Source organism: Arachis hypogaea, chromosome 9 (genome assembly GCF_003086295.3).
Source record: "Arachis hypogaea cultivar Tifrunner chromosome 9, arahy.Tifrunner.gnm2.J5K5, whole genome shotgun sequence".
Classification (NCBI taxonomy): domain Eukaryota; kingdom Viridiplantae; phylum Streptophyta; class Magnoliopsida; order Fabales; family Fabaceae; genus Arachis; species Arachis hypogaea.
In genome coordinates this window covers 115211922-115284010 of record NC_092044.1, presented here as the reverse complement: position 1 = coordinate 115284010, position 72089 = coordinate 115211922, and the positions used below count along the sequence as shown (strand labels likewise).

At 31.7% G+C, this 72089-nt stretch overlaps 2 protein-coding genes and 2 long non-coding RNA genes across 10 annotated transcripts; all 4 read left to right on the top strand.

The window, feature by feature from the left end:
* Positions 1–20469: 20469 nt before the first annotated feature.
* Positions 20470–28709, top strand: LOC112712275 (helicase-like transcription factor CHR28). 7 transcript variants are annotated; one of them, XM_072203591.1, is made up of 13 exons: positions 20470–20653; positions 21864–22009; positions 22134–22273; positions 22370–22971; positions 23376–23447; positions 23516–23593; positions 23704–24610; positions 24808–24938; positions 25751–25972; positions 26732–26963; positions 27105–27325; positions 27586–27795; positions 28285–28709. In XM_072203591.1, the coding sequence occupies exons 3-13, from the start codon at positions 22171–22173 to the stop codon at positions 28387–28389; spliced, it is 2883 nt and encodes a 960-aa protein (XP_072059692.1). In that variant the 5' UTR covers positions 20470–20653; positions 21864–22009; positions 22134–22170; the 3' UTR covers positions 28390–28709. The 7 variants fall into 7 exon arrangements, with proteins under 7 accessions (XP_072059692.1, XP_025620899.1, XP_025620895.1 ...); XM_025765112.3 differs by having other exon boundaries at positions 20502–20653; positions 22102–22273; XM_072203590.1 differs by having other exon boundaries at positions 20506–20653; positions 21871–22009; positions 22102–22273.
* A 6139-nt stretch (positions 28710–34848) lies between these two features.
* LOC112712274 (uncharacterized) lies at positions 34849–44137 on the top strand. Its single transcript, XR_003157741.2, has 4 exons — positions 34849–35173; positions 37580–37790; positions 38086–38136; positions 43886–44137. It is a non-coding gene; the product is annotated as an uncharacterized lncRNA (long non-coding RNA).
* Positions 44138–61914: 17777 nt separating this feature from the next.
* LOC112713103 (uncharacterized) lies at positions 61915–63533 on the top strand. Its single transcript, XR_003158091.3, has 3 exons — positions 61915–62270; positions 62446–62522; positions 63264–63533. It is a non-coding gene; the product is annotated as an uncharacterized lncRNA (long non-coding RNA).
* Positions 63534–65364: 1831 nt separating this feature from the next.
* Positions 65365–66531, top strand: LOC112709570 (F-box/kelch-repeat protein At3g23880-like). The gene has a single exon (XM_025761456.2). It carries the CDS (start codon positions 65365–65367, stop codon positions 66529–66531), a length of 1167 nt encoding a protein of 388 aa, XP_025617241.2.
* The last annotated feature ends 5558 nt before the right edge of the window (positions 66532–72089 follow it).

The window sequence follows — 72089 nt, the reverse complement described above, 5'->3', positions numbered from 1 at the left end:
TAACCACTTCATGAAGCCATATCTTAACCTCCCCAAGATAATGGGGGCGGTTAACACCCTAAAGATACGGCACTACTCCAACGGTGGTTATTGACTCACCACTATAAATACACTGACACCCCTCAGGTATCTCTAAGTCCAATACTCTCTAGACCTGCTTACACTCTTGCTAACTTAGGCATCGGAGTGTCTTTGCAGGTACCACCCCCTTTTCCTCATACGAGCAAGGCGGACGGAGGCCCCCGAGGTGCAGACCCACTCGAAAGCTTCCTCTTTCAAGCGATTGGGCCAATCAACACCATCCAATCTATTAATCTCCGGTTACCCACCGTAACAGTGTCCAAATATTTTTGCCATTTTATTTCAGATACACAGAATACCAAATTAGATGACTTTAAAAATATTAAATATTTAATTCCTATAAAAATATATTTCTTTGTATTTTTACATCGAGATATTTTAATAATTTTAGTAACTTTATCTTTCTAAATATAAAGGTTTATAATATATAATAAATTTTATAAGTATACTTAAATATCTTAAATTCATAAATAATAACAAATTAATAATTTTAATCATGATAATTTTTTTATCTTATAATTTTTTTTTTCAAAGTATTGATCATCCTTTTTATAAGTACACCTAAATATATTTAGAGTATTATGTGTATTGTTTTTATGACTAGTAAAAATATTATTTTTACCATAGAAAAACGTTAAATTGATTACAATTGATGGAGATTCCTCCATCAATGAATAATATATAAATTCCTGTCAGCAAATCCAAATATTGTTGTGTAACAACCAAAATTTTACATGATAAGTGAGGAAACATCACCTTTAACATGATAGAAGACACAAATACAATACATAGGAGCACCAACCAACAATTCCACGCACAAAAATTACAGCAAACAAAATAATGACGACATAACTAGAACTAATTCACAATGGAGATGAACACAAACCAACCAACAATAAAAAATAGCAGCAAATGACATAAATAAAAAGGAGGGGGTTGCTCCTCCAGAGCATGGGATTCACTAACCATGAAAGAAAAGAGATATCCACAAATCGTCAGAGAAGAGATTGGTGAACATGATCCGAAAGAAGAAACGAACAAATTTGCTACTGCTTTTCATAAATTTTTTTTGGGTTTTAGGAGGCTTATCATTTGGGGAATAAAGTCATCTGTTTCCCTTATTAAAGCCATACACTTGTTTTTATTTAGAGTAAATACTAAATTGTACTTAAGAAGTTCATAACTAAAAGAAAAATGAGAATGCACATGAATCAAAGCGTAAATGCTAAATCCACCCAAAGTCATAAAGTTCTACCACCAAATGAAACAATTACAAACAACTTTTTAATTTAAAAGAAAGACATCAGTTATCACAAAAAACTTGTGAATATTAATTGTTGATCACTATTAACAACTTTGATACTTTAACAATTTAACAAGAATACATTATAGGATCATTCGAAATACTTCGACATCAAGTAGAATACCAAATACTTCGACACGAAGATGATCGCAGCAATAGAAAAGAAGGAAAAAAGAGAAACTTTGAGACACAGACTAATTTAGTAACAACTAACAAAGAACAACAATCAAGAATCAACAATGAACAAAATCATATTACTAATTTTATTATTAATTTTATTTTAGATATTTGTCCATGAATAATATTTATTGGAAAAGTATACAGAACCAAGTATAACCATTTAAGAATTGAACAACTCATATTGATAATAACATATATTGGTAATAACATATATAAAATCGGGCCTAATAAAAAATTCCTTAACTTCGGGCCTAACTCATATTGGCAATAACATATGTAAAACTTGGCCCAAAAAAAAACCTCAACCACTAATTCCAAACATATTATATTAACATAATAATTATAATTTAATTATTTTTACTTATACAGAATAATGACCCTATTAATTACCACTACTTACATGTTCCACTCCTGCAACAAACACAGAGTTTGTTCCCTTTCAATGAAATCACACATCACATTATGCAACTCATAATTAGAAAATTATGCCACCATAACAGTATCATCAGTATCATCTCCTTATACGTGTGTCTTCTACATGTATAGAAAGAATCTTCCTTCTACACTCTAGAATGGCAGAAAATCAAATAGTGTTCAAAATAAAGTCAATTAATCCTGTGCTTGGTGTCCAAGTGTTTTGGCCATCTTATTTCAGAGATACACGTAAAGATAAAGTCAATTAATCCTGTGCATAGTGTCCAAGTGTTTTGACCACCTTATTTCAGAGATACAATAAGTTATCAAATTAGATGGTTTCAAGAATTTAATTTGATATCAACATATTACAGAATATGTTGTGTTCATGTATGTTACACAACATTATTGTTCTTCATATTCTAAGTACTAACGAGATAAGATATCAAATTAGATGGTTTCAAGAATTTTATTATTATTCTAAGGAGAAACAAGATATAAAATATCATCTAGATAAAAGAAATTTACATACTTTTTATACTAAGTATTTAAACTCCTAAAAAATTCATTTCTTCGTATTTTTACGTTGAGATATTTTAATAAAATTTGAGTAACTTTATCCCTCTAAATATAAAAGTTTACAATATATGATAAATTTTATGAATACACCTAAATATCTTAAATTCATAAATAATAACAAATTAATAATTTTAATCATAGTAGTTTTTTCATCTTATAATTTTTTTTAAAGTATTGATCATCTTTTTTTTATAAGTACACCTACGTATTTTAGAATATTATGTGTATCGTTTTTATGACTAGTAAAATTATTATTTTATACAAAAATTAAAATTAATATAAGAAATAATAAATTTTTACAAAATTTTTTTATAATTGTAATTATAATCTTATGTCTTTTATGACATTCCTATTTTTTAATTTTAATATAAAATTATCAGATCACTATTATTTTAAATGATAATTTATAAAATAAAAATAAGTTATTATTTTATTTATATTAAATTTATTTTAAATTTAAAAAACACGTGTACAACTTGTTAGAGTATTAGTTAAGTTAGTGAATTAATCCATCGGCCAATTAAATCGGTGTATGGTGTCTAAGTATTTTGATCACTGTATTTGTGTAAAATCGTAAAAAATGTGTTTATCAAGAATTTAATTTATATACATTCCAAAAGTCAAAAAGTACTTAAGGTAAAGTCCATTAAACTTGTGTATGATATTTAAGTGTTTTGGCCCTCTTATTTCAAATACACGGAATATCAAGTTATATAGTTTCAAGAATTTTATTATTATTGTAAAGAAAAAGAAGCTATAAAATATTATTTAAAGAAAAAAAAATTTGTATAATTTTTATACTAAGTATTTAAAATTCCAAAAAATCTATTTCTTTATATTTTTACATTGAGATATTTTAATAAAATTTTAGTAACTTTATCTCTCTAAATATAAAGGTTTATAATATATAATAAATTTTATGAGTACATTAAAATATCTTAAACTCATAAATAATAACAAATTAATAATCTTAAACATGATAATTTTTTCATCTTATATTTTTTTTAATTATTGATCATCTTTCTTTATAAGTACACCTAAATATAGTTAGAATATTATGTGTATTATTTTTATAATTAGTAAAAATATTATTTTATACATGAATTAAAATTAATATAACAAATAATATTTTTTACAAAAATTTTTATAATTGTAATTATAATTCTACTATCCTTTATGACATTCGTATTTTTTAAGTTTAATATAAAATCATCAAATCACTATTGTTTTAAATGATAATTTATAAAATAAAAATAAATTATTATTTTGTTTATATTAAAATTATTTTAAATTTTAAAAACACGTGTACAACTTATTAGAATATTAGTTGAGTTAGTAAATTAATTTTCTATTCTAATATGATTATTTAGAAGGTAAAGTAGTCTTTTTTAATATAATTAATATTGACTTTTGTATATATTATATATACTACAACTTTACTTTTTAAAAAACAGAATTTAATATTATTATTATATTGATTATTTAAAAAAATAACTAAATAATAATATAATAATAAATAAAAATAATAATAAAATAAATCAATAATTTAAATCTAAAAATGGAAAGCATATCTCAATTTTAAGGTTCAGATAAAAAGGATTCAACAATAGATGTTCAACCATATATTCTTATATGTCTATCCCATGATCCAAATTTTTAATCTCTTCCACTTCGAGCCTAACTCATATTGGTCATAACATATATAAAACTTTGAATATCAGAAAACAAAAACCTCAACCACTCATTACAGGCACATTATATTAACATAATAATCATAATTTAATTATTTTTATTTACATAGAATAATAATCCTATTAATTACCACTACTCATCTGTTCTACTCTTGCATCAAACACAAAATTTGTTCTTTTTCAATAAAGTAACACATCATTTTTCGTAACTTATAATTAGAGGACTGTGTCATTGTAACAGTCTCATCTCGTTATACGTGTCATCTATATATATATAGAAGAAATCCTCTTTTTATATCATAAAATTGCAAAAAGTTAAAAAAGTGCTCAACTTGAAGTCAATTAATCCTGTGCATGATATCCAAGTGTTATTGCCCCCTTATTTCTGATACACGGAGTACTAGGTTAGATAGCTTCAAGAATTTTATTATTATTCTAAAAAGTAAGAAGCTATAAAATATTATCCAGAAAAAAAATTTACTTATTTTTTATACTAAGTATTTAAACTTCTAAAAATCCATTTCCTTGTATTTTTACATTGAGATATTTTAGTAAAATGCTAGTAACTTTATATCTCTAAATATAAAAGTTTGTAATATATGATAAATTTTATGAATATAGCTAAATATCTTAAATTCATAAATAATAATAAATTAATAATCTTAACCATAGTAGTTTTTTTCATCTTATAATTTCTTTTAAAGTATTGATTATTTTTTTATAAGTACACCTAAATATATTTAGAATATCATGTGTATTTTTTTTATGACCAGTAAACAAAAATTAAAATTAATATAACAAATAATATTTTTTACAAAAATGTTTATAGTTGTAATTATAATCTTATCGTCTTTTATTACATTTGTATTTTTTAATTTTAATATAAAATTATCAAATCACTATTATTTTAAATAATTATTTATAAAATAAAAATAAATTATTGTTTTATTTATATTAAAATTATTTTAAATTTTAAAAACACGTGTACAAACTTGTTAGAGTATTAATTAAGTTAGTGAATTAATCTATCGGTCAATTAAATCGGTGTATGGTGTCTAAGTGTTTTGATCATCGTATTCATATAAAATTGTTGAAGATGTGTTTATCAAGAATTTAATTTATATACATATCAAAAGTCAAAAAGTGCTAAGGTAAAGCCTATTAAACTTGTGCATAGTGTTCAAGTATTTTGACAACTTTATTTCAGATACACGAAATACCAAGTAAGATGACTTCAAAAATTTTATTATAATTCTAAAAAGAAAGAAGCTATTAAATATTATTTAAAAAAATTGCATATTTTTTATACTAAGTATTTAAAGTTCTAAAAAATCTATTTCTTTATATTTTTACATTGAGATATTTTTATAAAATTTTAGTAACTTTATCTCTCTAAATATAAATATTTATAATATATAATAAATTTTATGAATACATCTAAATATCTTAAAGTCATAAATAATAACAAATCAATAATCTTAATAATAATCTTAATAATGATAGTTTTTTCATTATATATTTTTTTTAACCATCGATCATCCTACTTTATAAGTACACTTAAATATATTTAGATATAATGTGTATTATTTTTATAATTAGTAAAAAATATTATTTTATACAAAAATTAAAATTAATATAACAAATAATATTTTTTACAACAAATTTTATAATTGTAATTATAATTGCACCCTCCGTTGACATTTGTATTTTTTAAGTTTAAATAAAATCGATGTCAATCCTAAGGTTTAGATAAGAAGAATCAAATAACAGCAAATATATGTTAATCTTATATTCTCATAGGTATATTACATGACCCAAATTTTTAACCTCCTCCACTTCGAGCCTAACTCATATTGGTAATAATATTTATAAAACTTGAATACTAGAAAAAAAAAACCTCAACCACTAATTACAGTCATATTATGTTAACATAATAATTATAATATAATTATTTGTATTTACACATAATAATAACCCTATTAATTATTATTATTCATCTGTCCCACTCTTTAACAAACACAGAATTTGTTCTCTTCAATGAAGTCACACGTTACATTATGCAACTTATAATTAAAGAATTGTGTCATCATAATAGTCTCATCTTCTTGCACGTGTCTTCTACATGTATAGAAGAGTGCTCATCGTAAAGTCAATAAATCATGTACATGGTATCCAAGTGTTTTAGCCACCTTATTACTAACACACAAAATACTAGATTAAATAGCTTAAAAAATTTTATTATTATTTTAGAAAGAAATAAGCTATAAAATAATATTTAAAGAAAATAAATTTACATATTTTTTATACTAAATATTTAAACTCCTAAAAATTCATTTCATTGTATTTTTATGTTGAGATATTTTAATAAAATTTTTGTAACTTTATCTCTCTAAATATAAAGATTTATATTATATGATAAATTTTATGAATACACCTAAATATATTAAATTCACAAATAATAACAAATTAATAATTTTAACGACAGTAGTTTCTTCATTTTATAGTTTTTTTATAAGCACACCTAAATATATTTGAATATTATGTGTATTATTTTTATGACCAGTTAAATTATTGTTTTATACAAAAATTAAAATTAATATAACAAATAATATTTTTTACAAAAAAATTATAATTGTAATTATAATCTTATCATCTTTTATGACATTCCTATTTTTTAATTTTAATATAAAATTATCAAATCACTAGTATTTTAAATGATAATTTATAAAATAAAAATAAATTATAATTTTATTTATATTAAAATTATTTTAAATTTTAAAAATATGTGTATAACTTGTTAGAGTATTAGTTGAGTTAGTGAACTAATCCATCAGTCAATTAAATCGGTGTATGGTGTCTAAATGTTTTGATCACCATATTCGTATAAAATCTCGTTGAAGATGTGTTTATTAAAACTTTGATTTATATACATATCAAAAGTCAAAGAATACTCAAGGTAAAGCCCATTAAACCTATGTATGGTATTCAAATATTTTGACTATTTTATTTCTGATACACGAAATACCAAGTTAGATAGCTTCGAGAATTTTATTATTATTGCAAAGTAAAAGAAGCTATAAAATATTATTTAAAGAAAAAAAGATTTGTATATTTTTTATACTAAGTATTTAAAATTCTAAAAAATCTATTTTTTTATTTTTTTACATTGAGATATTTTAATAAAATTTTAGTAACTTTATCTCTCTAAATATAAAGGTTTATAATATATAATAAATTTTATAAGTACATCAAAATATCTTAAATTCATAAATAATAACAAATTAATAATCTTAATTATGATAGTTTTTTCATCTTATAATTTTTTTTAATTATCGATCATCTTTTTTTATAAGTACACCTAAATATATTTATAATATTATGTGTATTATTTTTATAATTAGTAAAAATATTATTTTATACATGAATTAAAACTAATATAACAAATAATATTTTTTTACAAAAATTGCTATAATTATAATTATAATTCTACCATCCTTTATGACATTCGTATTTTTTAAGTTTAATATAAAATCATCAAATCACTATTATTTTAAATGATAATTTATAAAATAAAAATAAATTATTATTTTATTTATATTAAAATTATTTTAAATTTTTAAAATACATGTACAACTTATTAGAGTATTTGTTGAGTTAGTAAATTAATTTTCTATTCTAATATGATTATTTAGAAGGTAAAGTAATTTTTTAATATAATTAATATTGACTTTTGTATATACTATATATACTGCAACTTTACTCTTTAAAAAATAGAATTTAATATTATTGTCATATTAATTATTTAAAAAAATAACTAAATAATAATATAATAATGATAAATAATAATAATAATAAAATGAATCAATAATTTAAATCTAAAAATTAAAAATATATCTCAATACTAAGATTCAAATAAGAAGGATTCAACAATAAATGTTTAATCGTATATGTTTGTCTCATGATCCAAATTTTTAATGTACTCCACTTCGAGCTTAACTCATATTGGTAATAACATATATAAAATTTTGAATATCAGAAAACAAAAACCTCAACCACTCATTACAGGCACATTATATTAACATAATAATCATAATTTAATTATTTTTACTTACATAAAATAATAACTCTATTAATTATCACTACTCATCTGTTTCACTTTTTCATCAAACACAAAATTTGTCCCTTTTCAATGAAGTTACACATCACTTTATGCAACTCATAATTAGAGAATTGTATCACCGTAACAGTCTCATTTCGTTATACGTGTCATCTATCATCTATATGTATAGAAGGAATCTTACTTCTATATCATAAAATTGTAAAAAGTCAAAGAGTGCTCAACGTGAAGCCAATTAATCCTGTGCATGATATCCAAGTGTTTTTGTCACCTTATTTCTGATACACGAAGTACTAGGTTAGATAGTTTCAAGAATTTTATCATTATTCTAAAAAGAAATAATCTATAAGATATTATCTAGAAAGAAAAAATTTACTTATTTTTTATACTAAGTATTTAAACTCCTAAAAATCTATTTTGTTATATTTTTACATTTCGTTGTATTTTTACATTGAGATATTTTAATAAAATATTAGTAATTTTATTTTTCTAAATATAAAAGTTTATAATATATGATAAATTTTATGAATATAGCTAAATATCTTAAATTCATAAATAATAACAAATTAATAATCTTAACTATAGTAGTTTTTTTTATCTTCTAATTTCTTTTAAAGTATTGATATTTTTTTATAAGTACACCTAAATATATTTAGAATATCATGTGTATTCTTTTTACGACCAGTAAAATTATTGTTTTATACAAAAATTAAATTAATATAACAAATAATATTTTTTACAAAAATGTTTATAGTTGTAATTATAATCTTATCGTCTTTTATTACCTTTGTAATTTTTAATTTTAATATAAAATTATCAAATCACTATTATTTTAAACAATTATTTATAAAATAAAAATAAATTATTATTTTAATTATATTAAAATTATTTTAAATTTTAAAAACACGTGTACAACTTGTTAGAGTATTAATTAAGTTAATGAATTAATCTATTGGCTAATTAAATCGGTCCATAATATTTAAGTATTTTGATAACCGTATTCGTATAAAATCGTTAAAGATGTGTTTATCAAGAATTTGATTTATATACATACTAAACGTTAAAAAGTGTTCAAAGTAAAGTCTATTAAACTTGTGTATAGTGTTCAAGTATTTTGACCACTTTATTTCAGATACACAGAATACCAAGATAGATGGCTTCAAGAATTTTATTATAATTCTAAAAAGAAAGAAGTTATAAAATATTATTTAAAAAAATTTGCATATTTTTTATACTAAGTATTTAAAGTTCTAAAAATATATATTTTTTATATTTTTATATTGAGATATTTTAATAAAATTTTAGTAACTTTATCTCTCTAAATATAAATATTTATAATATATAATAAATTTTATGAGTACATCTAAATATCTTAAATTCATAAATAATAACAAATTAATAATCTTAATAATGATAGTTTTTCATCATATAATTTTTTTAACTATCGATCATCCTGCTTTATAAATACACCTAAATACATTTAGATATTATGTGTATTATTTTTATAATTAGTAAAAAATATTATTTTATACAAAAATTAAAATTAATATAACAAATAATATTTTTATACAAATTTTTATAATTGTAATTATAATTGTACTCTCCTTTGACATTCGTATTTTTTAAGTTTAATATAAAATCTATGTCAATCCTAAGGTTTAGATAAAAAGGATCCAACAACAGCAAATGTATGTCAATTCTATATTCTTATTTGTATGTTTCATGACCCAAATTTTTAACCTCCTCCACTTCGAGCCTAACTCATATTGGTAATAATATTTATAAAACTTGAATACTAGAAAACAAAAACCTCAACCACTAATTACAGCCATATTATATTAACATAATAATTATAATATAATTATTTTTATTTATACAGAATAATAACCCTATTAATTACCACTACTCATCTGTTTCACTCCTGTAACAAACACAGAATTTGTTATCTTCAATAAAGTCACACATCACATTATACAACTCATAATTAGAGATCCGTGTCATTATAACAGTCTCATCTTCTTGTACGTGTCTTCTAATGTAAAGAAAAGTGCGCAACGTAAAGCCAATTAATCATGTGCATAGTATCAAGTGTTTTGGCCACCTTATTACTAATACACAGAATATTAGGTTAAATAGTTTCAAAAATTTTATTATTATTCTATAAAATATTATCTAAAGAAAAGAATTTTACATATTTTTTATTCTAAATATTTAAACTCCCAAAAATTTATTTCGTTATTTTTTTACGTTGAGATATTTTAATAAATTTTTTGTAACTTTATCTCTCTAAATATAAAAGTTTATATTATATGATAAATTTTATGAATACACCTAAATATATTAAATTCATAAATAATAACAAATTAATAATCTCAACGACAGTAGCTTCTTTATCTTATCATTTTTTTAAGTATTAATCATTTTTCTATAAGCACACCTAAATATATTTGAATATTATATGTATTATTTGTATGACCAGTTAAATTATTGTTTTATACTAAAATTAAAATTAATATAACAAATAATATTTTTTCAAAAGATTTTATAATTGTAATTATAATCTTATCATCTTTTATGATATTCATATTTTTTAATTTTAATATAAAATTATCAAATCACTAATATTTTAAATGATAATTTATAAAATAAAAATTTATTATTTTATTTATATTAAAATTATTTTAAATTTTAAAAACATGTGTACAACTTATTAAAATATTAGTTGAGTTAGTAAATTAATCTATCGGTCAATTAAATCGGGGTATACTGTCTAAGTGTTTTGATCACCGTATTAGTATAAAATCGTTGAAGATGTTTTATCAAGAATTTGATTTATATACATACGAAAAGTCAAATAGTGCTCAAAGTAAAGTCTATTAAACCTGTGTATGGTGTTCAAGTATTTTGACTACTTGAAATACCAAGTTAGATCTTCAAGAAATTTATTATTATTGTAAAGTAAAAGAAGCTATAAAATATTATTTAAAAAAAAGATTTGGATATTTTTTATATTAAATATTTAAAATTCTAAAAAAAATCTATTTCTTTATTTTTTTTAGATTGAGATATTTTAATAAAATTTCACTTTATCTCTCTAAATATAAAGATTTATAATATATAATAAATTTTATGAGTACATCGAAATATCTTAAATTCATAAATAATAACAAATTAATAATCTTAATTATGATAAGTTTTTCATCTTATAATTTTTTTTAATTATTGATCATCTTTATTTATAAGTACACCTAAATATATTTATAATATTACGTGTATTATTTTTATAATTAGTAAAGTTATTATTTTATACATGAATTAAAACTAATATAACATAATATTTTTTACAAAAATTTTTATAATTGTAATTATAATTCTACCATCCTTTATGACATTCATATTTTTTAAGTTTAATATAAAATCATCAAATCACTATTATTTTAAATGATAATTTATAAAATAAAAATAAATTATTATTTTAATTATATTAAAATTATTTTAAATTTAAAAAACATGTGTACAACTTATCAGAGTATTAGTTGAGTTAGTGAATTAATTTTCTATTCTAGTATGATTATTTAAAAGGTAAAGTTGTCTTTTTAACATAATTAATATTGACTTTTGTATATACTATATATACTACAACTTTACTCTTTAAAAAACAGAATTTGATATTATTTTTATATTAATTATTTAAAAAATTAACTAAATAATAATAATAATAATAATAATAATAATAATTCAAATCTAAAAATAAAAAACATATCTCAATCCTAAGGTTTAAATAAGAAGGATTCAACAACAGCAAACATATGTCAATCCTATATTCTTCTATGTTCGTCCCATGACCCAAATTTTTAATATTGGTAATAACATATATAAAACTTGAATATTATAAAATAAAAATCTCAACCACTCATTACAGGCACATTATATTAACATAATAATCATAATTTAATTATTTTTACTTATATAGAATAATAACCCTATTAATTACCACTAATCATCTGTCCCACTCTTGCATTAAACACAGAATTTATTCTTTTTTCAATGAAGTCACACATCACTTTATACAATTCATAATCAGAGGACCGTGTCACCGTAACAGTCTCATCTCATTATACGTGTCATCTATATGTATAGAAGGAATCTTTCTTCTACATCATAAAATTGCAAAAAGTCAAAGAGTACTCAAGAGTACTAAGTTAGATAGCTTCAAAAATTTTATTATTATTCTAAAAAGAAAGAAGCTATAAAATATTATCTAAAAAAAAATTTACTTGTTTTTATACTAAGTATTGAAACTTCTAAAAATTCATTTCATTGAATTTTTACGTTGAGATATTTTAATAAAATGTTTATAACTTTATCTCTCAAAATATAAAAGTTTATAATATATGATAAATTTTATGAATACAGCTAAATAATTTAAATTTATAAATAATAACAAATTAATAATCTTAATCATAGTAGTTTCTTCATCTTGTAATTTTTTTTAAAGTATTGATCATTTTTTTTACAGGTACACCTAAATATATTTAAATTAAAATATTATGTGTATTGTTTTTATGATCAATAAAATTATTGTTTTATACAAAAATTAAAATTAATATAACAAATAATATTTTTTACAAAAAATTTTATAGTTGTAATTATAATCTTATCGTCTTTTATGAGATTTATATTTTTTAATTTTAATATAAAATTATCAAATCACTATTATTTTAAATGATTATTTATAAAATAAAAATAAATTATTATTTTATTTATATTAAAATTATTTTAAATTTTAAAAATACATGTACAACTTGTTAGAGTATTAGTTGAGTTAGTGAATTAATCTATCGGCCAATTAAATCGGTGCATTGTGTTTAAGTGTTTTGATCATCGTATTCGTATAAAATTATTGAAGATGTGTTTATAAAAAATTTGATTTATATACATACCAAAAGTTAAAGAGTGCTCAAGGTAAAGCCTATTAAACATGTATATGGTGTTTAAGTATTTTGACCACTTTATTTTAAATACATACACAAAATACCAAGTTAGATGGCTTCAAGAATTTTATTATAATTCTAAAAAGAAAGAAGCTATAAAATATTATTTAAAAAAAAATTGCATATTTTTTATGCTAAATATTTAAAGTTCTAAAAAATCTATTTCTTTATATTTTTACATTGAAATATTTTAATAAAATTTTAGTAATTTTATCTCTCTAAATATAAATATTTATAATATATAATAAATTTTATGAGTACATCTAAATATCTTAAAATTCATAAATAGTAACAAATTAATAATCTTAATAATGATAATTTTTTCATCATATAATTTTTTTTAAGTATTGATCATCCTGATTTATAAGCACACCTAAATATATTTTAGATATTATGTGTATTATTTTTATAATTAGTAAAAAATATTATTTTATTCATATTAAAATTATTTTAAATTTTAAAAACACGTGTACAATGGGTGGGTTATGTTGATTTTGCGGTTTAGCCAGATCGAACTCTTGACATTTCGAATGTAAAACTCTAATATCATATTATGATACCACTCATCCCAAAAGGTTCAACTGATGAGAAAAGATAACATTATTATATTTCTAATACTTCCTAAACTTTCATAATTTTTATAATAAAATTATTATATGTATATAAAAATCAGCTATTAAATTATCTATTAACTATTATGTATATGTGTACATACACGTATTTTTTAATTTATTTTCAATATATATTTTATATTTCAATATATATTCTATATAGATAGTTTTTTTTTACGAACATATAGCATGATTATTATAATTATATTTTGTTATTGTAAAATATGGTTAATCTTTAAAATATCTAATTTATAAATTAAAATACTCAAATAGTAACTTAAACGGTAACATAATTTAAAATTATATTTTTTAGATTTTTTTTTAAAAAAAAACGAGTAATCTTTTTCTTAACAGTACAATCGAAACATTTTTTTTTATATATATCACTAAACAATTATTTAAAATTTATTTTTCATATAATTAGAAATAAACTCTTACTGATATTCATAGTAGAGAAAGTTCTTTCAATTAATGTAGTTGCTACAGAAAAAAATGTAGCTAATTTTAAATAATACTCTTTTGAGTTGATTTCTAAAAAAGAACACTAATCTCATTTAAATTGATAATTGATTATTCCAATAGACATCCAATATAAAATTTTTAAATTAATTATTATGTACCAAAAGTTGAATAAAAAATTATTGTGGAGTCAAATTTAATAATTTAATAAGAATAAATAAATATTATTATCATATACTGCTTAAAAAATTTTCAAATTGTAGTGGGACACTTGTCCCCGCACCCAAATAACATAAATCCATCCATATGTACAAATATTCCAATAATTTCTCATACTTTCCCATATACTATATATACTGCAACATTACTCTTTACAAAACATATGTTAATATTATTTTTATATTGATTATTTAAAATAATAACAATAATAATAATAATAATAAATAATAATAAAAAAATAAATCAATTATTTAAATCTAAAAATAAAAAACATATGTCAATCCTAAAGTTCAGATGAAAAGAATTCAACAACGACAAACATATATCAATCCTATATTTTTGTATGTCTGTCCCATGACCCAAAATTTTAACGTCCTTCATTTCGAATCTAACTCATATTAGTAATAATATGCATAAAACTTGAATACTAGAAACAAAAACCTCCACCACTAATTACAGTCACATTATATTAACATAATAATTATAATTTAATTATTTTTACTTACATAGAATAATAATTCTATTAATTATCACTACTCATCTGTCCCACTCCTACAACAAATACATAGTTTGTCCTCTTCAATGAAATTACACATCACATTATGCAATTCATAATTAGAGAATCGTATTATCATAACAGTCTCATCTTCTTGTACGTGTCTTCTACATGTATAGAAAAGTGCTCAACGTAAAGTCAATTAATCCTGTACATGGTATTCGAGTGTTTTGGCCACCTTATTACACGGAATACTAGGTTAAATGGCTTCAAAAATTTTATTATTATTCTAAAAAAAATTATAAAATATTATCTAGAGAAAAAAAATTTACATATTTTTTATACTAAGTATTTAAATTCCTAAAAATCTATTTCGCTGTATTTTTAAGTTGAGATATTTTAATAAAATTTTTGTAATTTTATTTCTGTAAATATAAAAGTTTATAGTATATGATAAATTTTATGAATACACTTAAATATATTAAATTCATAAATAATAACAGATTAATAATCTTATCATTTTTTAAAGTATTGATCATTTTTTTTACAAGCAAACCTAAATATATTTAGAATATTATGTGTATTATTTTTATGACCAGTAAAATTATTGTTTTATACAAAAATTAAAATTAATATAACAAATAATATTTTTACAAAATTTTTATAATTGTAATTATAATCTTATCATTTTTTATGACATTTATTATTTTTACTTTTAATACAAATTATCAAATCACTATTATTTTAAATGATAATTTATAAAATAAAAATAAATTATTATTTTGTTTATATTAAAATTATTTTAAATTTAAAAAACACGCGTACAACTTATTAGAGTATTAATTGAGTTAGTGAATTAATTTTCTATTCTAATATGATTATTTATAAGATAAAGTAGTATTTTTAACATAATTAATATTGACTTTTGTATATACTATATATACTACAACTTTACTCTTTAAAAAATAGAATTTTATATTATTTTTATATTGATTATTTAAAAAATAACTAAATAATAATAACAATAGTACTAAATAATAATAAAAAAATAAATCAACAATTTAAATCTAAAAATAAAAAACATATCTCAATTCTAAGATTCAAATAAGAAGGATTCAACAAAAGCTAACATATGTTAATTTTATATTCTTGTATGTCTGTCTCATGACCCAAATTTTTAATCTCTTCCACTTCGAGCCTAACTCATATTAGTAATAATATATATAAAACTTGAATATTAGAAAACAAAAACCTCAACTACTCATTACAGGCACATTATATTAACATAATAATCATAATTTAATTATTTTTACTTACATAGAATAATAACCCTATTAATGACCACTACTTATCTGTTCCATTTTTGCATCAAACATAGAATTTATCTTTTTTCTCACACATCACTTTATGCAACTCATAATTAGAGGACCATGTCACCGTAATAGTCTCATCTCGTTACACTTGTCACCTCTCAATGAAGTCACACATCATACTATGCAACTCATAATTAGATGAGCGTGTCACCGTAACAGTCTCATCTCGTTATACGTGTCATCTATATGTATAAAAAGATCTTTCTTCTACATCATAAAATTACAGAAACTCAAAGAATGCTCAACGTAAAGCCAATTAATCCGGGCATGGTACCCATGTATTTTGACCACCTTATTTATGATACACGGAATACTAGGTTAAATGACTTTAAAAATTTTATTATTATTCTAAAGAAAAAGAAGCTATAAAATATTATCTAGAGAAAAGAAATTTACATATTTTTTATATAAGTATTTAAACTCCTAAAAATCTATTTTGTTGTATTTTTACTGTGTTGAGATATTTTAATAAAATTTTAGTAACTTTATCTGTCTAAATATAAAGGTTTATAAAATATTACAAATTTTTATAGTATTCATAACATTTTTTAAGTCATTTTTTAAATTTTTTTGTATTAGAATAAAATATATTTTTTAATTATTTTGTATGGAATAAAATATTTTTTTTTCATTTTTAAATTATTATTGACTATGTAGAGTATTTTATTTAAAATTTGAGTACATGGATGTATTTACCTAAGTTATTAGAACATTACAAATTTTTATAGTACTCCTAATATTTTTTAAGCCATTTTTAAAAATTATTTTGCATAGGATAAAATATTTTTTGTAGTATAATTTAAATAAATTTATTAAAAATGGACAAAAGAGTATTGTATGAAATTTGAATTGATAGATCACAAATATTTTAAAAAAGTCTCGTAATTAAATATTTTGTTAGCTTTTTTTAATGTATGAAATAAAATATATATTTTTTAATTTTTAAATTATTAATTTTTTTAATAAATTATTAATTTTTTTTAACAGCATAGAAATTACTGTGTGTAATTCGAACCAAGCTGGTTCGAATTAGTGTGTGCGTGTGTGTTGTGTATAATTCGAACCTACTAGTTTTGAATTAGTGTATACGTGTGTTGTGTATAATTCGAACCTACTTGGTTCGAATTAGTGTGTGCGTTTGCGTATAATTCGAACCTACTTGGTTCGAATTATGTAGAAATGGAGTTCGAATTGCGTATAACTTCATATAAGCGTGCATTGGTGGATTCGCAGTTTTCGTTTTGGCTGATTCATGTAAAATTTTGCTCCCCTTGGTTTATTATTGTGATTTACCCTGAATATAATCCAAACAACTCAATTTTTATCTTTATACTCTTGTAAGTTTTTTTTGGACGGGATACTCTTGTAAGTTAGGTTGGAGGAAGTTAGGTTTTGGCAAAAAATTGTAAAAATACCCCCTCACTAAAAGAATACTAAACCTGGTGGGGAAGTCTGCCCCGATCAGCCAAAATCCACAATTTAAACAGTATAGATTAGACGAACTTTTATTATTTGACAGTCCTAATTTTTTAGCCCAACCAACTATTTTGACGGTTATACGAACCGCCCAAACGAATTTAAGCCCATTTAATAATGCGTCAATGGTTAACTTGCTAGCATTTTTTATGAATGTTCATTAATTTAGAGTTGGAATCAAATTGGCAATGTCAAGGGCATTAATTTATAGGCACGTGCATATACCTGAATAATCTCCTCATTTGCATCTGCTAATAGCACTCTAAATTTTTTGTGGATCCATGTAAAATGGATTGCATTTGTTTGACTTTATTTGATTGTGGCACTATAAAATTTTCAAAATCAGTCACATACCTACTAACGATTTTTTATCGACGAATAATTTCAATTGATATATCACATTTTGTAACACGATAGATTAACGATACATTCTTCGAACAGTAAGTAAAAAGTGTGTCTCAAATGCCACTTCTCAATGAATACGTTACCTATAGGCTCATTTAATTAATTAAAATCAACGATTGTTCAGTTTGATCAAGTAGTACAAAATAATGGAAATAGATTTTTTTTTATTTTTTTTAACACTTGAAAAAAATAAAGTGTGATCTTTTATCTTTAATTTTATAAGTAGGACCAAAATTAAATAAAAAAGAAAGCACAATAAAAAATAAGATTAAACACTGAACACCATTTAATTTTTTTTCCAGTAAAAAAGATTTACTCTCCAAAACAACCCTTTTCAAATAAGATATAATCCTTTCATGTATAAGTATTAAAAATAACCACATCGTAATTAAATTCTACATGGTACAAGTCTAAAATTTAAATAATTACTACAGATATCCTAATACGGTTCTATATATATATATATAATTTTAAACGTGGTACCAATCTTTTAGACTATATCTCCAAATTTGATATAATAAATTGAACTCAAAATGAGATAAATTAATTTCATTATATTTTTCACTTCAAAAATTTTTCTTACATATATAGAAAGTATAGATGGATGAAATTTAAATTTGACCAGTAAAACTCTTTTGAAATAAATGTTCAATACAAAATGGAGATTCTCTTAAAAAAACTAACTTTACATATATTTTATTAGATTGGTCATAATACATGAGTATATCTAATTATTCTTCAATAAAATAAAGGTCATTGTCTTTTCGTTAAATTTTCAGATCTATGTAATTAAGACTCAGATTAATGAGTAAAACTCAAGATAATAGATATGATCCAGTGTCAACGATTACGACAAAAGACAATTTTTTTTGGTAACTTTACGACAAAAGACAATTGTACTACAATATTGGATGAAAAAATAATTTTAAGTAAAAATAATTATCAAATAATAAAAATATAAGAATATGACTACATCAATAAAAGATTAAAAAAATTATAATTTATACTTTAAAAGAATTAATTTCAATAAAAAATAAGAATACATTTTTATTTTATAAAAAATAACAAAGAGAAAAAACAAATAAAAAAATCAAATAAAATATTTTGACTCTAAAATTTACAGTTATAAACAATAAAAAAATTATATATAACATTCGACCATACGAAAATTAATAATATAAATTATACAGAATATTGGGCACATAATATTTTCCTAAAATATTATTCACATAAATTTTATTAATTATGTAGGTATGTCTATTAACATTAAATTGACAAATTCTGGTTCATACAAAAATTTATTGTCTATTTTCACTAAAGTTGACTCAAGAAAATGTAAGCAAATAAGCAATGTTTATGATTTTTATTTCTTATTAAATATATAAAATATAATTCATTCTATAATTAAACGATTATTATTTTACACAGTATAAGCCAATTATAATTTACATTTATTAAAATAATTAAAAAATAGTAAAATTTTAGTTATTAAATACTAATTTCTTTATAAATTAAAAAAAATATTTTTAATTAAAATATTTTAAAAGAATATGCATACTAACATAGAATACATTACGTCAATTTTGTTAGCGTCATAATATTACATGTTTTAAGATAATATATAATAATGATAATGATAATAATTTAATCAGCTAATCCAGCTATTATCTAATTATATATCAATATAATTGGATTTATCACCATCATCGATTTAGAATTACATGATAATTACTCCTTATATTTCAAATTAAGTGTTATATGTACAGGCGATAATAATGATATATAACCTTAAAAAGGAAAGTAAATGTAATATTAATTATTTTAATAAGCACAATTTTGTCTACTTACATAATCTTTTATCACTATGAAAAAAGTTTTTCATTATTATTATCAAATGGAATATGAATTTAAAAAATAAGATAGTAATTTTTTTCTAGAACAATTAAAATAATTTAATAGGCAGCATTATATATTCCGTAACCATTTCTCTGACCGCATTTATGATCAAAATCTCAAAATCAAATTACATTATCCTAATTTTAATAAGTATATGAAATAAAAAAATAAAAATAAATGAAATAAATATATGACGAAGTGAAAGAAAAGCAAAACAAAGATGAACAGAGTGGAATGAAGACTGAAGAGAAAGAGTGAAGTCGTGAATCCTCGTTTCCCCCGAAGTTTCAGGCTTTAACCCCTTTCGTCACTCTTAATCGGAATCTTTTCGCTCATTCCATTCCCTAACCAGATTTTGGGTAAGTAGAATCCACTTAACTCCATTAACCCCTCGTCGTTTTTACCTTCTTTTACTCTCTTTTTACTGCGTTTTGCTGTAAACAAGAACCCTAGTCTCGCTTCCTGCATCCGCCTAATTCCTCACCGAAGATCGAATCTTTTCCCCACTCTTAAGGCAATCTTCAACCATTCACTGTGAATTCCTCTCTTTTACCGTGTTCTGTGTTGATTGCTTGTTTTTTTTTTTTTTTTAAATTTTGGTTCTCTCCCCCCTTTTACTTTTCTATCGAATGTGTTTGTTCTTTCTATCTAGTTCCAATTGCATTCTGATTTAGTTGGTTGGTTATGTTCGTTTATTTTATTATTTATTTTGCCCCTAATACCGTTGCCATTCTCATTTGGGGTATGAATTTTCTTCAATGGTCGAAGGTATGCGTATCTATATAAATGATTATGCCTATATTATAACTCTTGTTGCAGTTGTAGCTTGCTGGTTGGTGCACCATTCTTTGAATTGATTGATGATGGGGTTAGCAGATTGGTAGCTTATTGGGGGGATATTATTGATGAGTTTGGAGTGGCTGTTTTAGGCATTGTTAGGAACTGATTCTAATTTATTGCATTTCAATTGGGGAAAGGTTTCTTGAGGTCACTGAATGTTTGAAATTAAGCTCTAGTTCTGTACTCTAAACCTAGTTAGGTTGGAAAGACTCTTTTGAGGAGTGCTGCTGTTGTGGTTGTGGATAATATTTAAGTACCATATCTTGCTAATTGTATTGCAGTATGTGTTCTCTTTTAGACATGGTTTATGATAGCACACTATAGTAATCATGTTTTATGAATTATAATCGATGCTGCCAACCCCACCAGCCAGTGAAGGCACAGCAGTTGTTATTCGTCACACTGGGCATGTTCCCCCCACCCCCAAAACAAAAAAACAACATAACACACACATAAAAGGACTGGTTTGCTTTCTATGTAAAGGGAATAATGAATTCAAATTATTCAAAAATTTAGTAGGGGATATCCTATTCATTGTAAATTATTGGGAATTCTGACTTCTTTACTAGATAATTGCTTTTTTCTTTTCCTTTACTATGCTGATACCAGATTTCAGAAACTTGTTATCTTGTGTGATGTAAATTTCAGCTTTTATCAGAAAGAAAAACTTTTCATCAATCTGTTTCTCTTATGCTTATTTATTTTTTATTTTCCTCCCTGATGAATAAGCTGTTAGTAAGGAAGCTGGAAAGTGGTTGAAGTAGATGCCCGACAATGGAGACCATATCCATGATTTTGTCAACTCAACTTGGAGATTTTGTTCTTCTTTAGGTGGTTGGATTTCGGGTTTAATATTGAAACCTTGCAAAAAAGTGGTGAGACAAGACATTTTATTTGGAGAAGTTTTTTGTTTTTTCTTATTTGCTGTCATTTTAAATTACAATTTCATGATGCTTTTTGAATTCAGGTTGGCATAGTATTTACGAGTTCTCTTTCTAGGTTGGCTGACGGAAAGGACAATTGTTATCCTGAGTTCATGGATGAATGTATATATATTAGCTCATCAGATGATGACCTTGAGGAGATAGAAGATCCAAAAAGGAATCTCCCTCAATGGGCTGCTGCTGAAAGGAATTCAGGTGGTTGATCTGTTCTAGATGCTCCCCTTCAATGGAGTTTCTTTATAAATTAGTAAGCACTTTCATGATATAAGTAATAAGTAATGTTGTGTGCAGATTATGGTGGACGGCCAAGGCACGATAGTTTTTCAAGAGGCACAAGTACTTCAGGTGCTAGCTCGTCCAATGTTAATAATACTCATTCCCAAATCAAGCTTCATGCTCAACCTGTATCTAGCAAAAATGGACTGAATCAGAGAGTTGCACGTCGAGAAGAACCTTCATATCATGCACAGAATGGAAACACAAGTCAGTCAACTCAACAGGCTTTCAAGCGGGCTCTTCCTCAAACTGTTCATCCATATACATCAAGGGTTCCACCATCTTCGTCGTTTGCACCTGATAGCAGATTAAGTAACATAAAGGATAACATGAACAATAGTCAGTTTTTCGATACATATAGGAATCGTCCCCATGGAGTAGGACCTAGCACGATGAGCGACAAGGCCTACAACCGTGGCCCATTTATGAGGGGAAGTGATGAAGATCGCTTCATGAATCAAAATGGTGTGATTAGGGTTCTTCCTCCATCTTTGATGCATGGTAAGTCTGTACCTCCACAGTATGCTAGTTCCAGTGAACCTGCATTCCGCTCTGGTGCAGGTGATGAACGGGCTCCTGGAAGTGATGAGAGACTAATTTATGAGGCCATTGTGGAGGTATACACCCTATTTTTTATTGTATGGTTAATTCCGTTGATGTTCTAAGTTGTACGAGCCTCATGTTAAATTCCCTCATATATGATATGTTGCCAAAGTTGACTTCCTAGGAAATTTGTTATAGCCATTCAGACAATGAACTTAAGATTCAGTGTAAGGGGTTGAGGCTTGCTCTTCTTTATTTCTTTGTGGTTTTTGGTGGTAAGAATAAATTTTCTTAAAAGTTTTCTGGATGGAAAATTCAAAATTAAATAAAGTAACATCCTATCATAATATGGATCCCCAAGTCTATAGACAATATGCAAAAAGCACAACTAGCATATATTGGTGTACTTGTAATCATGTCCTAAATCAACATACTTTTTGTGGAAGATCTTTCAAAGAATGTATTTTGTTTCTTGCAGGATCTCAGTCAAAATAGAATAGAAGTTGATGTACCTGAGGGTCACATGTGTGTCTCTCTTCTTAGACATCAGGTATTGTGGCTTGTCTATTTGTAATAAACTTTCAGGGAGCCATTCATTGATATAACTCTACATTGCAGAAAATTGCATTGGCTTGGATGCTTCAGAAGGAAACCAGAAGTTTGCATTGCCTTGGGGGGATTTTGGCTGATGATCAGGTCATCTTTTACGTATTTAATTGATGTTTTTTTTTTCTTTTTTTAATCAATGGCACTGATGATTTTCATCTTATTGCTTTTAACTGAACATCAAACCCTTGTTCTAACAGGGCCTTGGCAAGACAGTTTCAATGATTGCCCTCATCCTAATGCAGAGGTCACTGCAATCAAAATCTAAAACAGACGATGCATGCAATCATAAAACTGAAGCTTTGAATTTGGACGATGAGGATGATCGTGCTACTGTTGATTTGGAAAAGCTTGAAAATAAAGAAGAATCTGATGATGTAAAACCTAGTACAGAACCTAGTAGTTCAACACGAGCACCAAGTAGGAAAAGGCCGGCTGCTGGCACACTTGTTGTTTGCCCTGCAAGTGTTCTTCGACAATGGGCCAGAGAGCTTAAAGAAAAAGTTGTTGAAGAGCAGAGACTTGCTGTTTTGGTTTATCACGGGGGCAGTAGGACAAAGGATCCTACTGAACTTGCAAGATATGATGTGGTCCTCACAACATATGCTATTGTGACTAATGAAGTTCCAAAGCAGCCGTTGGTTGAGGAGGATGATATTGATGAAAAAATGGGGGAAAGATTTGGGATATCCTCTGAATTTTCTGCCAGTAAAAAGAGGAAGCAGTTATTTAATGGAAGTAAGAAAAGTAAAAAGGGTAGAAAGGGATTAGACGAATCTTCAATTGAATCTGCTTCTGGTCCTCTTGCAAAAGTAGGTTGGTTTAGGGTTATTCTAGATGAAGCTCAAACAATAAAGAACCATAGAACTCAGGTAGCTAGAGCTTGCTGCAGTCTTAGGGCCAAAAGGAGGTGGTGCTTATCTGGAACACCTATTCAAAATACAATTGATGATTTGTATAGCTACTTTAGGTTCCTGAAGTATGATCCTTATGCTGTGTATAAATCGTTCTACAATACAATAAAAGTTCCGATATCCAGAAATTCTATCCAAGGGTACAAGAAGCTTCAGGCAGTTCTGAGGGCCATTATGCTTCGCCGTACAAAAGGTACTTTTCCTTTGGTGCATAGATCGTTTGCATGTACTTTTTCCTGGCTATAAGAGTGTCCTATCACTCCTGCTGTTCTTTTAATTAAAATTTGTCAATTAGATATTCTTTCTTAAATTATTTTTATATTTCATGGTTAAGTTTGCCCTTTGGTACTATGACTTCAATTATAATATCAAATTCTTGCATTTGTTAAGGAACTTTGATCGATGGGAAGCCAATAATCAATTTACCTCCTAAAACAATTGAGCTGACTAAGGTGGATTTCTCCACTGAGGAGCGGGCCTTCTATATGCAGTTGGAAGCAGATTCACGTTCCCAATTTAAGGTTTATTTGCTTTATTTGTTTATATCATCGTGGAAAATTTGTAGTGATATGTTTTATAATTATAGGATTCGGTAAGTGTGCTTTTGCTATTGAGATTTTAAATAATGTGCATTGGAGTTTTGCCTTCTTGCAGGTAGAAATTAGATTTAATATAAATTGTAATCTTGGCAGCTTACAGAATAAATTCAACCTTGCGGCCTCTATAACTGAATTTCAATTCTATATTCTTAGTTTTGATATTCAGTTTAGTTGATATTTGATGTTTTGTAGGGAATGATCAATAAAAGAGACTGTAGTCCCCCTAAAGTATTACATATATTGATATGGTCTATTTAGGATATGAAGCAGTAATGACAGTTTGTGATATGAATTTGGTCAAGTACCGAGTACAAAATCCTCTGGTAATTTTATTTATTTAGTTTGATAAAAACAGCCCTTTAGTGCACTAATGCCACTAAACAAAGATAACAATTAGGAAATTGAAACATTATTAATTTAAGCAACAAATTTTAAGATTGTTCACTAATTAACAACTAGATGCCTGATTGAGTCTAAAATATTTTCTTAAGATCTACTAAGATATGTTTCAAATATTCTAAGACATATTGAGCATATTCGCAGATATTTTCTAGACATTGCAACAGATTCGTTAGTGTGTGGTGCTATTTGGACCTATCTACTTGGCTTCTTTGAATCAGGGAAATAATTTGTAGGATTGGCTAGAGTGTGATTTAGCTTTTATTTAGTTAGATTTCATTGCTGTTACGGCTAAGTACTGCATCAGTTTTAAATCAATGACATATACCTTGCAGGCCTATGCTGCTGCTGGCACGGTGAATCAAAACTATGCAAATATTCTTTTAATGCTTTTGCGTCTTCGTCAAGCTTGTGATCACCCACGTCTTGTTAAAGATTATTATTCTGATCCTCTTGGGAAATCCTCTGTGGAAATGGCAAACTCACTTCCAAAGGAGATGTTGATTAATCTGTTTAATAGTTTGGAAACGACCTTTGCTATATGCTGTACTTGTGAGGTCAGTTAATTTCTAACGTGATGTATTCAGACATTTGTTTTCTTTGTTGTTAATATGAGCTCTAAAAACTTGATGGAATAAATCCTTTTATTATAACATGGAAGTTTAATTCTATGTATGGTATCTTTAATGTATTTTGGTGAAAAATTATAGTATCTAATAGGTAAACTTACAATGTTAAGTTAAACTGCTGCTGAGAAAATACACAAGTATGTGCCTACGCTTGACAGTGGTCAAAACTTGGATTGTCACATATTGTCAATGTTGTTATAGAATTGCATGGTTAGCACACTCCCAAGCACGTTGCAGGAGTGGATAAATGGAAGAAAATGAGTGACTAGATGGAGATAGATCGCATACCACGGGGGAATGTAGTTGACTAGTTGTGAGCTTTCACTTAAAACACAAATGTTTCCCATCTCAGTTTTAATAATAAAAAAGAGAATATGGGGGGATGCTGTACGGTATAATGTCCAAACCCATCACTTTCAAGTGAGTGTGTTGCTGATCTAACCAATTTTTTCTTCTTTAATCTCCTGAAGCTTACAGTTCTAACCATGCTTATGGATATTTGTTTTTTAGGAAAATTTCTATTCTGATGCTATGATCTATTGGTTAATTAATTTGTTCACTAATCACTGGTTGATATTTTAGATTTTGATTTCTCAGTTTATCCGTCTAGGCATATAGCTGTATAGTAAACCAATAGCAATACGTTGTTGGTATGGGTTTGGTTGATTCGTACTGTGTTTTCAACAGGATCCACCTGAAGACGCAGTTGTTACAATGTGTGGCCATGTCTTCTGTTATCAATGTGTATCAGATTACTTGAATGGTGATGATAATACATGCCCTGCTCGTGGTTGTAAAGCAGCACTTGCAGAAGATGTTGTTTTCTCCAAAGCTACTTTGAGGAGTTGCTTGGCTGATGAACTTGGTGGTAGTAATTCCATAAAAGCGCATGATTTTGATCATTCACTAGTGCAGCAGAGTGAGTACAGTTCATCTAAAATCAAAGCTGTCCTTGAGATTCTGCATTCAAATTGTAAACTGAATAGTCGTAGCTCTGGTTTACTAAATTCTGGTGGAAGCCATAGAGGTTCGCCATCTGATGATGATTCATATATTGAAGATTGCGACTCAGATGTTAGGATTATGAAAAACACAAGAAAATATTCAGACTCCACAACTGTAGGACCAATAAAAGCTATAGTTTTTTCCCAATGGACTAGCATGTTGGACTTGGTTGAGGCATCATTGCAACAATCCTGTATGAAATATAGGAGACTTGATGGGCGGATGTCTCTGATTGCTAGGGACAGATCTGTTAAAGATTTCAATACTGATCCCGAGGTTTGATCTTCTGTTTTCCCTGACATTATTAATGCTGATAATGGTTTTATGCACAATTATAAATATATAGAAAGTAGTAAGAGGACCTGTTTGGTGGTAGCTGAAGTAATATGAAATTTAATCTTTGTTTATCATTCTTTCGCTTGATTTTATTTGGGAATCAGTGTGCATTGCTATCACTTCTTGATATTGCATTATTTACTATTCCAGTGCATTTAACCTGATAGTCTGTTGGTGTCTGCAACTGAAATTCCTTCCAGGTAACTGTTATGCTGATGTCACTAAAAGCAGGAAATCTTGGTTTGAATATGGTTGCTGCATGCCATGTTATTCTTTTGGATCTGTGGTGGAATCCAACAACTGAAGATCAAGCTATTGATCGAGCTCATAGAATTGGACAGACTCGTCCTGTTACTGTGACACGGCTTACTGTAAAAGATACAGTTGAAGACAGAATACTGGCTCTTCAGGTAATGATATCTGTCTATTTATTTTCATTTCATGCGTTAAAACACGGGCATACATTTGGAGTAATTGGATTTAGGGTCACCAAAGTGGGGCTTTGCTGCTTTCGATTATGATCCAACTTTAGTAAGTCCTGATTTTTCTCCCTCCTATATTTTCCCTTTTTAAATTTTAATATTGCTCTCTGTTTCAAATTTTTTAAACAGAATGGTACAAGTTGATTGATGCATTTTTAGGCCAACATTTTTGTATTTGTTTTTATTTATTTATTTTGCTTTTCTCAAGTTGTAAAAAGTAACAGACTAATAAATATTATAACCTGCAACAAGGGCCTAGTAGGGATCAGCATGAGTTATCTTGTGGTCCAAGGGGAAGTTGGTCTCATAAATTCCCATTCCACTTTAATTTGTGTGGTTGCTTGCTTTCATCACAGCATGTGTGTGTGTGTATATCAATGATAAACTGATGTTGTCTTACATTGGAAACTATGGCAGGAAGAGAAGAGGAAAATGGTTGCATCTGCTTTTGGGGAAGAACATGCTGGCAGTTCTGCGACTCGCCTTACAATGGATGATCTGAAATATCTTTTCATGGTGTAGAACTTTTAGATGATCGCTTACCTGTTCCCACCATGCATGGTGAATGGTGATAGCTACCTCAAGATTTTGCTTTTGGAGGGTTAGGTTTGGAGAGAGTTCTGAAGGGATGCATGCATGGCTTCTTTTTTTTGGTGCCTGCTGACATGTGTAGCTCAAGTTGGCTGGTGAGGTTGGTTAATCCAACCGGTAACTTTGTCTATTTTGGAGCCCTTAAAGGGCATTTTTGTCCTCAGAACATCTATGTAGCATAAAGCTGCCTGTAAATATCCTAATTACATTTATTATTATGGAAATGCTACCTTGTATAATTTTATTGTTCAGGTGCACGTTGTACTGTTTGTTATTGCTTCCAATTCTCATTCTAAAACAACAAATTCAAATTAATTAAACATTGAGCAATGCTAGGGGCCAGTAATTTTTGTGATTGTTAGCCATCAACTAGCCATCAATGATGATTTGATGGTGTGAGATTGGTGTGAGATTTCATCCAATGGCTCATTTTTCTCTACTAGTTAAATATTGGCCAAAATTCAACAAAATTGTTGGCCCCTAGACTTTTCCTTAAACATTTTCCTTAATTTGAAATAAGTTTTATAAAAGGGGAAACACGTCATAGCCCAAATTCATTATAATTATATTTAAAAAGAGATCAAGAAGTTATTTGCAATGATTTCAAATTTCATTACTTAGCACCACTCTATAATGAAAGCAAATGGTATCATAAATTAATCTACAACAACATTGTGTCTTATTATGTTGTATTATGTCTCAGCGATATTATTAAACATTAATACTTGCATCATTTTTTATTTCTTCATGTATAGTCTTTTTAGTTTTTTTTTATTATTTGTTGCCTGTCTATTTTTTATTTGATTCACCATCTTGGGGTGTTTTGCTATTTTTTTTCTCACATGCTTAAATAACTGATGAGATTTTACCACCTTGCCTACAACAGGTGTTACGCTAATCTTCTCTCTTATATCTTCGTTTTTTGTTTTGTTCATATGTGTGTGGCTATTTTATCTCTGCCATACTTAATTTATGTCTAATACTTTGATTCACATAATATAGCCACTAGCCAGTCTAATAACAGAGTTTTATAAAATTTTCTTTTATAAGAGGCTAAAGTTTCAATCTACAATTAAATTAAATAATAGTAGAAGACACTAAAATAGGAATAAGATGATAGGAAAAAAGGTAGAAGATATGCACAAATTGATAATAAATCAAAAAAAATTTCATCGTTTATATTATAATATCCAATTTAATACACCTCATATGCTATTAGTCTATTACGAACCCTACAAAACCCTGAACCAAAGTATCTTGGCTAACCAACCTATAGTGTGCAATATTATTGACATTTAGCTTCACCTAGAAAAAGAAAATGACCCCCTAAGCAAGTAAGAAAGTATATTCAACAATTTACATTTACAGGTTAGTGAATAATAAGTATGTTCGGATACTTCAGGCTGGAATTTTCATATATAGCATCAGGAATTTAACATTCTGACCGAATCTATCTATAGCAGATCAGGAGGACATTAACTTATCCAACTAACTAACTATCTTTTTCTAGACTTGTGCAAGAATGACATGAAAACAAAACTAAACCATAAAGGGGACAACCTCATATAATTTGAAAACTCTTGCTTTCACTGCTGGGTATATATGATAGCTCTAGGTGCTAATTTTGCAAAGAGTTTTTTATTAATTAAAAATTTACAATTAAGTGAACAGAGTAATAAAGCATCATCTTAAATATGTACATGCTCCTGCACAGCATATGCATATGATGCTGGCACTGGCTGCATGTCATGGATTGGAAGCTTAATTGATCTTCAGATATTCTCAACTGGAGGAACTGCATCTTAAATTTGTTACAAGTGCTTGGTAGATCAGTAGATCAGTAATCCAAAATTGCAAGTGTTTCTTTTCAATATATATTTTCTGACTTTGTATAGACTCCTAACTTGAGTAAAAGCTTTCCAACTATAGAATACTAAATATTGCTCTTTTTTCCCTTTGGGTATTGGAAATACTATATGCTTTTCCATTAATATTATTAAGATGAAAATTGTTGAATGTTGATCATTGAATTCAAAGAGAGTGAAAAACAAACTAAGGAGAGAAGAAGACAATGACCTAGTAAAACTCCCAGAGCTTTTCCCAATTTGAGTTTGAAAGACTTGTTGTTGCAACAAATAACTTCAATCTATCTAATAAGCTAGGAGAAGGAGGTTATGGACCAGCGGATAAGGTATGTTGGTAAACAATGAATTTCACCATGCCCCAAATCATGAATTTTTCTAGATTGTTCTTTAGGGAACATTGGAAGATGGACAGGAAATAGCAGTGAAAAGGCTTTCAAGATCATCTGGGCAAGGATATGAAGAATTTATGAATGAGGTTATGGTAATCTTGTTAGACTTTTTGGATGTTGTATAGAAGGAGAAGAGAAGATTTTGATTTATGAGTACATGCCAAACAAAAGTCTAGATGCATATATGTTTGGTTAGTTCCTACAAACCATCTCCTCCTTCTTACCTATCAAAGATGTGGTAAGAGGGACAAAAACTGATTTTGTGAATCTCTACAGCTCTTAAATATATATATTTTTTTACATTTTATTAAAGAAATTATAATTCTATTATTTTAATGGCTTGACAGATCAATCAAACCATATACTGAATTGAGAAAAACATCTTGAATTTGGATCCTCTAAATTTGAATTTTCACTTTAGAGAATAAAATGTGATCTTTCACCTTTGAATAATTTCTCTCTCATGTTTTCTTTTGGTCTCACCTATGAAATAAATGGTGAGAGATGATACTTTTGGTCTCATTAATAGAAAGATAATATTTGGTTTGCATAATAAAAAATATAAAGACGGTAGGGATAATTTAAACTGGAAAACAAATTTTAATTTTCAAACCCAAATAAAAAAGTCAAATATATATCTCCATTCCTACTTTATTGGGGTTTATAAGATTTGTTAGTTAAAAACTATTATGAAATAGAGATAATTTAATATCAGAATCTTTGCCTTTGTTTATAGTATTTATATGTGTACTATGATTTTCATAATTTTTTAAGTTTTAAGTCAACCAAATATTTTATTTTCAAGTCTACTTATCCATCCACTTATCTAGTCTAGTTTGATTATCCAAAAATTTAAATAGATATAATTTAAATTAACGATTTAATTTAATTTAACAAAAATAAATGTACTCATTTTATTATATTCATATGATTAATTATGATTAGTATTTTAATTTTCAAAACCAAATAAACATAATCAGAAGAGGAAGAGGTGGTTTCTAATTTTTGTTCAGATTGGTATAATTTCTCTTTACCTCTCTGAAATTCAATTACTTTTACCATTTTTGTTGAAAAAGAAGTTATAATAACTTGATTTGGGAAGGAATTATTTAGATACACTTGATGACAAAATGCTGAAGCAAATAGCAGTTTAAGTTTGGTTCATTAACTGTTCTCTATAGCTGAAATGTTGAAACTACAATTCAATGCTTGGTAGCTAGTCAATGTCATTGGTGGTGCTTCAGAATAAAAAGATATTCATTAGGAATCTTTTTAACCACAGCTCATGTCTCCTTTTTGGGAAACATATTTTCTAATGCATCCAAGTTAATTGAGACATATGTTTATAATGTTGTTACTTTAAAAAAAAATCTATCATGCTTGTGAATTTAGTTGGATTGTCAAGCTTACTAGTTCTGCTTTAAAAATTGTATTAAGTTCTTAAATTTCACATCTAGTCTAACAATTGATATTTTATTACTCAAACATTTCATTAAAAAATTTTACTTTAATATATTCTTTACTGATGATTAAAACATGCAACTATTTGACACTCATTAAATAAAATAATTTTTTTATTTCTAATTTATAATTTTAGGTCGTCATGTGCTTTTAGTGCTTATTATGGTTTAGCTGATATGATACTATTTTTTTTACAAGCCTAATTTCAATATTTTATTTGAATTAGTCAGTCTGAATTATGAAGAGATTGAGAGCTACTAAAATGAAGCATTAAAATGTGCATTGGAATGGAGAACATGTAAGTACTTGTGTCATTTGACATCTACTACTGTATTTTAAATTCTGATTTTGAAGATAAAAATAATTCCAATAATATTGAAATGCTATTTCTCCGTTTATTATTATGGTCATATCCTTGTGTATATTATCATTATGTAAATTCTGATCATTTCCTATGTTTAAAGTACAAGCCAATTAAGTTTGGCAGATTTAGTTTATTCCCACCATTCTTAGAGTGAATGATCATTTTACAATGTTAAGTATTTTGCCTATAAAAATTATATTGAGGTGCATTCTATATAACTAGTAGCTTAATATTTACAAATTACAAATGTGCATACAAGAAGGAGGAAAGCTTTGTTTTTAGCCTGGTTGAATATATCATCTAACTTTCTTTTATTTTATCTGTTTTTTTTTTCTCTTCTTTTTCAATTCACAAATGAGATATAGTTATGGATAAAAATGTCTATTAAAACATTATGCTTTCTAACTTCTAATACTTTGGTGCATTTGTATGTGCTTCTATAATAGAAAAATATCAAGAAAGAAAAAAAAATTAAAATAAATACGTAATTTTTTTTTCTGAAACTATCTTCGTAATTAGTTTGTTCTGTGTAATTGTTTTTTGTTTTAACTTCTTGGCTAAAACCCTTTTGAAAAAATTGTGTTTGTTGAATAAATCTTCTAACTTTCAACTCTAGGTTGAAAAAAAAAATATATACATTATGGTCTTGAGCTGGTGGATTTCTATATTCTAGGATGTATTTTTTAAGAAGTATGTGTTTGGAAAATCAACTATCAACTAGAGTCTAGAGTCATAAACAACTAAATGTAAGATTGGTATATATAATTTGGTATAATAGCAAATCAAATTAAACTCTAATCAAATTTAAATTAAAATAATACTATCAAAATCAATTTTTTCAGTTTTAAGATTGGTATATATAATTTTTTTTATTCTAATTAACAAGAATAAAAACACAATTATTTTTGGATGAATTTTGGATATGTTAAGAAATTATTTAGTATACAATTTTATAATTTTAGATGTGTTCATTAATATATACAACAACACAATTGAACATTAGCCTAACAGTAGTGACGATCACATTTGCTTTATGACAAACAACGTCTTCTTTTTCTTTGAGTACATGAAAATTTTTATATTTTATTAATTTTGTGTGGCTCAAAAGCGTATTCAAAAACTTCATTCCAGGAGTTTACTATAGAAGAAGTGCTATATTATATATTCAGTTGTTCCCAAAACCAAAGCAGCAAAAGAGAATCAAATTCGTTTGTTATTATTTGTGTTTAAAACCAATATTTATGTTAAGAAAATATACTTGATAAATTTTGGATATGTATTAAAAATATTTTATATGTTATCTTATTATTTTGGATGTGTTAAAAATTTATTTATGTAAAAAAATATAAATAAAGAATTAAACGAATTTTAAATATGTATAAAAAGTATTTTGTGTATTGTCTTATTATTATTTTAGATGTGTTATAAATATATATAAAATAATAAAAAAATACAAAGAAAATAATCACACGAGACATACTATCAATGTTTTAAAATGTTTTTAAATTAAACCGGTTGAACTGCGAATCACTGCAAAAGACGAATCGAGCAAATGTTAAAACCGCTAATTTAAAAAATCGCAATTGAATTGTTGAACCGGTCGAGAATCGGTCGGTTGAACCGACCGTGACTCGGCCGATTTTTCGAATAAGGAACCAAACGTCGTCGTTTCATCAAGCTGCTGCGCAGGGCACACTAAGTCACTCACTCTGCCCTAACCAGACTCCATCGCCCAGAATCCAGATCCAAAACGCCTCTCTCACACTCAGTCCAAGGCTCCTCTCATTGAGCTCCTGGTCGTCCCTCACCTCCGTCCAGCCACCGCCCTCACCTCCGTCCAGCCACCGCCCTCACTTCCCCTCCTAGTAGCCATCGCAACCTTTCTTCCCTTCCATCGCGCAGCTATTGTGCGAACGTGGAAGCCTCCGTTGCGCAGCCACGCCGCCGCTAGCGTTAGCTCTGTTCCACTGCAGTCACTGTCCCGTTCGAAGGTGATCCTTGTCTCGGTGTCTCTGTCTCCCTCTTAATTGCTTTGTTGAAGGTTTCTTCTAGCTTCTAGGTAATTTTTTTTTTAACTATAATTGAATAATTTTTCAATTCTGTGCAATGTTCTGAAAATCGGATCGGATCGGCCGGTCGAACCGGCAACTTTAACAGTCCGGTCAGGCATGCAAAATCGCTAAAACAAAAACCGGTGAAAAATCGCGAACTGACCGAGAACCGGTCGGTTGGACTGAACCGGGAACCGGCCGGTTTGAAGGAAACGGCGTCGTTTGCAAACTTTGGCCTACTCATTAGTCATTACTGAACTGAACCACTTTACTTCTCACTCTCTCAGCCCAATGAGCCCATGTTCTGCTTGCCCGAATCATTCACTCTCCCTTATCCAACCCTAGCTACTCTTTTCGACCCACTGCCGCCTCTCCGTCGAGCCACTGCCGCGTCCGTCCGTCGAGCTCGGCCACCGTTCGTCCGTGTAGCCACTGCACCCAAGTCTCCAACTCCCCTGCTCTCTTCTTCCGCGAGCTCGCCCCATCCCCTACTCTTTGCATCTTCTTGCCATCGGCTTCATCTTCTTGCCGTCGTCTGGTCGGTGTCGTCCATCAATGAAGGGTCTGTCGGCGTCGTCTTCGAAGGTCAGTGACCGTCTTGCTCGCTTGTTCTTCATTTGTTCAGTTGTTCTTCGTTTTTTACTACTTTTTTATGCTCTGTTTTTGTGATTAGCTCTGATTTTGTGTGTTGCGATTTTATTGATTAATGAAAGTTTTGTGATTAGCCCAGGTTCTTTACTGATTATTGGTTTTTACTGATGTGATTAAACACCATGGCAGTTATATTACCTGCAGAAACGGTGCCAAGAATTGTGAATCCGCAATATTATTTTTTATTTAGGATTTAGGATTCAATTAAGAATTGGCTTTGGTATTATTTAAGAGCAGATTGCTGTTTTTGGCACCTGTATCACTAAAAAGTATTTAAAAAACCATAGTGTATGTGAAGCAGAAAGTGAGTGACATATTGTTTTCATGGATAATTCAACTTGCTGCATCGCATTACTAAGTATCTTTGTTCTAATGAATAAGAAAAAAATATAAATTGATATGAATCGAACAGGTTCTCCTCTTGTGAATAGGTTTTGCACTTGACTATAGGATAGGTAACTGTTATTGTTGAAATTATTGCTTAAAATGGATTTGTTACGCTGCTGCTGCTATAAATTAATTTATTTCTAGCTCTTGACCTCATGTTAGGAAGTTTCAGATGCCACATACTTAATTCTGTGTTGTATGTATTGCAAAGGGTACAATGTAGGTAGGCCGGCTAGTAAAGGAATTAGCAGCCGATGTAAATATTAAACGCAAAGCTAAAGGACTGCTTCCTCGTCCAGTGGGTTATGTAACAATTAAGTGTCAATTTTAGTTGGGTTATTCCTTTAATAATTATTTGACAAAAGAATTTCTCTTATTGCTCAAAAGAATTCATTTCCTTATCTAATATCTATACATAGAAAACATAATTTAAACCGTATGGGTAGTAACTTTGTACTGCTTTCTCTGTTGCAGCATTCTTATAACTCCTAAATGATATAAATATAGTGAAACACATTGAGTGAAAGTTTGGATCAATAAATTGCATAACCAAAATAATCTATCTGATTGCTGTGTATAATCTTTATGCTATTTCTTGTGTTTTTCATTTTACAAAAATAAATTTATTTTTCTTTTTAAGTTTTACACTAGTTCTCACTCTTTAGGACTTGTTTCAAATGAATATAACTAAGTTGAAGTGAATTATTCATGTCACTATGTAAAGGTTCGAGCTGGAATAGTTGGATACCCTAATGTTGGAAAGTCATCATTGATAAACCGTTTACTAAAGTGAAGAATGTGCCCTGCAGCCCCAGACTAGGAGTTACCCTAATTGTTCATGAACTTGTATTCTGTTGAAGTTGAAACTAGTGGCTTCTAATGTTGAGTACTTAACAAGTTTTTGCTAATTTTGATGATTGATGACAAATTTTCATGTTGGCATTTAATATTTAGATATTTCTTTTTACTATTTAACTTTTGAGTTTGTATTTTGATAAGATCATGTAGTTTTAGTGGATGACATTTCATGTAGCGTTTTAAATTTGGAAGATATTTTAATATTTATATTAGATTATAATTATATTTTAGGATGTTTATTTATAATTTATTTATTATTTTATTTTAAAACGGTTTTTTCGATTGAACCACGGTTGGACCGGTTGAACCAATAAATCAGTGAACCAGTGACGAGCGATTCGATGACCGGTCCGGTTCTCCGAACCTTGATTCTGTGAACTGTGAAGTGTGAACTGTGATTTTTTATTTTTCTGTGAACTGAAGTTATTGAACTAACTTTGTTGAATAATTATGATTAATTATTGTTAGATAAGCTATGAACTACTGAACTTTGTTGTTTGTTGAATAATTGTGAACTGTGAAGTGTGAAGTGTGATCTGCAATTTTTTTTTATTTTTCTGTGAACCGTGAACTGAAGTTAATGAACTGGACTGTGAACTTTGTTGAATAATTGTGATTAATTATTATTAGTTAAGCTGTGACCTACTGAACTTTGTTGTTTGTTGAATAGTTGTGAACTGTGAACTTTGTTGAATAATTGTGATTAATTATTCTTAGTAAAGATGTGAACTAATGAACTTTGTTATTTGTTGAATAGTTGTGAACTGTGATCTGTAATTTTTTATTTTTCTGTGAACTGTGAACTGAAGTTACTGAACTGAACGGTAAACTTTGTTGAATAATTGTGATTAATTATTGTTAGTTAAACTATGAACTACTGAACTTTGTTTTTTGTTGAATAATTGTGAATAATTATTGTTAGCGCTGTGAACTGCTGAACTTTGTTGTTGTTACTTTATTGGGTTGAATAATTATTAAATAATTTTTGCTGTTAAGATTATTCAATTATTGGGTTTGAGTGGTTTGCCGTGGGTTCTTGTGAATCTGTGATATTGTAATTGGATTTATTGTTATTGGATTGCCGATAATTTTTAGGCCCATAACCGCCAACAATGTCTGACCAACGTCCCAAGGGACTGCGTACCGATGGTCAAGCTCAGGTTGAAGTTCCTAACGAAGACCATTACTAAGACCATTACTACAGGCGGCGACGCTACCCTTCTCAAGTCGAATTGTATGAAGAAAAAAAAAAACAGCAACCTTCATCTTTGAATTTGTCCAATTTCGGGGTCTCGAAAGGAAACACGTAAGAACTCTGTGCTTATTTTCAGCGATTCAAATAATATTTTTGTTCCAATTACACCTTGAATTGGTCAAAATACCGGATTTTCTTACTTTTCGTGGAGAATTAGATCTAGTTATGGTTGACTGATATTGTGCACCATCATCTAGCTATAAGTATTGTTTATATCTTCTCGGTGTAAAAACCGAAAACTAAACCGTCTGTGATACTGAAATAGGCTTCCGATAGATCATATGAAATTGTGTTTTCTCAAGATTATGCAATTGTAAGTTTTTTTATTTTTTCTTTCTCATGAAAGGACAAAGTAAGGAACCGTACATATCACGAGGCCAGTAAAATTCGTGACAAGGTAATTAATTACAACCTTTTTTTTCATTCTTATTGTTCTTTTGATCTTTTGTTACTAATTGCATCCATTTTCAGACGGTTCTGGTTCTTGGATGCGGTACAGGCATCCTATCTTTTTTGTGCTGAGGCTGGGGCAACAAAAGTAAGTTCTTTCTCTATATGTTAATTCATATAAATTTTTGTAAATTAGTTTGAATATGCAAGTAATCATAGGTGTTGGGACTGACTTAGCATCAATCTGCAAGATTTGTGTAACACATCTTTTATGAGGTCATACCGATCTCTAGCATGTGCTATGTTTTCTCTCCGCCCTCCCTTTTGTTGATGGGTATGAGAGCATGAGAATCTATAAACAATACCACGCATAGTTAAAAAAAAAAGAAAAAGAAAATGAAGATGACAAATATTCCCTGCCATGATAAGATTGTAGGGACCTAATCTTGAGACCTGTGTGATTCTCCATTTGATTTTTAAATTGCATGAATGCCTGTAAAATTTGTGATTTTGTTTGAAGTAAAAAGATTGAAGTAAATCTAGTAAATGCATCCGCAAAAAAAATATAATATCGAAAACCATGATAAGATAACATGGGTGCTGGACCCCAAACATCATTATAAATCATCTCTAAAGGTGCATGAAATTGAAAAGAATCATATTGAAATGGAAGAGCATGCATCTTTGCCATGCAACAGTATTCACAAACCTTATTGTTCTTTGTATTATTATTAGAAATAGGAAGATTACATCTAGAAATGACATTCTTGATTACATTAGATGAAGCATGACCTAATCTATCATGCCAAAGAGAAAATGAGGGACAATTAGCACTGAAACTTCTAGGAACAAATTGAGAACTACATTGATTATCTCTAGGAAAATGAACTTGCTGGTTTGAGATAGATTCATTAGAAGTAGATGAAGTAATAGCAATTCTTTGAAATTCATATATGTCATGTTTAGGTATGCCCATTTCCTGTGATTTAACACCACAAAAAGTGGAATGAAATTCAAAGAAACAGTGGATATCTTCTGCAAATTTTTTAACACTGTGACATATCAGGGGCATGAATGATATTTCTTAGAAAAAAATTATCGATTTGTATATAAAGAAATGAGATAAGTGTGGCCAGTGTGTGCAATGAGAGTACCTGTTCCATTACCTAACAAAATGTGGTCAGAACCATTAAAGGTGATATGGTGAGATGCACCCATATCTGGAAACCAGGAATTATTTGAAAATTTTGCAGCAGTCTCTACATAGGCATTCAAAATGTTTGGTCATTCTACTAAAAATTGTGCCTTATTCGGGTCTATTTCGTGCTTCTGTGTGGCATCCAAAATGTTTGGTCATTCTACTAAAAATTGTGTCTTGTTCGGGTCTATTTCGTGCTTCTGTGTGGTGTACTGATGTGTGAACATTTCTAATTGATACCAGTGTAACAGTAGCTTGCTATTTAGGAAGGCATTGTCAAAATCGAATTGCCTTAAAGGGTCATCCAAATGACACTGCTATAGATAAAATCACACACAGTACTTGGTCTAACCACTGGGCTATATATTTGTTCATAGCCAAGTCCCTCAGTTTGTTGAAAACCTCTGCCCTCAGAATCTTCCCATATTGATCTCTTTTGATAGCAAAAATCCACTTGGTGCGAATTATGATAGTTACATTTTTAAGTCAATTCCTTGTCATTCATTTTTTCAATTTGTTTCTTGTTTGTCTTGCCTAGGTATATGAGTTGATGCCGGCACCGGACAGGTAATCATCCAAAATCACAATCTTATTCTTAAGTTTAGCTTGTTTCTAGTTAATTTCCTGTTACAAAAAATTGCTAAGAACCAACTCTGTTTAAAGCTTAAACTATCACATAAGTGTAGCTTGCTTCTTGGCTTCCACTTACTTTTACCCTTCTACAAGCAAGTGACAAATATTGTTGCCGTAAATGATCTTTCAGATGTTATCATTGTACTGAATGGGGGCGATTTGAGATAGTTACTATGAATAATAAGTTTTAAACTTCGAAAGAATTTTTGTACTTTTCTACTTTAAATTTTGATGGTCTATACTTGCATCTAGTAAGTAGAATGACCAAACATTTTGGATGTGCGGTCTGAATTTGATTTCACTTTTATTTTTTGAATTGGATAACTAAATCAAATTGTTACCGGCTAAATTTTAATTTAAACAATTAAGAAGACTTTTTGGTTGCAAAAATCATTTTAGTTTCTTCAACTCCTTAAAGTATATAAATTTTTTATTGAATTTTACTTACTTTATGTTGATGAGTAGGATGTTCAAATAAAAGAAGGTGGATGTGATGGTTTCTGACTGGACGGGCCAGATGCTTATTGACAAGGTACTTAGTTTGTATTCTTTTAGTTGAATGTTGAACACAGTATTATAAAATCATAAAAAGTTTTAAAATGTAAAATGTAGTTTTTTGTTTATTAAAATTTAAGTAAAACGAAACTCTCTTCTTTAGGACATGTTTTCATATTTCATCACTGCCAAAGATAGCTGGCTTGGATCCATAGGTCTAATCCTTCTTTCAAGTGCAGCAGTAAATTTTTTTTGCAAATATATAAATATCTACTCAAATTTTCTCATGAAAAGTTATTTTGTTAGGCTTACAAACTTCAATTTTATTTTGTAAACTGTATTTATGAATAATGATAAATCATAAGGGAATAAAACTGCTTGAATGCAATTAGAAACTCAGCAAGATAATACTGATTTCTTGATCTATGCATGTAGTTGTACCTGCCTCCTTTCACCAATCCTGAACGATACAGTGAAAGAGTTGATTGTTGGCTAAATGTTTCCGGAGTTAACTAAACTTTTAGCCAACAATCAACTTCGGAAATATTTAGCCAACAATCAACTCTTTCACGGTATCGTTCAGGATTGGTGAAAGGAGCCACGTACAACGACATGCGTAGATCAAGAAAGTAGTATTATCTTGTTGAGTTTCTAATTGCATTCAAGCAGTTTTATTCTCTTATAATTTATCATTATTCATAAATACCAGTTTACAAAATAAAATTGAGTAAAAATTAAAGATAAAATTGAAGTTTGTAAGTCTAACAAAATAACTTTTCATGAGAAAATTTGAGTAGATATTTATATATTTGCAAAAAAAAATTACTACTGCACTTGAGCCAGCTATATCGGCAATGATGAAATATGAAACATGTCCTAAAGAAGAGAGTTTCATTTTACTTGAATTTTAGTAAATAAAGAACTACATCTCAAAACTTTTTATATATGATTTTACAATACTGTGTTCAACATTCAACTAAAAGAATACATATTAAATACCTTGTCAACAAGCATCTGGCCTATCTAGTCAGAAACCATCACATCCACCTTCTCTTCTATTTGAACATTCTGCTCATCAACATAAAGCAAGTAAAATTCAATAAAATTTTTATATACTTTAAGGAGTTGAAGAAACCAAAATGATTTTCGCAACCAAAAGGTCTTTTTAATTGTTTAAATTAAGATTTAGCCAGTAACAATTTGATTTAGTTATCCAATTCAAACAAAAAAAAGTGAAATCAAATTCAGACCGCACATCCAAAATGTTTGGTCATGCTACATGCTAGATGCAAGTCTAGACCATCATAATTTAAAGTAGAAAAGTACAAAAACTCTTTCGAAGTTTAAAACTTATTGTTCACAGTAACCTACCTCAAATCGCCCATTCAGTACAACGATAACATCTGAAAGATCATCTGTTGCAACAATATTTGTCACCTGCTTGTGGAACGGTAAAAGTAGGTGGAAACCAAGAACACAAGCTACACTTATGTGATAGTTTAAGCTTTAAAAAGAGTTGGTTCTTAGCATTTTTTGTGATAGGAAATTAACTAAACACAAGCTAAACTTAAGAATAAGATTGTGATTTTGGATGATTACCTGCCTGGCAATATCGGTGCCGGCATCAACTGCATATACCTAGGCAAGACAAACAAGAAACAAATTGAAAAAAATGAATGAATAAATAAGGGACTGACTTAAAAATGTAACTATCATAATTCGCAACAAGTGGATTTTTTCTATCAAAAGAGATCAATATGGGAAGATTCCGAGATACAAAAAGACTTGTGGGCAGATGTTTTCACCAAAGTGAGCGAGTTGGCTATGAACAAATATATAGCCCAGTGGTTAGACCAAGTACTGTGTGATTTTATCTATAGCAGTGTCACTTGGATGACCTTTAAGGCAATTCGATTTTGACAATGCCTTCCTAAATGACAAGCTAACTGAAACTGTATATAGGATGCAACCACAGGGTTATTTTGTTACACTGGTACCAATTAGAAATGTTCACACATCAGTACACCACACAAGCACGAAATAGACCCGAACAGGACAATTTTTAGTAGAATGACCAAACATTTTGGATGTACATAAGCTAGCCTATATAGAGGTTTTTCTGGCAGAACAAGAGTTCAATGTCAAGTCTGTGGCAGAATGGGACATTCTGTCTTGACCTGTTCCATCCTACAATCAAAATTATCAAGCATCTCCACCTTCTTCGAGTTCAAACTCAGGCCCACCAATTCCTCCACCGGCATCATACCACAATCCAAGAGCTTATCTTTCTACTATCGCAAAATTTTCAAACAATTCCTAGTTTCCAGATACTGGTGCATCTCACCATATCAATCAAATCTCTTAACAGCATCTGAATTTAATGGTTCTGACACATTTTGTTAGGTAATGGAACAGGTACTTCCATTGCACACACTGGCCATACTTATCTCATTTGAAATATCATTCATTGTTTTCTAAGAAATATCATTCATTGTTTTTTTGAATTTCATCCCACTCTTTGTGGTGTTAAATCAAAGGAAACTCAGTAGATACTCCTCCGGGGCATACCTAAGCATGGCATATATGGATTTCAAAGAATTGCTATTACTTCATCTACTTCTAATGAATCTGTCTCAGAACAGCAAGTTCATTTTCCTAGAGATAATCAATGTAGTTCTCAATTTGTTCCTAGAAGTTTCCATGCTAATTGTCCCTTATTTTCTCTTTGGCCTGATAGATCAGGTCATGCTTCGTCCAATGTAATCAAGAATGTCATTTCTGAATGTAATCTTCCTATTTCTAATAATAATACAACGAACAATAAGGTTTGTGAATACTGTTGCATGGCAAAGATGCATGCCCTTCTATTTCAATCTTATTCTTTTCAATTTTATGCACCTTTAGAGATGATTTATCCTGATGTTTGGGGTCCAGCACCCATGTTATCTTATCATGGTTTTTGATATTATGTTTCTTTTGTGGATGCATTTAATAGACTTACTTCAATTTTTTTACTTCAAACAAAATCACAAGTTTTACAGGTATTCATGCAATTTAAAAATCAAATGGAGAACCACATAGGTTTCAAGATTAAGTCCCTGTTCTTTTCTAACTATGCATGGTATTTTTCATAGATTCTCATGCCCTCACACCTATCAACAAAATGGGAGGGCTAAAAGAAAACATAGGCACATTGTAGAAATTGGTATAGTCTCGTAAAAGATGTGTTACACAAATCTTGCAGATTGATGCTAAGTCAGTCCCAACACGTATGATTACTTGCATATTCAGACAAATTTACAAAATTTATATGAATTAACATATCGAGAAAGAACGGTTGCCCCTGCCTTAGCACAAAAAATGGATAGGATGCCTGTACTGCATCCAAGAACCAAAACCGTCTGAAAATGCATGCAATTAATAACAAAAGATGAAAAGAACAATAAGAATGGAAAAAAAAGTTTATAATTAATTACCATGTCACGAATTTTACTGGTATGATAGTAGATGGCCTCGTGAGATGTACGGTTCCTTACTTTGTCCTTTCGTGAGAAAGAAACTTACAATTACATAATCTTGAAAAAACACCATTTCATATGATCTATGGAAGCCTATTTCAGTGTCATAAACTGTCTAGTTTTCGGGTTTTATACCGAAAAGGTTTAAACAATATTTATAGCTAGATGATGGTGTGCAATATCAGTCTGCCATAAACCGCCGGTTACTAGATCTAATCCTCCACAAAAAGTAAGAAAATCCGCGTATTTTAACCAATTCAAGGTGAAATTGAAACAAAAATATTTGATTCGCCAATCCTAAAAAAAGAAATAAACAAAGAGTTCTTATGTGTTTCCATGCCGCCTTTTGAAAGATCAAAGTTGTATTAACCTTGTTTTTTTTTTCTTCGTTCAATTTGATTTGAGGAGGGTAGTGTCGCCGGTAGTAATGGTCTTCGTTAGGAAATTCAACCTGAGCTTGACCGTCGGTACGCGGTCTCATGGGATGTTGGTCAGTCATTGTTGGCGGTTATGAGCCTAAAAATTATCAGCAATCTAAGTACAATATCACAGGTTCACAAATATCACAGGTTCACAAGAACCCACGGTAAACCACTCTAACCCAATAATTTAATAATTTTAACAACAAAAATTATTCAATAATTATTCAACCCAGTGAAGTAACAACAACAAAGTTCAGTAGTTCACAGCACTAACAATAATTATTCACAATTATTCAACAAAGTTCAGTAGTCAAGCCAGTTCGAGCTCGACTCGTTAATAGCTCGATAAGCTAAACTCGTGAGATGGTGAGTTAAGGTTGAACTCATAAATTAAATGAGTCTAGTTTGAATTTAGATAAGCTCAACAAATAAAGGATTTCTCATATTACAAGCAGTTATTTGAAGTTCTATCATGCCAAGTGACTAGTATGAGTGATGATGTTTTGCAGCCTTCATTTGACAAGAAAGCATGCATCTTCTATAAAGAGGGACAGAGCAAAAGAGCATGAAGAGTGTGTCGGGTTAACCACTACAGCACACAACTTCTTCGGATTTTGGATGGGGGTAGCAGTGTCACAGGCTCACATGATGGATGCACAGTAACATTAATTTCACACTATATATATAGTTGTAAGGGGCATGATTCTGAGGTTCACTTGTATTAGTATACGTGTGAGGTTGACATGCAAAAACTATCATAAACCAAACACAAATAAACAATGACAAAATCATATCCGTGAGGGCCCAGAAGCAATTATGATACATCAATTTTTTGCAAAGTGGTTGCATCTTGGTATGTTCTTCAATGTTTGCATACTTCAATTCACTTAAGGAGATCGTTTTATTTATTTTTTTTCATTCAGTTGATGGAAAAGAAAAAAAGAGAAAAAAAAATCTTTATTTACAAAATGGTAAAGATCTAAATGCATACACATATTTTATTAGTGCTGATTTTGGGTTGGTAGATAAGATCAACTTTCAAGGCTCCTATGTCTTGCTTATTGATGGTTGTATCTAGCTGTTTAAATTTCAAGTAATATTTATTTAGTTTAGAAATTTAATTTTAATACACTAATAAATTAGTTTTAGCATTTTATACATACATTTAAATAATTATATTTTTAATGAAAAATGCTAGAAGACCTTTAAAATTTATTGTTTTTGGCTATCAATTAGTCATCAATATTTAAAAATATTGAAATAAAAGTATGTCGTTGAATTATTGAAAATAAAAAAGAATAAACAGCTAAAAATAATTGTCAAAAATAATAAATTCTAATAGTTTTAATCATTTCTCTTATTTTATTAACTATGTAAAAATGATCATTCAAAAAGAACAAATAAAATTAAATAATTTTGTAAAATATTTTATTCGATAGATGCATCAAAATTAAATTCTTAACTTATAACTAACACTCTTTTTTTATCTTTTATTTTTAAATTTTTCAAAAATTTATTTTAAATAATGATAATTTAATCATTTAAAGTTATTTAAAAAAATTTTCGTTGCCAAATACTTTACCTTATATATTCTTATTTCCTTTAACTAATTTAAAATAACAACAACAACAACAACAACAACAATAATAATAATAACTATGATCCTGGCAAATGTTAACCTACATTAGACTTTAGTAGATTAAGGCAATTCTGCAGATATCCTGTTTAAGCCCGCCTTTGACAAGCTCAGATTAGAGGAAAAGGATCTAAGGGCATACCCGGATAGCCTCTTTGGATTGGGAGATATCCCAATCCGACTTCTAGGTTACATCTTATTATACACCACCTTCGAAAAGGGAGCCAGGTCGAGGACACTAAGTATCGACTTCATTGTAGTCAACGAAAATTCAGCATACAATGTCCTAATAGGTCGAACAACCTTGAACTGACTTGCAGCCGTCGTTTCCACCCCACATCTTTGCATGAAGTTTTCCACTGCTAAAAGGAGATCAAATGCTAACAAGAAAATGTTATAATGAGAGCCCCAGTTTGAAAAGCAGCTCAGAGGACAAAGAAGTCAATATAATTGAGTTAGGCGAAGTCCGAGTTTGAGAAGAACTACGACCCTAACCAGAAGGCAAAACAGAGGAGATACAAATCGGAGACCATCCCGACAAAACAACGAGTATAAGGGAGAACCTGAAAGAAAGGCTGAAGAAACAGCTCGTTGAATTATTAAGGAAAAAAAACTCTTATCACTTTGCCTGGAAAGCCTTTGACATGCTCGCTACAGATCCCGACTTGATGTGCCATAGGCTTGCTATGTACCCATGCTCCCGACATGTTCAGCAAAAACGTAGAAAAATTGGACCAGAGCGAATACAAGTCGTCGAAGAACAAGTGCTGCTAGAAGTAGGATTCATAAGGGAGGTCAAGTATCTGCTTTGGCTGGCCAATGTGTTGGTAAAAAAAAAAAGAAAATGGAGAATGTGAGTCGATTACACTGATCTCAATAAAGCTTGCTCTCAGGACCCTTATCCACTCCCTAGCATCGATGCTCTGGTCGACTCCACTTCAGGCTACAGATACTTGTCCTTTATGGACGCCTACTCAAGATACAATCAAATCCCGATGTATAAGCAGGATAAAAAAAGACCTCAATTTTTAGTGGCTTTAACATGCATACGTTTGTTTTGTGTCTCTACTTTGTAATTTTATCTCTGTTGTAATTAGTTTATATTCAGCTTTCACTGTACTTACTACTTAATGCCTTATTATTGTATTACCAATAAAACAACATTTTTCAGATTTTTACTATTTTATTTTATTTTATTTTAACAATAAAACTATTTTAGAACAAATTGTTCATCCACAACACACCTGATCTGCAGAATGAACCGAACATATTATTAAGGTAAAACAATTATATAGTACTAAATGAATGGAATATTATCCATTAAATAAAATCAAATTCAAAACAGCTTTCTGCAGAATGAATCAAACATGTTATTAAGGTGAAACAAGTGTATAGTACTAAATGAACGAAACATTATCCATTGAATAAAATCAAATTCAAAACAGCTTTTTGCATAATGAACTGAAGACGTTATTAAGGTGAATCAACAGTATAGTACTAAATGAACGGAACATTATCCACTATATAAAATCAAATTTAAAACACTTATGTCTACAATTTAGATATTATCAATTCAATTCAGAACATTTGCGTACATTCAATTCAATTTAACAATTGTATTCTGTTCCGAGGGTTACCTGAAACCAGATGATGTTTGGGCTTGGAGGTGAGGCCCAAATGCTTGAGGGAGTGGTCTCTGACTTGTCCTGCGTCAGAGAGCCGCCGTCTGAGTTGCGTGTCTGAAAAGGTAGGGGGTGGTACCTGCAAGACACTCCAATGCCTAAGTCGGCAAGGGGTTAAGCAGGTTTTTGATGTATTGGAACTTAAAGGTACTTGAGTGTGTCAGGGTATTTATAGGTGATGAACCAATAACCACCGTTGGAGTAGTTCCACTTCTGATGGTAGATAACCGTCCCTTTATCTTAGGGCTGTTGAGATCTCCCTTCTAGAAGTGGGTGAGAGATTTAGGGAGGCAGTTACTTACGTGGGTAAGTATAAGCTGCCGTTTTTGTCGATTCCGATCTCCTTAAAGAGGTCGGATATATGGTAGAGGCAACTCTCTCAGTAGGGCTTTTTCAGCTTTATTGGGACTGGCTTATGTTTTGGGTCAGGGTATGAACAGTGCCCCTACTTGAGTTCGATCTCTTTACTTTGAGTCGGATTCAAGTATGAGTGAAGTCGGAGATATTTAGGTCGGTATCTTTTGTCAAGTCGAAAAACCAATGTGATTTTGAATAAAAGTGACGTGATTTCAGGTTGCCAACTGTCGCGTCCTTTAGCTTTTCGCATTAACACGTGGGGGCAGTTATGTTGGTAACGACACACCCTTTAAATGAATGGGACTTTTTACGGTTTTGCCCCTAGTGCCTTATAAATACTTTTCCCTTTTTTCTCTTCTTTTTCGTCTTCCCCTGTGAACTTTCTTTCTTGCTTCCTTCGTCTTCCAGTGTTTGGTGCTTCAAAATGCTTGCTCTTCCTTTGTTGAGACTTCCTTCTCTTCGTTCTTCTCCAAAGAAAGGTTAATTCCTTATTGTTTTAACTTTTTTCTGGATTTACGACGTTCTTTACTGTTTCTGTAATTTCTACCTGATGAACTAGGTGACTGTCAAGGGATTTTATGTGGTTTTATATGTCTCTATTGTCATCTTGTTGTTGTACTCGTTAGGAGCCTTCAAGACCTGTTGTGTTTCGCTTTTTCTTTAAAAGTTTATTTCTTTGTGGCTGTGGGTTGCTCTTTAAAAGAAAACTGCCCCTGTTTCGAACTTGTTTGTAATGATTCCCTTTTTTGTGCAATGTAAGTATACCATCCTATATGTCTCGGTCATTTGTTTCCAAAATATCTTCGAGGGTTCCTAAGGACTTGTTGAGATGGGTAGATACCTTAGTTCTTTGCGAAATTCCTTTAGTAGATAGTGTTTTTGTGGATGAGTTTTGAAAGCACCACAGGCTCTGCAGTTCTGAGGAGGATGAGGTGAATTACGAATTGGTTGCCCTTGATTCTGAGGATCGAGTCTATTTTGGTCGAGTTATAGATTCTGAACCTCACTTCATTTTCATGTATGATTGTTTTTTCACCCGGCTTGGGGTGACTTTTCCTTTTTCTGATTTTAAAACAAAAGTCCTGTCTTACTGCGGAGTTGCTCCTTCCCAATAAATTCTTAGGGTTTCATGAAAATCTACCAGCTTGTCAGTCGTGAGCTTGGTTTTCCAATTTAAGATATTCTTCTTTCTATTTCATCTTACCAAACCCTTTAGCACCACTTCTAATAAAAACAAATAGCAATGGGATTCCTTTTGAGCCATTCAAGGTCGAAAAGTCTTTTCCATTTTTGATGAATTCTTCCATGATTTCAAGAATTTCTTCTTCAAAGTCTGAGCCGTAGAGGGTCACCATCCCTTTTTCTAAGTGAGAATAATGAGCCTCACTTTCCACTATATTGGATAGAGGCAACCTTTGTTGAAAAATAAAATTTAGTGGATTTGGACAAAGTCGAAGAGGCTGTGGTCGAATTTCTCTGAGAGGCTTGGGGGCGGGTTTCAAATCTCGACACAAAAACGTTTATTCTCGAAACTCCGAGTTATATTCGTACCAAGCTAGGTAGTCGTTTACTTTTTATTTGTAGATTTTTTTTTGCTTTTTTGACCTATCTGTTTTTTCGACCTGTTTGCTAACGCCCTCAAGTTTCTTTTCCAGAAAAAATGAAGAGTGGATCTAAGGTGTACCTTAAGGTCCAGGAAGCAAAAAGGAACGCTCGCGCCCGTGCTGCTCAATCGCAGGAGGGCGGAACGTCGGCGACACCTTCTCCTCAGAAGTCGGATTCGGGGACCTCCTCCTCCTCCTCCTCCTCCTCTTCCTTTTTTATTTGCTACCCCACCTATCCCTCCCTTCTCGGAGCCAAGTTCCAAGAAGAGAAAAACCTTGGAGCCTGGTTTTTCCAATATTAGCGACGCTGGATTTGACGGAGTGAAATTCTGTGAGAAGCACATTCTGCCCCACAGTTCTATTTCTATGGATGATGCTTCAATCAGAAATCATCTCTTGGTTTTGATCTGGGGAGGGATAAGGACTACTGTGGTTTGCACTTCCCTCCTGAAAGAGCTAAATAGGACTCCTCTGAATGCCACTCAACGTTCTCTGGAGTCCCTTCAGGCCGAGGTGGCCACTATTCAGGGGGTAGAAAAGGAGCTGGAGGAGGAAAAGGCAACCCTCAAGGCCAAGCTCCAGAAAGCTCGGGAGGCATAGAGACAATCTCTTGCTTCTCGTGCTATGGCTGAGGGGTTGTTACAAAAGGTTGAACAAAGTTATGCGAGAATTTTTTGGGACAACCTGAATTTAAAGGAGCAAATGGAGTGGCTTAGAGAGGCTTATATGGACTTGAAGGAGTCTGTTGCTGAAGGTATCGAAGAGGTGTTTGAGATGCTTAAACAATAACTTCGGGTTCTTGCTCCCGACTTGGATTTGCCACCTCTTTACCCTGATAAGGTCGTAATTGACTGAAAGATCATCTCTCCTCTTTGTGCTTCTACTGATTCCGAGCTGAAAACTGCTGGGCAATGCTTGATGGAATCTCCTCCCTGAGAAGTTGCTACCTCCTCGGAAGTCCTTTCGAGTTCTTTGAGTCAGCCCGAGGTTGTTCCCTCCGAAAAGGTTCTTCTAATCCCTCCAACTTCTACTGCCGATCTGATCTCCTCTCCGGCTGATGACCCAAATCCTCTCCTTGGTCCTATTTAATGTTTCTGCTAAGGCCCGGCTTGTGGGACCTTTTTTATGAACACTTTATGTATATTTTGAATATTTTTTGTTTGTTTATTTCTGTCTCTGATCCTTCGGAAAGGATTTTTAACAAACTATAAATGTTGATCCTTTATGATAGGGTCTTCAACTATCTTCTTGCTTGTAGATATTTTAAAAAGATCTTTCAACTACTGTCGAGCTTATTTTGGTGACTATTGATGAGGCTTTTCATGAAGCCTTTTAGCATTTTATGCTTTATTCTTAGGATTCTAGTAAGCTTGTTTTCATAACATAAATTGATTTATCTGTTACTTGAACTGTTTATGAGGCTTTGATGCAAGCCTTCATGAAGTATCCTAAATCTTTAGGACTTGAAGGAATAAGTTCTTCCATTATTTAGCACAAACGTTCAACTTGCTTTGTTATTGAATCGTTTTCATAACTTAGGTTATTTTTGTGATGCATTTTGTTCTGCCCAGGGGCTCTCCGACTTATAAGTTATTGGCCATGTTAGTCCCGAGTTGTTATGATCGTCATTTATAACCTCTTTACACCGACTTATACCTCGTCGCTTTATCTTGCCGACCATATAGGTCGGGCAACAGATTTTCGCATTTTTTTAGCTTAAGCCGGTTCGTATCGTAAAAAATGAAATTTAAAAGAAAAAATATTATCATTAATGAAATGTAACTTACAAAGATTCTTTTGCTACTAAGGGAGTAAAATTCTTGCCCCTAGTCCTCACTTTGATGTCTCGTTAAAACCCCTTTTCGAAAAATCATTTTTGGGAAAAAACCTTGAAGTCGAAAAAAGAGTACATCAGGGAGCGAGGTTCGCTTCTAGCTATAATATATTTTTTTTTTAAATTGCAAGCATGACATGACCTTGGGAGCTCGACTCCGTTCAAGTCGGACACATTGTAGTAACTTTTCCCCAAGACTTCCATTACCTTGAAAGGTCCCTTCTAATTCGCAGCAAGTTTCCCTTCGCCCAACTTATTTATTCCGATGTCATTTCATATCAGGACTAAGTCGCTTGTGGTGAAGCTTCTTCGAATGAATTTGTGATTGTATCTAGTTGTCATCCTTTGCTTTAACGCTGCTTGTCTTATTTGTGCTTGTTCGCGGGCTTATGGGAGTAGTTTCAGTTCTTCTTTTTGGGGTTGAATATTTCTGACTTCATCATAAAATCTCACCTTTGGACTTTGCTCATTAATATCTACTAGGATCATGACTTCTGTTCCATATGCAAGTCGGAAGGGTGTTTCTCCAGTCGTGAAGTGAGGTATTGTTCTATAAGCCCATAGCACTTGTGGGAGTTCTTCTACCCAAGTCCCTTTTGCTTCTTGCAACCTTTTCTTTAGTCCAACTAATATGACTTTATGGGATACTTCTGCTTGTCCATTAGCTTGGGGATGTTTTACTGATGTGAATTGATATTTTATCTTTATGCTGGATACCAAGTTTCTGAATGTAGAGTCAGTAAACTGAGTACCATTATCTGTAGTGATAGAGTGTGAAACCCCGAACCGAGTAATTATATTTCTGTACATAAATTTTTTATTTCTTTGTGCTGTGATAGTACCTAATGGCTCTATCTCTATCCATTTAGTGAAGTAGTCTATTTCCACGATGAGGTATTTGACCTGTCCAGGCGCTTTCGGAAAAGGTCCAAGTAGGTCTAATCCCCATTTTGCAAAATGTCATAGAGAGGTTATACTAATGAGTTTTTCAGGGGGAGTGACATGGAAATTGGCATGCATTTGACATGGTTCACACTTTTTAACGAAGTCGGTGGCGTCCTTTGGCAAGGTCGGCCAGAAGAATCCAGTGAATCCTCCCGATATCATGTGAACGTGTCATTCTGGAGTCTGTGGGAGCGGACCTCATCGGTCGACTTCTTTGTCGTCTCTTTTTCTTTTTCTGTGATTGTCCGATCTTTCCATGAGATATTTGTCCAACCGACATTCCCTGGCCAGCTTTTCTATCATATTTTTTAGGTCATAACAATCATTTGTTGAATGTTCGTACAGCTTGTGGTACTCACAATACTCATTACAGCTTCCACCCTTTTTTTATCGAACATGGGGGAGGGATCTTTTCGGTGTGACGGATTTCTCTGTAAATGTCCACGAAAGAAACTCGTAACGGAGTATAATTGTGGTACCTTCTAGGTTTCTCGGGTCTGACTTCTTCTTTCTTCTTGGGATCCCTCTCTTTTTTCTTTAGCTGATGCGGATGCCCAAGTCACCAACTCGATTCTCGTAACTTGGCATTTTCTTCTATATTGATGTACTTTTCAGCTTGCTCTTGTACATTGTTCAAAGAAGTCGGGTGCCTTTTTGAGATAAATTGGGAGAAGGGTCTTTCTCAGAGACCATTGACCAGCCCCATTATTACCGCCTCAGTAGACAGGTCTTGGATTTCCAAGCATGCTTTGTTGAATCTTTCCATGTAGTCTCTCAGGGGATTTTCTGACCTCTTGTTTGACTCCGAGTAGGCTGGGTGCATGCTTGACATTATCTTTTTTTAATTGAAAATCGTGTAAGGAATTTATGCACTAGGTCGTCGAAACTCGTAACCAACCTAGGGGCAGGCAGTCAAACCACTTCATGGCTGTTTTTTTCAAGGTTGTCGGGAAAGCCTTGTAGCGAGTAGCATCCGAGGTGTCAGCCAAGTACATCCGACTTTTGAAATTGCTGAGGTGGTGCTTCAGGTCGGTTGTCCCATCGTATAGGTTCATGTCGGGAGTTTTAAAGTTTCTAGAAACTTTAGTCCTCATGATATCTTCGGTGAAAGGATCTTCTCCCCCCAATGGGGTATCTTCCTGAGCTGTGCGGGAATCCTTATTTCAAAGGTCGGATTTTATCTTTGAGAGCCTCTCCTCTAGCTCCCTTTGCTGTTTGATCTCCTTCCTTAAGCTTCTCTCCGTTTTTTGCTGTCACTCTAATTCCTGCTCCAGTTGTTTAAGTCGACCATGGTGTCCATGTAGCAATCCTATGAGGTTGGCACTATGAGGTTGTTATTCCCTTTCGGGGAGACGAACCTCGGATGGGATTCTCCTTTGGTGTTGGTCATTGGAGTGGCCTTCACCATAAGGTCCCTTCATTCTTGGGGGGAGATATGACTAAAGCTTGGTCGTTGTTTACCCTGTCTTGGTATTCTTGTTCTTATTCAGACGCTGTAGGTTGACAAACCCCAATTTGACGGTTTATTTTGTATTGAATTTAGAGTATTTTGATAACCTTTTGCCACATTTAGCCTATGAATTAGCATGGTTTTGTTATCTCTCCCATATTTGTGCTTAAGTGTAAAAACATGCTTTTTAAGCCGTATTTTGATGAATTCTAATTTCCCCTTGATTCCATAAGATACCTTGATGTGTTTGCTAGTAATTCCAGGATTGAAATAGGCTAGGCATGGATCAAAGAAGCAAGGAAGAAAGCATGCAGATGGAGAGAAGCACAAAAAGCCAAAGAATTGATCTAGGCCATGCACGCGCACGCGCACAAGGCGCTCGCGCGCACATTGCAGAATCGACCAGGGACGCGCACGCGTATCGTGCGCGCACGCGTCAGTGACCGCACATGACCTCATTAATGCAACACGTGCCTGGCAATTTGAGAGGGTTTCTGAACCCATTTTTGGCGCCAATTGCTAGGAGAAAGGAATAAAAGGGTCAAGGATTGAGGGGAAGGCATGTGGTTGAATTCAGGGAATCATATAGCATAATTAGGATTAGTTTAGAGAGAGAAGCTCTCACTTCTCTCTAGAATTAGGATTAGGTTTAGGTTAATCTCTTCTTAGATCTAGATTTAATTCATGCTTTGATTCAATTTTCCTTTATCAATTCTTAATCCTCTCCTCTTCCTCTTTCTAGTTATGTGCTTTGATAATTGTAATTCTTCATTTTGTTTTGGATAGATTGTTGCCCTTTGTTTTCTTTCAATAATGCAATTTGAGGTAATTCATGATAATTGTGATGTCCTTGATTGTTGTTGATTAATTCTTTGCAATAATTGTTGTTAGATTCTATTCTTATTATCAATTTACTATGCTTTTCTTTTATGCCTTCCAAGTGTTTGATGAAATGTTTGGTTGGGTTTTAGTGTAGGTTTTGTTCCTCTTGGCCTAAGTAGAGTAGTTAGTGACTCTTGAGTTATCTAATTCCTTTGTTGATTGATAATTAGAAGTTGCTAATTGATTTGAATGCCTCTAAAGCTAGTCTTTCCTTTAGGAGTTGATTAGGACTTGAGGAATCAAATTGATTCATCCACTTGACTCTCCTTCATGGTTAGAGGTTAACTAAGTGGTAGTAATGAACAATTCTCATCACAATTGAGAAGGATAACTAGGATAGGACTTCTAATTTTCATACCTTGCCAAGAGCCTTTTATAGTTGTTAGTTTATTTTCATTGCCATTTACTTTTCATGCTTCTTATCCAAAACCCCAAAATAACTCACAACCAATAACAAGACACTTTATTGTAATTCCTAGGGAGGACGACCCGAGGTTTGAATACTTCGGTTTATAAATTTTAGGGGTTTGTACTAGTGACAAACAACTTTTTGTATGAAAGGATTATTGTTTGGTTTAGAAACTATACTTTACAACGAGATTTCATTAGTGAAATTCTAAACCGTCAAAAATCCAATCATCATATGTCCGTCTTCATACTGATCATTTGCCATGGAGTGCTATTTCTCAGGTCCCCGACAACAGCGCCAATGTTCCGAGGGTTACCTGAAACCGGATAATGTTTGGGCTTGGAGGCAAGGCCCAAATGCTCGAGGGAGTGGTCTCTGACTTGTCCCGTGTCAGAGAGCCACTGACGAACTGAATTCCTGTGCGGTCTAGAATTTTGACAAAATAAATCCTCGTTGCAAGTATAGCTTCAAAACCGGCAAGGAATCCCTTTCGTACAAAAGCTTGGTTGTCACAAGTAACAAAACCCAATAAAATTGATACCAAAATATTCAAACCTCGGGTCGTCTTCTAAAAGAATTGCAGGGAGGTGTTCTTATTATTGGTTATGGAAAATGTATCTTTTTGGGGTTTTAAAATAGGTTGAACAAGAAAAGTAAATTACAAGAAATTAAATTAATAACTAATAAAGCTCTTGGCAAGGTATGAGAAATTGAAGTCCTATCCTAGTTATCCTTATCATGTGTGATGAGAATTGGACTCTGCTCCCACTTTAGTTAGCCCTTACTAAATAAAGAAAAGTCAAGCGGACTAATTAATTTGATCCTCAAGTCCTAATCAATTCCTACGAAAAGACTAGAGTTATTGGAGTACAAATTAATCAGCAAAGAATTCCAATTTCAATCAACAGCTGAGTTTGATAACTCAAGTGTTACTAATTACTCAACCAAAGCTAAGAGTGTAAAAAGCTAAATTAAAATTATAAATATAAAATACCTCAAATTGAATTAATAAAGATATCAAATGTAATATGGAAAAGTTTATAAGCCAATTTGGTAACATAAGTCATTAATAAATAAAAGCATTAAAGTATCTAAAAGTAGAAGAGAAGTCAAAATAAAGGAATATTGAACCTGGTATGAAGAAACAATCCTAATGACTAAAAGAAATCCTAATCCTAAAACCTAAAAGAGAGGAGAGAATCTCTCTCTCTCTAAAAACTACATCTAATCCTAAAATTATGAATTATGAGTAAATAATCAGTATGAATTGAGTATCTGCATGTTCCCTGGCTTTATTCTGTGTTTCTGGGCCGAAAACTGGGTCAAAATGCGGCCCGAACTTGCCCCCAACGTTTCTTGAATTTTCTGCAGATCGCGCATGTCACGCATACGCGTCGGTCACGCGTACGCGTCGTTCGACGATTTTCCTCTCCACGCGTGTGCGTCAGGCACGCGCTCGCGTCGTTTGTGCGAACTCCAATCCACGTGTACGCGTCAAACACACGTACGCATCGCTATGATTTTGTCCAAATCACGCACACGCGTCAGCCATGTGTGCGCGTCGCTGTTCGCTGGTTGTCTCCTTTATTTCTTGTGCTCCTTTCCTTTTTACAATCTTCTCTCCATTCTCTAAGTCATTCCTGTCCTATGAAGCCTGAAACACTTAACACACAGATCACGACATCGAATGGTATAAAGGTGAATTAAAATAGGTAATTAAAAGATCTCTAGGAAGCAAGTTTTCAACCATAGAACTAAACTAGGAAGGAATTGTAAAATCATGCAAATCATATGAATAAGTGGGCAAGAATTTGATAAAAACCACTCAATTAAACATAATATAAACCATAAAATAGTGGTTTATCAACCTCCTCACACTTAAACATTAGCATATCCTCATGCTTAGCTTAAGGAGATAAAATAAATGAGTAGGAAAAAAGCAAGACTTATGCAATGAAACCTATGAATGTGAATGCAACTACATGCTAAGATGTTACTTGGTTAAAAGCAAACAAGTTCTTCAAGACAAATACAAACCAAATTCCACTAATTCAAATTGTACAATAAAAAGCAAGTAAACTTGTAAGAAGATAGCTCATGAAAGCAGAGAACATAGAATTAAGCACTGAACCCTTACTGGTAGTGTATATCACTCTAACTCTCAAGTGTCTAGGGTCAATCACTTTACTCTTCCCTAGTCATGCTTTCTCAATCTTGTTCTTCATCTAACCAATCAACAAATATTTAGTATACCAATGCAAACATCATGAGGTCTTTTCAGGGTTGTAATGGGGCTGAGGTAAAGGTAAGGATACATGTATGGCCAAGTGAGCTATAATATGAATCTTTGACTAACCTAAGATTTCACCAAACATACACAATCTATGTATTTCTAAAAATCACACCCAACTACCCATAATTCCCACTTTTGTATAATTCCCATACTCATGTACCAAATTTTTTATATTTCTTTACTTTTATCACATGTGCATTGATCTTTATTAAAGCATAACATTGGGGTAATTTTATCCCGTTATTCATTTACTTTTTTTTTGAAATATAACTTATCAATGCAGATGGATTTTTAATTATTTTTTTTTTGTTTTACATGAGTAGGTTCCCAAATTCCCAATATTAAAATAAATTAGAAACATGATACATTCCCTTATTAACCCATGTTCCTACAGTTTTCCCACACTTAGTTGATTCACAATCTCTATCTTAAGCTAACCAAATATTCAATTGGGGTAATTAATTGTTTTTTCACTTAAGACTAGTGATGTGGTAAAATATAGAATAAATGGGATTAAAAGGCTCAAAGTGGTTAACAAGGGTGACATAAAAGGGTAGGCTTATTTGGGAGAAGTGAACTAAAACAAGTAATGGCCTCAATCATATGCAAGCATATAAATATACTAAACAATGGACATATAGAATGGAACAAATCAAAGATTGCAATCATAGAGAAGGAAACACACAAGAATAAAATATTATGGTTAAATAATGTAACCATGTAATTATGCTCAAATCTCACAGATTGTGTGTTCTTTAGCTCTAAACCATGTTCCAATTTACAGTCTTCAAACAAGTTTTAACACAAAAGTTTTGATTTAAATTAGTGAAAATTTCAAAAATAGGGTCTTAAAAAGAAATTTATTACTTTAACCAAGTAGAATATGCATAAAATCAAACAAACATGCAATTAAAGATTAGTGTTGAGAAGAAAATAACTAACTCATGGAGATCAGTATCGACCTCCCCACACTTAAAGATTGCACCGTCCTCGGTGCATGCTAAGATGTGCAAGTGGACGGGTTTCTCTAACTAACGCTTGTAGGTGGGGGTGCCTTAGCTGGAGGTCTCTTGGTTCCTTTCCGTGTCAGTGTCTTGTCAGTGGCCTTCTCTTTTCTTTTCTGGGTACCCATGTCTAAAGAAGAAAGAAAAGGAAGAATATTAAATATAGAGAACGAAAGAACCGAGAGGAAGAGATTCCAAGTGATAATGAATGCCAAAGAGAGGATAATAGCTTAAATACATGGTAGCTACAACATGTATGTAAGACATCATTTAAGAGCGAAAAGGCAATTCATAATAAAATAGATGCAAGAGGTAAAAGCATACAAGGAATAGGCATGAGAAGTATAGCTCAAGCATCAAGTATCAGATGTGCCAAATTAAAGAGCATGTGTAATGATGACAATCGTGAATGATAATTCCAAATACATGTGGCATCCAAGTATTGTGAAAAAGAGGCATGAAAATAGAAGAGTAAAACAAAATATGATTCAAAATGTCATAGGAGCTTTTTCACAAACACTTGTTGTGCAATGTGAAAATAGGAATGAAAATAATATAATCCAAATGTATATGAGTGCCAAAATTAAGTGCAATTGTCAAATCACTCCTTAAAAAATCCACAAGCTCAAGTATAGTAAGGTATGACCAAAATAGAATTCTAACACCAATATAAGAATGCATGAAAAAGAAAGAAGAAAAGAAACCAAAATAATGAAACCATAAATAAATGCAGCAAATTAAAAGGATAAAAGAGTAGAGGGGGAGAAGAAAAGAAAGAAAGAAGAATGAAAGAAGTAGGAATGAAAAAGAATTAGGATTGGGGGAAAGATAATCAGGCGCTGAGATGGTTCAATCATGCGTCGCATGCGACATGTATACGTGCAGCACGCGTATGCGTGGATCGCATAAAGTTCAAGTGACGCGTACGCGTCGGGAACGCGTACGCGTGTGGAACGCGTACGCGTCGGGAACGCGTACGCGTGGATGGCCATTGTGGAAAAGCGACGCGCACGTGTCAGGGACGTGTACACGTGATGGGGCTTGTGCTCCTAGCACAGTTCCAGCCCCACACCAACACAACTTTCTAGCCAAACATCATTTACGCCGATTTTACATAGTCACGCGTGCGTGTCAATGGCGCGTACGCGTGGTTTGAATTTTTCGCAGGAGATGCGTACGCGTGAGGTACACAAACACTTGGCATGGTTTGTGCGGCACGCACCACTCCTGCGCGTCTCTCACGCAACTCTCTGTTCAAGGGCGCATAGACACATGACGCGTGCGCGTCGTAGATGCTTGCGCGTCGAACCCCTTTTTTTAATATGCAGTATGCAGAATGCAAAATGCAGATGCTGACATGATGAATGAACACTAATAAAAACAAGATAAAATAAAACTGAGAAGAAAACAAAATAAAGTAAAACTAAGACTGAGAAAGAACGATTATACCATGGTGGGTTGTCTCCCACCTAGCACTTTTAGTTAAAGTCCTTAAGTTGGACATTTGGTGAACTCCTTGTCATGGTGGCTTGTGCTTGTACTGATCCTTGAATCGCCACCAATGTTTGTAATTCCAGTGGCCTTCAGGATCCCAAACTAGGCGCAGAAAGCCTTCAAGCAAGTTGAAGCAAGTGACAAGGCCCCAAGAGTGTTGATTGTTGGAATGAATTCTGGGGTCCCAAACCTTGCTTTTGCACCCGTCTTCTTGTTGAGCAATATTGTTCCATCCGGGTGGCAAGCAGTCTGAATTCTCACTGAAGTCACCAAATAACATCCTAGACCCATTCAATTGAGCTTTACACCAACCTTTGTGTTTAAACTTTGAGCACACAACCATGTTGAACCTTGCTTGACAACTCCAACCACTAACCATCTTCCTCTTACTCTTAATGTCACAAAGAGCTCTAAGCTGACCATCTGTCTCAAGTAAAGCATATTCAAGTGAGCTAATTAAGCTTAGAGATGAGAGATTTACCCACTTGAATGAAGGAATGGATGGTGATGACTTTGGGGGAGAGGTCTCCAACATCTTTGGCAAGGTGATTTCTAGCTCCATTCCCTTAAGCTCTTCTATAAACTCGCGAAGATGATCCCTACTCTCTTGTTCTATGTCAATAGCATAACTGGGATAATATTGCTTTTGGATTGATGGATGTGGGTGATCTTCCATAGAGGGTGGTGATGGGATGGAAAGATCATTATGTAGTTGAAAAGAAAGTGCACTAGAGCTTGAGGGTTGAATATTAGAGGTAGAGGATTGGTTCATGCGGGATATAAGATTTTGGAGTGTAGAGGTGAGACCAATAATGTTAGAGATGCGTGTGTTGTTATCCAATGGAGGTTGGGGTGGATAAGAGGGTTCATTTGTTGGGAGAGAGGGCTCATAATACGGAGGTGGTTCTTCTTGATAAGGATATGGAGATGGTGAATATTGAGGTGGTGGTTCTGGGTGTGGCTCATATGGTGGTTGGTGTGGTGGATAAGAATTAGGGTCATATGGGGGTGTTTGGTGGTAAGGGGCTTGTAAGTATGGTGGTTCAAAGCTATGTTGAGGAGGAGGTTCATAGGCATATGGTGGTGGTTGTTGATAATCAAAAGAGTGCTTACCATAGCCGTCATCTTGGTATGCCTTTTGGAAGGGCTCTTGGTTATAGTATGTTGGTGGAGGTTGTTGCTAAGATGGTTGATCAAATCCTTGTGGCTCCTTCCATCTTTGGTTGTCCCATCCTTGATACATGTTCTCATTGTAATCTCCTCTCCCTGCAACATAATTGTAACCAAACTCATAGCCAAAGTTGTGAGAGTTCATGGTAGCTAAAGAAAATAAAAATAATAAAAATTAATGAAAATAACTCTTAAAACTAGAAATACTAACAACAATATAAGATAAAAATTTGAAAAGGTTTGATTTTAAAAATTTTAAATTTAAATTTTAAAATTTTAATTTTGAATTTTAGAATTTAAATATTGAAATTTGAAATTTTGATTTTGAAATAAGATAAGATAAGATTTTGAAAAAGATATTATTATTGAAAAAAAATTGGATTTTGAAATTTAAAACTAAGATAAGATAAGATAAAAATTTTAAAATAAAATTCTGAATTTTTTTTTATGTAATTTTCAAAAAATTCAGTTAAAATAAAGAGAAAAGATATTTTTTGAATTTAATGAGGAAAGAGAAAAAAATAATAAAATGACACCAAATTTAGAATTTTTAGATCAAAGCGAAGAAAACAAACAAAAAAAGTATTTACAATAACCAATAACAAGGCACACGTTTGCAATTTCCCGGCAACGGCGCCATTTTTGACGAACTGAATTTCTGCGTGGTCTAGAATTTTGACAAAATAAATCTTCATTGCAAGTATAGCTTTTAAACTGGCAAGGAATCTGTAGTAACCGACAAGAAAAAAAAAAGGGGGGGAGAGCACGTGGGGGGCACATGCCCCCACTTAAACATTTCTTTTCTCTTCTCCGTGCCCCCCTCCTTCGACACTCCCCTTCTTTCTTTCATTTCTTCTTTTTATTTCTTCCTAACAACAACACTAAAAATCCTCTCTTCTCTTCCTTTCTCAACTACAATTCCTCATCTCTTCTCCTTGCATCAACCACCCTATATCATCAAACTCACCTTTATCATCTTGCTTTCTTTTCTTCTCTACTCTACCTCTGTTTATTCAAAATCTTATTTTCTCAAAACCTCCAAATCATGTGATTTCAACTTAATGAGTGAAGGAACCATTCAATCCTTGAGTTCCAATTATTATTGAGGCTTCAAGGTAACTCTTTGACTCAATAATTAGCCATATTCCCAATTTTTGTCATCTATATATTTATGGGTATGTATAAATCCGAATTAGGGTTAGAAAATTTGGGGCTTTTGTCAAGGTGAGTAAGATTATGTTAATTGACAATATTAGTAGCTCACAAATATCATTATTGTCATATTTCTAGAGTTGTAGAATTATTGGACATCATTTGGTAGCTCGTTGACGCGCTCAGAGTTGCTTCCGGTTCTTTGGAATCAAGTTGTGAGTGGATATTATATCTATAATTGTTTTTAAATATATTATTATCAATATCTATGTTGAATCATTAATTTTAGAGTTTGAAAATATTTTATTATTGTGATTTCTGAATTTTTGAAAATAAATATTGATTTGTGAAACTTACAATTTTATAAAAATACACACGAGATGATATTTATATATTTTGTAAAGTATAAATGTTTTCTTATTTGACCTTATTTAAATTTTAATTAAATTTTAGTATGCAATCCTATATATATTGATTTGTTATAGAATTTAGTAGTATGTTATAAGCACTAGAGATTTTTATAAGTGATTTGGTTTGGATTGGTTTGGGAGACTCTGACTAGAAAACCGTAGTTAACGGCGTTTATGACGTTAACCTAGATGCATCTGGCTCAGACTTCAGCTAGCAGGGGCGTTGCTAGCCTAACGTGTAGGCCACACGTTGGATCTGTTATACCGTACGGGCACACTAGAGGAAAGGGCTACCCTTAGAGGTGGAGCCGCCCTAGCTGTGTAATATCCGATTTGATTTGACTTCTGGAATGAGAACTCCCATTTCAGTTCATTCTGCTTACTTATTTATCTATTTATTTGCATAGTTACTTAATATGGATTCCTCATCTCTGAAAAGAAGTATAATTTTCATGGTAAAACTTGTATTGTCTCGTGTGGGTTATAGATATAATGTTTGCTCACTGAGTTGCAAAACTCACCCTATTATATTCCCATGTTTTTCAGATACAGGAGTCATTCCAGGTTCCATTCCACCTGCCCCTCAGTAGATCTTAGTCATTTTGGTGAGCCCTTCTTCTTTCCAAGGGCTAAGTATTATGTAATGGAACCTTTACTCAAAATTTAGATTATGTCAATGCTCCATATGTCACAGGCAGGATCCTCGTGTGGGTTATGTTATTTTGAATCTTGAACTGTTTAGGTAGTAATTATGATTTGGTTATGTAAGACTTATGGATTTAACTATATACTCTAGTTATCAACTTGATATATATATGATGCATATTTTGGATATATTTGGTTGTGGATATGGTTGGAATATGTTGTTGTCTTTGGAAATGGATGTTTATTTTTGATATAGGGAGTTAATACTTATGTTGGTAAGGTCCTAGAAACAGAGGAGGTTCTGTCCGTTTTTCTGAAAAATTTGGTCGTTTGGCTTACTGAGGGACTTGTCCCTTGAGCGCCAGTTATGGCTGGATTCGGGCCATGACAGAATCCCTTTCGTACAAAAGCTTGGTTGTCACAAGTAACAAAACCCAATAAAATTGATAACCAAAATATTCAAATCTCGGGTCGTCTTCTCAAGGAATTGCAGGGAGGTGTTCTTATTATTGGTTATGGAAAAAGTATCTTTTTGGGGTTTTAAAATAGGTTGAACAAGAAAAGTAAATTGCAAGAAATTAAATTAATAACTAATAAAGCTCTTGGCAAGGTATGAGAAATTGAAGTCATATCCTAGTTATCCTTATCAGGTGTGATGAGAATTGGACTCTGCTCCCACTTTAGTTAGCCTTTACTAAATAAGGAAAAGTCAAGCGGACTAATTAATTTGATCCTCAAGTCCTAATCAATTCCTATGGAAAGACTATAGTTATTGGAGTACAAATTAATCAGCAAAGAATTCCAATTTCAATCAATAGCTGAGTTTGATAACTCAAGTGTTACTAATTACTCAACCAAAGCTAAGAGTGTAAAAAGCTAAATTAAAATCATAAATATGAAATACCTCAAATTGAATTAATAAAGATATCAAATGTAACATGGAAAAGGTCATAAGCCAATTTGGCAACATAAGTCATTAATAAATAAAAGCATTAAAGTATCTAAAAGTAGAAGAGAAGTCAAAATAAAGGAATATTGAACCTGGTATGAAGAAACAATCCTAATGACAAAGAAATCCTAATCCTAAAACCTAAGAGAGATGAGAGAACCTCTCTCTCTAAAAACTACATATAATCCTAAAATTATGAATTATGAGTGAATGATCAGTATGAATTAAGTCTCTGCATGTTTCCTAGCTTTATTTTGTGTTTTTGGGCCGAAAACTGGGTCAAAACGCAGCCCGAACTTGCCCCCAGCGTCTGCAGATCGCGCATGTCACGCGTACGCGTCGGTCACGCGTACACGTCGTTTGACGATTTTCCTCTCCACGCGTATGCGTCGCTATGATTTTGTCCAAATCGCGCGCACGCGTTAGCCATGCGTGCGCGTCGCTGTTTGCTGGTTGTCACCTTTATTTCTTGTGCTCCTTTCCTTTTTGCAAGCTTCCTCTCCATTCTCTAAGTCATTCCTGCCCTATGAAGCCTGAAACACTTAACACATGGATCACGGCATCGAATGGTATAAAAGAGAATTAAAATACGTAATTAAAAGATTTCTAGGAAGCAAATTTTCAACCATAGAACTAAACTAGGAAAGAATTGTAAAATCATGCAAATCATATGAATAAGTGTGTAAGAATTTGATAAAAACCACTCAATTAAACACAATATAAACCGTAAAATAGTGGTTTATCAGCCGCCGTTCGAGTTGTGTGTTTGAAAAGGTGGGGGGTGGTACCTGCAAGACACTCCAATTCCTAAGTCAGTAAGGGATTAAACAGATTTTTGATGTATTGGAACTTAAAGGTACCTGAGTGTAAGATATTTATAGGTGATGAAAAAACTACCATTAGAGTAGTTTCACTTCTGGTGATAGATAACTGTCCATTTATCTTAGGACTGTTGAGATCTCCCTTCTAAAAGTGGGTGAGAGATTTAGGGAGACACTTACTTATGGTTGTATGAAAATATGTTCGACCGAGTCCAAAGTTACAGGTATAAAAATGCCAAATCCAAACACCATATTAACTACTGTTAATGTTACAATGCGGGGAAACCTTCTCGGAACCACTGACAAGCGGCCGAAACCCCTCTCTCCAACGAAGGCGCCACCCATCCTTCCGAGCGAGGTGATCGAGGAGATCCTGGTGAGGGTTCCGGCGAGTACCCTTGTGAAATTGAAGATTGTGTGCAAATCATGGAATGCACTCATCTCCAACCCCGAATTCGCCAGAGACCACCTTCACTGGTCAAGAGCAGATCCACGCATGACCCGCCCACGACTGATATATAGCTTTTCAGATGATCGCAAAATCCGATTTTCGAACCCATCCTCCCCTCTTAACGAAGCTGGGTTCTTCGAGATGGATGTTGGTCTGGATATCTTGGGTTCCTGCAATGGCTTGATCTGCCTCCGCTGGATGACCGGTTACCTGCGGCAATCCATCAGATTGTGGAATCCCTGTACCAGATCAGCATCCGATTGGTTGGAAATTGCGTCGCAACCGGGTGACATGTATGGTTTTGGCTATGATCGTGTGCATCATAATTACAAGTTTCTATATGGCCACAAAATTCACACTTTCGGTTCGAATTCTCGGACAACCATCGTGCAAGATCCCCCATCTTACGACCCCAAGCAGGCGATAGGGACGTTTGTGTATGGCACTCTAAATTGGGCAGCTCAGGCTCGTAGCAACTTTCTCGAATGGGTGATCCTTTCCTTTGACTTAGCCAACGAGAATTTTTGCCCATTGTCTCTGCCTGATATGGATAATAGTGAGGAGCGTTATGTTCCTGCCGTGGGTGCGTTGAGGGACAGGCTTTGTGTTTGTTTGAAGGAAAAGTATGGTCGTTGGATTTTCTGGGTGATGGAGGATTATGGAGTTCAAGAGTCTTGGACTAAGTTCATCACCATCTTTAGTAAGTCGCATCAATTAGATCGAAGGTTTTATCCATTTAAAGCCATGTACATGACGGAAAATGATGACGTTCTGGCTGTTTTCTTTAGTCCCTATCATAATGTATCTTTCAATTTAGTTATTATTAAAGCAGATGATGGCCGAGCATGGCAACGAAATGTTTACAAGGCAGATCATCAGGACTGCTATGTTTACCATGAAAGCTTGGTTTCGCCCTCCCATTTAGGTCTTCCAAGTTTTCACTACTGATTAAATCAAGTCAGTCCATGTTTATTGCTTAATGACTTTCTGTTTTATTTTATTGTTTACCTCAACTTGGTGACTCTACTTTTTGTCCCTATGATTATCCCCAATGGCTATCTCTATCATTACTGCATAATCTAATGCATAATGTTGGAAAACACTAAGCAATGTCCTAGGTATGCAGGCACTTACTCTTTTTGCCACCACTTCCATAAAATTTCCAGCCATAAAGTACAAACTAAATATAGGATGTAGCTTCAACATGAGAACTCTGTTTTGTGTTTCAAAAATTGGTGAGCACAAGGAAAACTTTCAAGTAAATATATTCAGCAAGAGAAGCTCTCATTAACATTTAAAATAATGGTATGACTTGAATATATTTATAGTTATATATACAACATAGGTGACAATCTACTAGAACATCAAAGATAATATCAGCCACTGACTAAGGTTTTTAAACATTCTTCAACAGATGCACTTATTAGATTTTAAACCTTTAATCACTTTGATCCACTCTTCAATTCTGTTTTCTATTTGCTGTTAAATTTGTCTATTTTGGAGCCCTTAAAGGGCATTTTTGTCCTCAGAACATCTATATAGTATATAGCATCAAGCTGCTTGGAAATATCCTAATTGCATTTATATTTATGGAAATGCTACCTTACAATTTTATTGTTCAGGTGGACGTTGTGCTTTATGTTATTGCTTCCAATTCTTATTCGAAAACAACAAATTCAAATTAATTAAACATTTTCCTTAATTTGAAATAAGTTTTATAAAAAGGGAAACACGTCATAGCCCAAATTTATTATAATTATATTCAAAAAGAGATCAAGAAGTTATTTGCAATGATTTCAAATTTCATTACTTGGCACCACTCTATAATGAAAGCAAATGGTATCATAAATTAATCTACAACAACAAACATTGTGTCTTATTATGTTGTATTATGTCTCAGCCATATTATTAATACGTAGATTGTTTTTTTAAGTTTTTTTTATTATTTGTCGTCCGTCACTTTTCATTTTATTTATCCTCTTAACGGAGTATTTTGCTAATTTTCTTTTCACATATCTAAATAACCGATAAAATCTTACCATCTTACTTATAATAGATATTATGCCAAATTTCTCTCTTATATCTTCGTTTTTTATTTTTTCTATACGTGTGTGGCCGTTCATTTATTTCCGTCTTTTTTTATCTGTCATACTTAATTTATATTTATATTCACCTTTTACCATCTAATACTCTGATTCACATAATATAGCCTGTCTAAGAGCATAATTCTATAAAAAAAATTATAAGAGGATAAAGTTTCAATCTATAATTAAATTAAATAATAGAAGACACTAAAACATGATAAGAGGATAGAGAATAAGGTAGAAAGTATGCACAAATTGATAATAAATTAAAAAAATTTTCCATCCTTTATAATATTCAATTTAGGAACACCTCATATGCTATTAGTCTATTACCAACCCTACAAAATCTTGAACCAAAGTAAATATGCCAAAGTATCTGGGCTAACCAACCTATAATGTGCAATATTATTCACATTTAGCTTCACCTAGAAAAAAGAAAATGATCTCCTAAGCAAGTAAGAAAGTATATTCAACAATTCAACAATTTACATTTACAGGTTAGTAATAATAATCGAATTAGTGTATTTTTTATTCATTCTAATAGGAAAGACACAGAGACATTAATAAAAAATACAACTTATTTTTTATTTTTTTTATTATTCTTGTTAATTTTTCATAATTTTTATTTTTTATTATTATATTTTTTTCTCAAATTTTTTTAATAAAAAAAATAAGAATAAATTAAATTTTCATAATTTGTTCTAATCTATCACTAAACAGAATATAAGAATACAAAATTTTGTGTTTCAGTCATTTATGTCTTTTTCTTAGTGTTTTGTCTTGTCATGTTCTCAAAAACAAACACAACCTAGCAAATCAAGATGACATTAACTTTTCCAAAAACTAACTTCTTTTTTTAGACTTTTGCAAGAAGAGATAAATACCAAATCGGTACTCGAAAGATTTTGTCGTTGACAAAATGGTACATAACTTTTATTATTGACAAAATAATCCTCGAAAGATTTTAAAATTTGACAAAATCACCCCTAACATAAAAAGATGACGTCACAGTGAACGAAAAATACTAATGTGACCGTTGGAAGAGAGCTCCGAAGGTGGCAGAGAGCTCCGGCGACATTAAAAAGGACCACCAACCCTCCTCCTTCCTACCACCAACCCATTCTTCTTCTTCTTTTCAGGGCCGAGGAGGAAGATTGCACACGAATAAAGGGCCGAAGAGCTGGTCGAGCCGGCACCTTCTTAACCACGATGCTGGAGAGTGTGGGGTGCGAGGTAGCAGAGGCGGAGGCTTTGGGGTCTTCGTAGATTCCAGCGATACCACATACTTCACGTGATTTTTTGTCGTCATCGAAAAAGGAGAAGAGAGACAAGTGTTGGTGCTGTTATGGCTTGGAAATTGGAGAGTTGTGGTTGTCGAAGCCAGCGGCACGTGTTGTGGTAGTGGCAGTGGGTTTAGAGAGGGTTTTGTTGTGGAAAAGAGGGAAAGAAGAGGGTTTGGAAATATAGTTGGTGGTGGTGGAGGTGGCGCGGCAATTGATGTAAGAGGAGAACATAGATTAAAAAGTAAAGCAGCGGCGGCCATGAGAAAACATGTCGCTCTCCTCCATTACGCCACAGTGGGTTGTACTCTCTTGCGTCGCCGTCGCATGTGTCCTGCCTGGCTCCCGGCACCGGAGAAGGAGAAGAAGAATGAGTAGGAGTTGGAGGAGGGATTGGTGGTGGTTTTAACGTTGTCGGAGCTCTTTTTCGAGCATTTTTCGTTCACTGTGACATCATCTTTTTATGTAGGGATGATTTTGTCAAATTTTAAAATTTTTCAGGGACTATTTTGTCAATAACAAAAATCAGGTACTATTTTATCAGCGTTAGAATCTTTCGGATACCGATTTAGTATTTACCTTTTTGCAAGAATAACATAAAATTACCCATTAAAATCAGCTTTTAAGATCATATACTAATATATTTGTATATAAATATATATGGTTTAATTTATTTTTAATATATATTTGTTACTGTGGGTAACCGGAGATTAGTAGGATAGATGACGTTCGTTGGCCCAGTCACCTGCGGTTGGTAGTCTCCGAGCTGGATCGCACACTGGAGCCTCCTTCCGACTTGTGTGAGCGAATGAATGGGGGGTGGTACCTGCAAAGACACTCCGATGCCTAAGTTAGCAAGAGTGTGAGCAGGTCTAGAGAGTATTGGGCTTAGAGATACCTGAGGGGTGTCAGTGTATTTATAGTGGTGAGCCAATAACCACCGTTGGAGTAGTGCCGTATCTTTAGGGTGTTAACCGTCCCATTATCTTAGGGAGGTTAAGATATGGCTTTATGAAGCGGTTAGAGAGATTTTAGGGGCGGTTACTCATTTGAATTGAGTGTTTATCTGCCAGCTAATCTCATGTCCGACTTCTTTAGAGCAAGTCGTGGTTGATACCGACTTCTTACATGAAAGTCGGTACTTAGCTAGGCTTAATCCTACAGATTAGGCCTTTTATTTGGACCTGGGCCTTTGACATTGGGCCAGGGTATGAACAGTGCCCCTACTTGAGCCCAAAGTCTCTTAGAGCTTGGGTTCAAGTATTTAACTCGGGTTCGTAGTCGACTTATTTGGAGGAAACATGGGTCTTATAAACCGACGTGATTTTCGCGACCTTTTGTTTCTGACAGTTACGTCAATTCAAGCGTCGTGTCCGTTGGGGAAGTATTCAGGGATTTTAGGGCTTTGGTAACGGTGCAATCTCATTAATGACTGCTCCGCTTTCACCATTATGCCCCTTAGCATGTTTATAAATACTTTCCCTCTCTTTCATTTTTCCGTTTCTGCAATCTTTCAAACTTCTTCTTTCCTTGCTCGTGCTGCATTTTGGTGCTCGAAGATTTCTGCTTTTTCCAACCTTCACTTTTCGAACGAAGGTTAGTTTTACTTCTTTCACGTCATGCCTTATGTTTGCATGCTTTTGTTTTGTGGGTGGATAGGTTGGTCTGTAGATTTTGGCTTCACATCCCCTCTCTTTAGGGACCGTGTTTTTTGATTTTCTTTTTCTTTTTTCTTTTTGTAGGTTTCTGTTACCTTTTATATAAAGAAAAATTGGCTTCTGTAGATGTTCTTTCTCAATGGATTGATGTCGCGGTCCTTGGGGAGGAACCCTTGGTCGACGCTGAGTTTATCACTCATCTTCGTACTCATCACAGGCTTTGTACTTCGGAGGAGGACGAGCCAAAATATGAGTTGATAACCCCGGGTCCGGAAGACCGGGTTTGTTTTGGGAGAGTCAATGAGGCGGCCCCTCATTTTTTCTTTATGTATGAATGTATGATCACCCGCTTGGGTGTTTTCCTTCCTTTCTCGGATTTTGAAGTATCTGTTTTGCACCACTGTCGAGTTGCCCCTACTCAACTTCACCCCAATTCTTGGGGTTTTCTGAAGATTTATCAGTTTGTTAGTCACGCTTTAGACTTTCCGACTTCTTTGAGGATTTTCTTCTTTCTTTTCCATATGACTAAGCCCTTTAGTGGGCTAAACAACAAACAACAATGGGTATCCTTCCGAGCCATACAAGGTCGGAGGATTTTCACTCTTTTTGATGAATCCTTCCATGACTTCAAAAATTATTTTTTCAAAGTGCAAGCTGTAGAGGGTCACCACCCCTTTTTCCTGGATGAGCATTCTTCCCCTCGCTTTCCCCTTTATTGGCTGGAGGCCTCCCCTTGTGAAAAGTATGGTCTAGATGACCTGGACGAGGTGGAGGCGGCCATTGTGGGGTTTTTCCGAGAAGCGTGGGGGAGGGCCCCATACTTGGATACTAGGAAATTCCTTCAGGGGACGCCGACCTTTGTTTGGTTGCAACTAGGTAGTAAATGCATTTCCTATTTCCGACTTGTTTCTTTGAGTTTTTGCCGACTTGTAAATTTTGCTAATTTATTTCCTTTTGTAGATATGGCAAGGAAGAATGCTCAGGAATCTTACCAGAGGGTTCAGGAGGCTAAGGCAAAATCTCGGGCCAGGGCCGGTGGTGCCAGGGCAATCGTCTCCCCTCCTCCTCCTCCTCATCCTCCTCAAAACGTGGGGACTCCCTCTCAGCCCATTGTGATTTCTTCTTCCAGCTTGTCCCGACCACTTCCTTCTGCCCGACTTCTTTCTGAGCTATAGAAGAAGAAGCGTAAGACTTTAGAGTCTGACTCTTCTTTTGATGGTGGGGTTAAGGCGGATGCTCTTGCATTCGTCCGAAAGAACATCTATCCTCATATAAGCATGGATGATGTTTCTATTCGAAACCACCTCACCATTCTGGCTGAGGAGAGTTTTCAGGCGGCGGGTGTTTGTGGCAAGCTTTTGGATATCTTTGAGAAGACTCCCCTCAGCTCTTTGGGGGTAACCTCGAAGGTTGAGGAGTTGGAGGGGAGGCTTCTTGCTTACCAGGGTCATGAGAGGGAGTTGAAGGAGGAGGTAGCTAAATTG

Bases quoted from the DNA above. Each gene is read 5' to 3' on its own strand.
- LOC112712275 (XM_025765110.3), top strand. From the start codon at position 21,899: ATGCCCGACAATGGAGACCATATCCATGATTTTGTCAACTCAACTTGG. The intron at 22,274-22,369 runs GTGGTTGATCTG...TGTTGTGTGCAG, and splicing joins TGCTGCTGAAAGGAATTCAG to ATTATGGTGGACGGCCAAGG. The intron at 27,326-27,585 runs GTTTGATCTTCT...AATTCCTTCCAG, and splicing joins ATTTCAATACTGATCCCGAG to GTAACTGTTATGCTGATGTC.
- LOC112709570 (XM_025761456.2), top strand. From the start codon at position 65,365: ATGCCAAATCCAAACACCATATTAACTACTGTTAATGTTACAATGCGG.